The sequence below is a fragment of the Acipenser ruthenus genome, chromosome 15, assembly GCF_902713425.1.
Source record: "Acipenser ruthenus chromosome 15, fAciRut3.2 maternal haplotype, whole genome shotgun sequence".
Lineage (NCBI taxonomy): Eukaryota > Metazoa > Chordata > Actinopteri > Acipenseriformes > Acipenseridae > Acipenser > Acipenser ruthenus.
Window position 1 is genome coordinate 16,191,100 of NC_081203.1, and position 60,948 is coordinate 16,252,047.

The 60,948-nt window shown below is 42.3% G+C and overlaps 1 protein-coding gene across 1 annotated transcript; it reads left to right on the top strand.

Moving 5' to 3' along the window:
• The first annotated feature begins 22,601 nt into the window (after positions 1–22,601).
• On the top strand, positions 22,602–51,891 carry LOC117422516 (cytosolic phospholipase A2 zeta-like). The gene is made up of 14 exons (XM_058987708.1): positions 22,602–22,656; positions 24,931–25,067; positions 26,196–26,324; positions 30,179–30,219; positions 33,416–33,551; positions 34,615–34,751; positions 39,987–40,209; positions 40,590–40,704; positions 43,231–43,368; positions 47,891–47,992; positions 48,153–48,350; positions 50,107–50,273; positions 50,446–50,632; positions 51,531–51,891. The coding sequence occupies exons 1-14, from the start codon at positions 22,602–22,604 to the stop codon at positions 51,737–51,739; spliced, it is 1,974 nt and encodes a 657-aa protein (XP_058843691.1). The 3' UTR covers positions 51,740–51,891.
• Positions 51,892–60,948: the final 9,057 nt, after the last annotated feature.

Here is a 60,948-nt window from a genome sequence, read left to right on the forward strand (position 1 = left end):
CCAGAAAGATTTTGAAGTCCCGCTGTGACAGAAATACAATGAATTTTGGTTGTAAATCTCCCTCCCAACCTGTGAGGGTGCTAAACAGCGAAAGGAGAAGTCTTTGGACGGACTGGCCTGCCAGTTCTTTCCCCGGGCCGAGAATTCGGTCAGTCTGGAAGAAGACGACACTCTGTTCAGGAAACGACATAGCAGCTGTAGATAGTAGAGACAGCTGCACTCGTTTACCAAGGGGTCATGCGTGATAGCATAAAGGGGACGGAGAATCACAATCTTTTCCTTCGCTTGGTTCAAGAGACAAGGAACTGGAAGGACCAGGAGAAAACCCCTATAAACTAAAAAAGGAGTTAGTGAGTGTTTTGTTTGTTTTGTCGCTGTTAGTAATTGTTTTTTGTTTTTGTAAATTACTAGACGGCTAACACGTCTCTGGAGCTGTCGCCTTGGGCCAGCACTACCTGGAACAACACTACACCACAGTCACTGTTTAATTGTTATCACCCACCACGAGCACTACTGCACGTACCCGGACTGGTGACTGTGTGTTGTATTATTGTGGGGCGGATAACGTGTCTTTATTATTTGGACTGTAATCCATTTATTATTGTTTCTTACACATTGGTTTATTGTTTGGTCACCAAACCCGGACACAATTAAAAACTGTTTCCAACTGGATTATAACTCTCTGTGTTTCATTACTGTACTGCATTACCCCTGCACCTGCACGTACCACTTACCACACCCACATAAAAGATTAATTCTCAAACTGAACGCAGTAGGGATTCAAGGAAATGCATGCACATGGATTAGGGAGTGTTTAACATGTAGAAAACAGAAAGTACTGATTAGAGGAGAAACCTCAAAATGGTGCGAAGTAACCAGTGGTGTACCACAGGGATCAGTATTAGGTCCTCTGCTCTTCCTAATCTATATAAATGACTTAGATTCTGGTATAGTAAGCAAACGTGTTAAATTTGCAGATGACAAACACCATTGTAGCAGCAAAGGCCATTCAAAATGATCTAGACAGTATTCAGAACTGGGCAGACACATGGCAAATGACATTTAATAGATAAAAGTCTAAGGTACTGCACGAAGGCAATAAAAATGTGCATTATAAATACCATATGGGATGTACTGATATTGAAGAAGGAATTTATAAAAAAGGTCTAGGAGTTTGTGTTGACTCATAAGAACATAAGAAAGTTTACAAACGAGAGGAGGCCATTTGGCCCATCTTGCTCGTTTGGTTGTTAGTAGCTTATTGATCCCAGAATCTCATCAAGCAGCTTCTTGAAGGATCCCAGGGTGTCGGCTTCAACAACATTACTGGGGAGTTGGTTCCAGACTCCCACGATTCTCTGTGTAAAAAGTGCCTCTTATTCTCTGTTCTGAATGCCCCTTTATCTAATCTCCACTTGTGACCCCTGGTCCTTGTTTCTTTATTCAGGTTTACATTTTAGAATTTTGAAGCTATAAAAAAGGCCAACAAGATGCTCGGATATATAGTGAAAAGTGTTTAAATTAAGGGAAGAAATGTTAAAACTTTACAATGCATTAGTAAGACCTCGCCTAGAATATTGTGTTCAGTTCTGGTCACCTCGTTACAAAAAGGATATTGCTGCTCTAGAAAGAGTGCAAAGAAGAGCAACCAGAATTATCCCGGTTAAAAGGCATGTCATATGCAGACAGGCTAAAAGAATTGAATCTATTCAGTCTTGAACAAAGAAGACTACGCGGCGATGTGATTCAAACATTCAAAATCCTAAAAGGTATAGACAATGTCGACCCAGGGGACTTTTTGACCTGAAAAAAGAAACAAGGACCAGGGGTCACAAATGGAGATTAGATAAAGGGGCATTCAGAACAGAAAATAGGAGGCACTTTTTTACACAGAGAATTGTGAGGGTCTGGAACCAACTCCCCAGTAATGTTGTTGAAGCCGACACCCTGGGATTCTTCAAGAAGCTGCTTGATGAGATTCTGGGATCAATAAGCTACTAAAGATGAAATGAGAAAGATGGGCCTAATGGCCTCCCCTCGTTTGTAAAGTTTCTATGTTCTTATGTTGTAACCCAGTAAAACAAATTAAATAAACTTAAACCCAATTCTTGGAAATGGAATACAGTAATAAAACAATATAACTTTATACACATGATTGTTATCACAATTGATAACCCAACCTATGTTATTGCAGAAACAGCTGAAAGGCAGCTGCAGCCACATGTTGAAAGCTTACCTAGCTATGTTAAACAACACATTTTCTGAAAAGGATTAATAATATAAAGGTTAAACTTCCACAGAATACCATTTTATTTTGCATGGATGTAAAATCCCTGAACCCCAGTGTTCCCAGACATGAAACTTTAGAAGCATGTAAAGAGGCACTGGAAAATAGAGTAGATAAGAACATGATACCTACGGAAGAAATATTAAATATGATTGTGACAGAGATCGAATGACTCTTGGTGTTAGATCTCCCTCTCGACCTGTGAGGGCACGGTGCAAGAGGAACAGAGTACCCTTAATTAAATGGCACGACAATTTATTCTGTAGGGCAGGTGGAAGTCGGTCATTTAGGAAGGGGGCGAAGCTACGGCACCCAAGCTCATTGACCCGGACGATAAGCGGTGTGGCATCCGAGGACTGGAGGAGCGGATGCGCTCGTTAACCTCGGGGTCATGGGCGAGGGTATAAATAGGGGGCATGGCTTGAGTGATTTGTTCCTTTGTAGATGGTTAAGCAAATAAACCTAGAAGGAGCCCGTGAACTTGAAACTAAGAAACCGTGAGTGTTTGCTGTATTCGTCTGTCTTGTAACACTGTCTGTTTTGTGTTGTTTGTCGTTTAAGAGTGCTAGCACAATCCGGAGCTGTAGCCGTCGGCCAGCATTACCCCGGACTTCAGCACTCACTTCTTTCACTTCAGGACTGTCTTTTCACCACGAACACCTAATTCACGCACTGTAGAAACTGTGTCTGTGTTTGTGTTTTGTGTGGGTGAGGAAAAACAGGACTTTTTGGTTGCGGGTCAAACCTGTAGGATCTGTATAAACGGAGTGATACACGCCGCTGTACCACTTCCAACAGTATTATTATTTACAGGTTGTTGCCATAAGGCTCTGGACATTATAAACAATAATAAACACCCTTGCACCTGTACCATACGTTTCTGTGTGATTATTCCGCTCTGCACTGCACTCACCTGCACGTAGTTACCACTTTGCCACAATCCAGATAGTTTTAGGAAATAGTTATTTTACATTTGGAAATAAAAGTTACAAACAGAATGATGGCACTGCAATCGGCTCCAAATTAGGTATGCCTTTTGCAAGCATGTATATTGGCAAATGGGAGGAAATGTTGTTGAGTAAGCGAGACAAGAAACCATTCGAATACATCAGATATGTGGATGACATATTTGGAATATGGACACATGGAGAAGAATCTCTCATACATTTTCATAAAATAGCCTAACACCCTAACATTTCGGTGGATTGAAGGTGGACAAAATGTGAAACTGAATTCTTAGACACCTTGGTTAAACTTGATCAAGGATCTATTAAAACAGATCTTTACTCAAAACCTACTGATAGGCATCAGTACCTTCATATGTCATCTGCACATCCTATCTGTACCAAAAGAGCAATTCCTAAAAGACTGGGTATAAGGATAAAAATAATCTGTTCTGATGGAAATGATTACAAAAAAACAGAGAAAGGAATTTAAAATAAATCTTAAGAAAAGAGGATATAAAGAACAAATTATTGAGAGAGAATTGAGAAAAGCTGACAAAATCAATAGGAACTACTTGATTATAAGAAAAGGGAAGAGGGTTATGAGAGAACCATTAATACATATTCTAAATGATTACCCAACATTTCAGAAACAGTTTGGAAGCATTTACGTATACTTCATAATTCAGAAAAAATGAAAAAACTATTTCCAAAAGCACCAATCCTAGCTTTCAGAAGGATCTAAATTTAGCTGACATTTTAGTCCACAGTAAACGTAAAGGGGTCATAGATACATTAAGGGACATTGCAACCTGTAAAAGCACATGTAAAGTGTGCAAATATATTGTTAAAAATAAAAGTGAATGGGTTTGATGGGTTTCCAATTATCGCAGGACAAACAGATTACATTTTTTAAGAGGATATACATGTGTTACAAATCATCAATGAGCTTAATAGATTAATAGATATATCATTTCCAAAAGGCAAATAGTAAAATAAACATATCATTGACACAGTGTTGTCCAAGCAATGCATCTGTTGCTAAGTGATCAGCAATAATAAAGGAATAACTTAATATTAAATTACCAGGAAAATACCTATTTAATAAATACAAGTATAAATACTCATTTGTAAAAGTTCAAAAACATTACCACACTTTTGTAAAAGCTATACAGTGCATTACAAGGTAACAGTAACACTTCAAAAATAGTTGTTACATTCCTCTTGTTAAATTTATAATTTGTTGGTTCGAAAAAGCCTTCTATATGAGACAATAAAGTGTACCTACAAAATAATCTCAAAATAAAAAAGCCTATAAATACCTCCAATGTTTGTTTTCAAACACACTTTCCCTTGCCAAAGGTATGTTAAACATACTGAAACGTGGAAGTTGGCTCTTTGAGCTAAAACTAAAAAATAGTTCATTCCTAATTTGGACAAAGTACCCAAAGAAAACAAACTTTCAATTCATACAGCAGCTTCTGATTCTGGGGCTAGGCAAGGCTTCATTTTTGTTAAGCAAAGAAGTGCTTCTGTGTGTGTGTGACAGGTAGCTGAGTGGGTGAGTCCCGATTTTTCACTTTTACTGCTGCCCGGCTTTATTTGGCCACAATAGAAATAATAATGGAGCCAGGATACACAACATGTGTAACCCGGCAACCACAAAGCAAAAGGAACAGGGGGAAAAAGAACTTCACAAAAAAAGAACCAAATTAACAACGAGGACGGAAAATAACCAAACTAAACAATCGTCCGTCCTTCCTCCTTCCCCTGAGGTAAAACAGGGCGGGACCAGCGTAGCACTTCCGGGTTCGCTCCTCCCGTCTCGCTCCCGAGCGTCCCGTTAGTGCTCTAATGAGTAAAATAAAAACAAGGGGGTTAACAGGGAACCTCTGTGCCAACCAACCGTCCTTCTTATTTGTACTCCGTTTGAGTTGCCACTGTTTTCTCTCTTTCTCTCTCTCTGTCTCTCACCGTACCTTGCCAGAAGGAACAGAACCCCGGGCCACGCCCCCTTTTGTACGCTCCGTCCAGCTCCCATTGGGCAGCGCGGGCAAACGCCGTTGACCAATGCGCGATTGCCACAGCGCTCCCCATCTGGGTTGGTGACGTTGTGCACCGTGGACCCGCCCCCCTTCCAAGATGGCCGGCTTCCACCTCTCCTGGGGATGTCTGCTCCTCCTCCCCAGCACCGTCACCGGTCGGAAGGGAGATCTAAAACAAGAATTCACCCACCGCTCAGAGTGGAGCCGAAGGAACACTCGGCCAAACCTACCATTCCCATTACTCCCCCCTCCCGGGAAAAATAATCCGCATTTTGGTGATCTTTCCGAGCACGATGCACCATATGATACTGTCACAAAGACGGCCGGAGTGGGTGGCGTCAGACCAGAAGCAGGAAGTAAATAAACAGAGAGATGTGGTTTGTTTAAGCTGAGCGTGTGATCGCGCTCAGCATTTAATAATAAACAGCACAGAAAATAAAAGGTTTGAAAACAGCACAAAAACAGGACACGGCACTGGTAGCCAAAATAAACAGACATACAAAACGACTAACACTAAACAAACGGTGCACGGACAGACAAACAAACACGGTGAGTACAAACACTTTACGTTTACGATTAATGATTTTAACTCTCCTCTCTCTCTCACCCGTTCTCCTCTTCCGAACACCTAACCCCGTCTGAGTGCTACGTGTCTCTATATATACTGTTGTGCTGGGATTCAATTACTAATTAATTATTCACTTGAATCCCAGCACGTGAATTAATTCTGTGCAACCCCGTGCGCACATATTACATTTAACCAGCACGTGAAGTGATTTGTGCTCTCCTCGTGCCTAAATACAAATCTACACTTTTTAAACACACGTGAAACACAGACCCGTTTATATCCCGTGTACCAATCTATACACCAACATTAACATACGCACGCATACATACAAACACAGAACACACAAATGCACACAGGGGCGGGGCACTTTGCCACATATACCCCCCCTTGTGCGCAGCACACATGGCCTCAACGGCCACCTCCCCCCTTAAAAACCCAGCAGTCCAGGACAAAGTCTCGGGCTGGGAAGGGAGGCTTCAGTGGGCCCTTGGCTGGCAATGCTGTCAGCACCCCTGCCGGTAGTGGCACGGCTGACAGCCTGTTGGTCCCGTCCTGCAGCGAAAAAGCTGCGGGGGCAGGTGGTCCCCCGACCTCCCCCTTCTTCGTAGCCGGCAGCTCCCTCCTGTGGGGCTCCGGCCACAAGAACTCCTGCAGCGAAACTGCTGCTGGGGAAAGTGGTCTCCAGACCTCCTCCCCCTTCTTCGTGGCCGGCAGCTCCCCTTTCTGGGGCTCCGGCCACCGTACTCCCTGCGGAGGTACGGGCAGCAGAGGCAGCTCCTGCTCCTCTGCTCCGGGCGGTGGCGGAGGCAGAGGCAGCTCCTGCTCTTCTGCTCCTGGTGGTGGTGGAGGCAGAGGCAGCTCCTGCTCCTCTGCTCCTAGTGGAGGAAGCGGTGGAGGTGGCGGAGGCAGAGGCAGCTCCTCTGCTCCTGGCGGCGCTGGCTCCCTCCGCTGTGGCGGCTGGGCTGGTGCGCGCCGTGCTGCCTTCAGCAGCATGAATAGAGGCTGCTGGGGGACACCAGCCTCCTGCCCCTCTCCCCCCCAAAAATTTCCAGGGGGTTGGGCCTGTAACCCCTCCTCTTCCGGCTCTTGGGGCTGAACCAGCAGGCATTTTCCCTCTGCTGGTGGCTTGGGTCCCAGAGCTGTGGAAGCCCCGACTTGCCTCCCTTTGGGCTGTGGACGCACCGACTCCTCCCTTTTGGGCTGTGGACGCACCGACTCCTCCCTTTTGGGCTGTGGACGCACCGACTCCTCCCTTTTGGGCTGTGGACGCACCGACTCCCCCCTCTTGGGCTGTGGACGTTCGGGCTCCCCCCACTCAGGCGTAGGGCGTTCGGGCTCCTCCCACTCAGGCGTAGGACGTTCGGGCTCCTCCCACTCAGGCGTAGGACGTTCGGGCTCCTCCCACTCAGGCGTAGGACGTTCGGGCTCCTCCCACTCAGGCGTAGGACGTTCGGGCTCCTCCCACTCAGGCGTAGGACGTTCGGGCTCCTCCCACTCAGGCGTAGGATGTTCGGGCTCCTCCCACTCAGGCGTAGGACGTTCGGGCTCCTCCCACTCAGGCGTAGGACGTTCAGGCTCCTTCCGCTTGGGCACTGGCGAGCTGGCATAGGGGCATCCTGACCAGTCATGTCCCCCTTCCTCACATCGCCCGCACCAGCTCGGTGGCACCTCGGAGCAGTCCCTCCAGCGGTGATCCACCTCTCCGCACCAGGTGCACCAGGGGAACAGGTTCTCTGGCTCCTCTGGCCGCTGTTGCAGTTGTGGTTGGGGCGGTGGGAGCAGCAGTCTGCCTCCCCCTGCTGGTGGTGGAGACTGAGGCGACCCCTGCTCCTCCCTCTCCTGATGGACAGGGCAGTGGGCCACGAAGTGCTCACCTCCGCAGATGGGGCATCGTTGGGGTAGCTGTCCGAGGGGGTACCAGGGGCAGTTGGTGCGGGAATGCCCAGGCTCAGCACAGCAGTAACACCCGGGAGGCGCGGCTATCCCACGAAGACACCACGTGTCACAAAGACGGCCGGAGTGGGTGGCGTCAGACCAGAAGCAGGAAGTAAATAAACAGAGAGATGTGGTTTGTTTAAGCTGAGCGCGTGATCGCGCTCAGCATTTAATAATAAACAGCACAGAAAATAAAAGGTTTGAAAACAGCACAAAAACAGGACACGGCACTGGTAGCCAAAATAAACAGACATACAAAACGACTAACACTAAACAAACGGTGCACGGACAGACAAACAAACACGGTGAGTACAAACACTTTACGTTTACGATTAATGATTTTAACTCTCCTCTCTCTCTCACCCGTTCTCCTCTTCCGAACACCTAACCCCGTCTGAGTGCTACGTGTCTCTATATATACTGTTGTGCTGGGATTCAATTACTAATTAATTATTCACTTGAATCCCAGCACGTGAATTAATTCTGTGCAACCCCGTGCGCACATATTACATTTAACCAGCACGTGAAGTGATTTGTGCTCTCCTCGTGCCTAAATACAAATCTACACTTTTTAAACACACGTGAAACACAGACCCGTTTATATCCCGTGTACCAATCTATACACCAACATTAACATACGCACGCATACATACAAACACAGAACACACAAATGCACACAGGGGCGGGGCACTTTGCCACAGATACATATAAGGCTGCAATGCCAAATACCACCGAGTTATTCGAGCATTGCTATCCTTCATAGTGCTTAACCATCTGAGTGGGGCGTGGTCCGTGACCAGATCAAATGAATGTCCCAGCAAGTAGTATCTAAGGGAGTGAGTTGCCCATTTAATGGCTAAACACTCCTTCTCCACAACCGAATAGTTGCGCTCCCGAGGAAGCATTTTTTTGCTGATATACAGAATGGGGTGTTCCACCCCGTTAACTCTCTCGGACAAGACCGCCCCCAAACCGACCTCTGATGCGTCAGTATGGAGGAGGAATCTCTTGCTAAAGTCTGGTGCTATTAGCGCAGGAGCCTGGCACAGTTTTTGTTTAATGGTCTCAAACACTGACACTCTCCTGACCACTTAATTAAATTTGGCGCACTTTTCTTAGTGAGGTCTACCAAAGGATTGACCACGGTGGCATACTCGGGGATAAAGCGGCGGTAATAACCAGCCAATCCCAATAGTGACCTCACCTGGGACTTGGTTTTGGGGATAGCTGCATCCACCAAAGCCTGGACTTTGGTGGCTACGTGTTTCACCCGTCCATTCCCCATGATAAATCCTAAATACTGTGTTTCTAATTTAGCAAACGCACATTTATTATTATTATTATTATTATTTATTTCTTAGCAGACGCCCTTATCCAGGGCGACTTACAATTGGTACAAGATTTCACATTATACAGATATCACATTATTTTTACATACAATTACCCATTTATACAGTTGGGTTTTTACTGGAGCAATCTAGGTAAAGTACCTTGCTCAAGGGTACAACAGCAGTGTCCCCCACTGGGGATTGAACCCACAACCCTCCAGTCAAGAGTCCAGAGCCCTAACCACCACTCCACACTGCTGCCCACACATTTCCTCAGGTTATCTGTTAGCCCGGCAGCCCTTAGAGACTGAAGGACGGCTTCAAGTCGAATTACAGGCTCTCTCCAGGTGGAGCTATATATAATCACATCGTCAATATACGCTGCTGCATACTCACGATGGGGATGTAACACCTCGTCCATCAGTCTCTGAAAGGCGGCGGGCGCACCATGTAGCCCAAACGGCATGGTTTTAAAGTGGAACAGACCGTCCAGAGTTGAAAATGCAGTTTTTTCACATGAATCACGAGTCAAAGGGATCTGCCAATATCCCTTCATCAGGTCCAGAGTTGAGATGAACCTGGCCATTCCCAGTCGGTCGAGGAGTTCATCGATCTGAGGCATGGGGTAGGCGTCGAACTTGGCGATAGCATTGACCTTTCGAAAATCAACACAGAAGCGATTAGTGCCGTCCTTCTTGACCTCTATCACAATGGGACTGCACCACTCGCTTCTGGAAGGCTCAATGACCCCAAGTTCAAGCATCGCCCTCACCTCGTTCTGGACGCCACTCCGCCGACTTTCTGGGATCCGGTAGGGCCTCTCCCGAACAGTGACACCTGGCGGAGTAATAACAGCATATTTGGTAAAGTTAGTCCTGCCGGGCATATCAGAAAACACATCCCCAAATTTCCAGATTAACTTACGCAATTCTACAAGCTGATCCGGAAGTAACTGTCCCCCCATTGAAATCTGGCTGGGGCTAGGGGCCTCTATACAGGGTCCAAAGTCATCCTCCATCTCGCCTGGGGCTATGAATAAGACCTCCCTTGCCTTCCAGGGCTTTAATAAATTGACGTGATAAATTTCTGTTTTATTTCGGCGATCGGGCTGTCTAATTTCATAATTCACTAATCCTACGGCCCGTATCACCTCATATGGCCCCTGCCATTTAGCACACAGTTTTGACTCCAATGACGGGAGAAGCAGCATTATTTTATCTCCGGGCCGAAAAGTTCGAATTCGTGCATTAGTATTGTAATGCTGCTGTTGCCGACGTTGAGCCGATCTAAGATTGTCTTGAGCCAATCGACCAATTAAATCGAGGCGATCCCGCAGTAGGAGCACATGCTGCACTACATTTTTAGAGGAGCCCTTGTGTTCTTCCCAACCTTCTCTCAACAGGTCGAGGATGCCCCGTGGCTGCCGGCCATACAGCAGCTCAAAGGGGGAAAATCCCGTCGAGCTCTGAGGCACCTCTCTCACTGCGAAGAGGAGATAAGGAAGAAGAGTAGCCCAATGTTTCTGCTCCTGACTCACAAACCGTCTCAACATTTGCTTCAAAGTTTGGTTAAAACGTTCCACCAGTCCATCCGTTTGGGGATGATAAACCGATGTCCTGATGGGACTTATTTTTAGAATTTTATTCACTTGCTGTAGCGTTTTCGATAAAAAGTTAGTTCCATGATCAGTTAATATTTCTTTTGGGATCCCTACTCTAGCCATAATCTGACTCAACTCTTTCGCAATTGCAGTGGCACTAGTGGACCGCAGCAGAACTGCTTCCGGGTACCGCGTCGCATAATCCACCATTACTAATATGTGTGTGTACCCGGAATCAGAAGGCAGCACTGGCCCAACTACGTCCATTGCAACGCGTTCAAAGGGAATGGAGACAATGGGCAGTGGGACCAAAGGGGCGGGGCACACTCGACCCGGCGCTACTCTCTGACATTCCGGGCAGGTAGCTACATATTTCGCCACCTCGGTGTAGAGCCCTGCCCAATAAAATCGAGCCAGTATCCTGTCCCTCGTCTTGTCAACACCAAGATGTCCTGCAAAGGGGACATCATGCGCCAGCCTCATGACCTCTGGTCAACAGGACGGGGGAACCATCAACTGTTTGACAGGCTGTCCTGTGCCCGGGGCGGGGTTTACTCTATATAGCAAGTGCCCCTCTACAACGAAATGAGGATATACCAGCGTCCCAATGCCATCAACATCCTTACCCTCAATAGACCGGACCTGTTCCCAAGCGTGCACCAGTGTGGGGTCGTTGTTTTGCTCCCACACTAGGTCCGCGCTTGAGGCCCACACGTCTGGGATATCGACGGGGGCTGGAGCAGTCTCTGCCCTCGAGGGTCCAGTAACCTCGCCCGCCCGGTCACACTGTGTCCCCACCCCCTTCAATTGGCGTTTGGGACCATCAGAACCTTCCCCCGCCAGTCCCCAGCCGTGTCTCATCGATGCGCACTCCCACTTTTCCTTCCGTCTCTCCTTACGTGTTTTCCTAGGACGGAAAAGGGGAGAAAGGAAAAACGGTACCAATTACTTCCTTTCCTCGGGAATCTGCCGTGTTTACACGTGTGGTCGAGGCTGCCGATACTTTTAGTAAATCCTTATATTGCGGCCAGTCTCGACCCAGAATAACTGGGTGTGGTAACTTCTCGGCCACCCCCACTACTAGGTGGCGCTTTATCGGACCTACCGATAAGTATACTTTTAGAGTGGGGTATGTCGCCGTATCCCCATGGATACAGGAGATCGCCACCTGGCCTTGTGGCTGCCACGACATACCGCCAAGGAGAGCTGTTCGAATCAGAGTTTGCTCACACCCTGTGTCCACTAATGCGTGGGTACTCACATTCCCCAGTGCCACATCAACAATACACGGGCCCTCCCGACCATTTCCCCAATTCTTACCCGTCTCAGACGCCAGGTGACACGCAGCCACATCGCATTCCATAGCGGCCGGGCAGTATCTCGCGATGTGTCCCGACTGCTGGCGCCTGAAACAGATTGGAGGGGCAGAGGGTGAGGATGGTACGTATCTGTCCCGCTGTTGGTATGTCAGCGGGGCAGGGGGAGCCATTCTACCCCAGCTGGGGGCCAACCTCTGCCTCCATGGTAAGGGGGCTGGATGACCCGACGGGGCTGGTGATTTGCTGGGTCGGGGTCCGGGAGCGAGGTTCTGTGGTGGTCCTTTGGTAGAGGAGGGAGGGGTGCAGTCAAGCAACGTGGTGCGGGCGGACACGAAGGAGTCCTCAAAATTCTCCGCCAGGGCCACGGCCTGTTCCAGAGTGGTGGGATTGTGCCGGCGTATCCACGCTTGCGTCTCCGCCCCGACCACATGGCAAAATTGTTCCATTACAATGGCTTCCCCCATCTGGATCCCAGTTTTCTGGCTGGGGTTCAGCCATTGCGCCATGTGGTCGCACAATCGTTGGGCCACCACCCTGGGCCGGGTGTTTGATGGTCGCTGGAACTCCCGGAAGCGGACTCGGTGGGTCTCCCCCGTGATATTAAGGCGGCGGAGGATAGCCTGCTTCACTAACTCGTACTGGCTGGCGTCTTCATCAGTCATGGCCCGGTATGCTGCTTGCGCTTCTCCCATCAAGCAGGGGCCAAGTTGGCTTGCCCAGTACTCCCGGGGCCATGCTGCGGTGGTAGCCAGCCGTTCGAAGGCTACGAGATAGGCTTCGGGGTCATCCTCCGCCGTCATCTTCTGAGCCCGGGCCTTCGGGGCCACCATCACGGGGCCGGTTGCCGTCGACGTCATCCCCATCCCGACCCTTTCGATGAGGGCTGTGTACCGCTCCTCCCTCCTCCGTTCCTCAGCCTCCCTCCGGCTGTCCAACGCCTCCAGAATCGCCGATAAAGCAGTGGGGTCCATCCCACGAAGACACCACGTGTGACAGGTAGCTGAGTGGGTGATAGGGAAATAAAAGAGACCAGTCCCGATTTTTCACTTTTACTGCTGCCCGGCTTTATTTGGCCACAATAGAAATAATAATGGAGCCGGGATACACAATGATGTGTAACCCGGCAACCACAAAGCAAAAGGAACAGGGGGAAAAAGAACTTCACAAAAAAAGAACCAAATTAACAACGAGGACGGAAAATAACCAAACTAAACAATCGTCCGTCCTTCCTCCTTCCCCTGAGGTAAAACAGGGCGGGACCAGCGTAGCACTTCCGGGTTCGCTCCTCCCGTCTCGCTCCCGAGCGTCCCGTTAGTGCTCTAATGAGTAAAATAAAAACAAGGGGGTTAACAGGGAACCTCTGTGCCAACCAACCGTCCTTCTTATTTCTTTTCCCCTCTTTATTTGTACTCCGTTTGAGTTGCCACTGTTTTCTCTCTTTCTCTCTCTCTGTCTCTCACCGTACCTTGCCAGAAGGAACAGAACCCCGGGCCACGCCCCCTTTTGTACGCTCCGTCCCGCTCCCATTGGGCAGCGCGGGCAACCGCCGTTGACCAATGCGCGATTGCCACAGCGCTCCCCGTCTGGGTTGGTGACGTTGTGCTCCGTGGACCTGCCCCCCTTCCAAGATGGCCGGCTTCCACCTCTCCTGGGGATGTCTGCTCCTCCTCCCCAGCACCGTCATCGGTCGGAAGGGAGATCTAAAACAAGAACTCACTCTCTCTTTGTCACAGTGTGTAAGGGAGTTTAGTGCAATTCTAAATGCTACAGCAGCAAGCCTTGCAAAAACAAATAGTGATTTGTATGTTAAAAATAAAAACATTTAAGAAGGCTTTTTTGTGTCAAAAAGCAGTCTCAATCTTTATTGCACTGTCTGGTGCTGATCAGGCCAGATTTATGAGAATATTATAAACATTTAAGAAGCATACTTTCTTTTTTCTTTCTTTCACTTAAAAAACAGTGATTAGACAAACGTGGACTGACATTTGATTTTGTAGTTTAAATACTGTGTATATGTTACACTCATAGACCAAGGGAGAGATAGAAATCAATATTGCTAAAGGGGCTCAAACCAAGTCCAAAATGTTTTCCCAATATTATAACAGAAAGAGAACATTCAAAGAGGAGGTTAAACGTCTAAGAGACACAAATGGCAAAATCATAGAAGAAGAAAGGAAAATAGCAAATATATAAATGATTACTTTTCACAGGTTTTTACAAAGGAGGATACGGACAACATGCCTCACATGTTGACCTGTTCCTATCCAGTTTTAAATGACTTTAGCATAAGAGAGGCAGAAGTGTTAAAGGGACTTGGAGCTCTTAAAATAAACAAATACCCTGGGCCGGATGAGATCTCCCAATAGTACTCAAAGAAATGAAAGAAGTTATTTACAAACCGCTAACCAAGATCATGAAGTAGTCTCTTGACACAGGGGTTGTACCGACAGACTGGAGAATTGCAAACATAATACCGATCCACAAAAAGGGAGACAAAACTGAACCAGGTAACTACAGACCAATAAGCCTGACTTCTATTATATGTAAACTTATGGAAACTATAAGAAGATCCAAAATGGAAAGTTACCTATATGGTAACAATATCCTGGGAGACCGTCAGCATGGTTTTAGGAAAGGGAGATCATGTCTAACTAACCTGCTTGATTTTTTTGAGGATGCAACATCGACAATGGATAATTGCAAAGCATACGACATGGTTTATTTAGATTTCCAGAAAGCTTTTGACAAAGTCCCCCATAAAAGATTAATTCTCAAACTGAACGCAGTAGGGATTCAAGGAAATGCATGCACATGGATTAGGGAGTGGTTAACATATAGAAAACAGAAAGTACTGATAAGAGGAGAAACATCAAAATGGAGCGAGGTAACGAATGGTGTACCACAGGGATCAGTATTCGGTCCTCTGCTATTCCAAATCTACATTAATGATTTAGATTCTGGTATAGTAAACAAACTTGTTAAATTTGCAGACGACACAAAAATAAGAGGAGTGGCAAACACTGTTGCAGCAGCAAAGGTCATTCAAAATGATCTAGACAGCATTCAAAACTGGGCAGACACATGGCAAATGACATTTAATAGAGAAAAGTGTAAAGTACTGCACGCAGGTAATAAAAATGTGCATTATAAATATCATATGGGAGATACTGAAATTGAAGAAGGGAACTATGAAAAAGACCTAGGAGTTTATGTTGACTCAGAAATGTCTTCATCTAGACAATGTGGGGAAGCTATAAAAAAGGCCAACAAGATGCTCGGATATATTGTGAGAAGTGTTGAATTTAAATCAAGGGAAGTAATGTTAAAACTTTACAATGCATTAGTAAGACCTCGCCTAGAATATTGTGTTCAGTTCTGGTCACCTCGTTACAAAAAGGATATTGCTGCTCTAGAAAGAGTGCAAAGAAGAGCAACCAGAATTATCCCGGTTAAAAGGCATGTCATATGCAGACAGGCTCAAAGAATTGAATCTATTCAGTCTTGAACAAAGAAGACTATGCGGCGATCTGATTCAAACATTCAAAATCCTAAAAGGTATAGACAATGTCGACCCAGGGGACTTTTTGACCTGAAAAAAGAAACAAGGACCAGGGGTCACAAATGGAGATTAGATAAAGGGGCATTCAGAACAGAAAATAGGAGGCACTTTTTTACACAGAGAATTGTGAGGGTCTGGAACCAACTCCCCAGTAATGTTGTTGAAGCCGACACCCTGGGATTCTTCAAGAAGCTGCTTGATGAGATTCTGGGATCAATAAGCTACTAAAGATGAAATGAGAAAGATGGGCCTAATGGCCTCCCCTCATTTGTAAAGTTTCTATGTTCTTATGTTGTAACCCAGTAAAACAAATTAAATAAACATAAACCCAATTCTTGGAAATGGAATACAGTAATGAAACAATATAACTTTATACACATGATTGTTATCACAATTGATAACCCAACATATGTTATTGCAGAAACAGCTGAAAGGCAGCTGCAGCCACATGTTGAAAGCTTACCTAGCTATGTTAAACAACACATTTTCTGAAAAGGATTAATAATATAAAGGTTAAACTTCCACAGAATACCATTTTATTTTGCATGGATGTAAAATCCCTGAACCCCAGTGTTCCCAGACATGAAACTTTAGAAGCATGTAAAGAGGCACTGGAAAATAGAGTAGATAAGAACATGATACCTACGGAAGAAATATTAAATATGATTGTGACAGAGATCGAATGACTCTTGGTGTTAGATCTCCCTCTCGACCTGTGAGGGCACGGTGCAAGAGGAACAGAGTACCCTTAATTAAATGGCACGACAATTTATTCTGTAGGGCAGGTGGAAGTCGGTCATTTAGGAAGGGGGCGAAGCTACGGCACCCAAGCTCATTGACCCGGACGGTAAGCGGCGTGGCATCCGAGGACTGGAGGAGCGGATGCGCTCGTTAACCTCGGGGTCATGGGCGAGGGTATAAATAGGGGGCATGGCTTGAGTGATTTGTTCCTTTGTAGATGGTTAAGCAAATAAACCTAGAAGGAGCCCGTGAACTTGAAACTAAGAAACCGTGAGTGTTTGCTGTATTCGTCTGTCTTGTAACACTGTCTGTTTTGTGTTGTTTGTCGTTTAAGAGTGCTAGCACAATCCGGAGCTGTAGCCGTCGGCCAGCATTACCCCGGACTTCAGCACTCACTTCTTTCACTTCAGGACTGTCTTTTCACCACGAACACCTAATTCACGCACTGTAGAAACTGTGTCTGTGTTTGTGTTTTGTGTGGGTGAGGAAAAACAGGACTTTTTGGTTGCGGGTCAAACCTGTAGGATCTGTATAAACGGAGTGATACACGCCGCTGTACCACTTCCAACAGTATTATTATTTACAGGTTGTTGCCATAAGGCTCTGGACATTATAAACAATAATAAACACCCTTGCACCTGTACCATACGTTTCTGTGTGATTATTCCGCTCTGCACTGCACTCACCTGCACGTAGTTACCACTTTGCCACAATCCAGATAGTTTTAGGAAATAGTTATTTTACATTTGGAAATAAAAGTTACAAACAGAATGATGGCACTGCAATCGGCTCCAAATTAGGTATGCCTTTTGCAAGCATGTATATTGGCAAATGGGAGGAAATGTTGTTGAGTAAGCGAGACAAGAAACCATTCGAATACATCAGATATGTGGATGACATATTTGGAATATGGACACATGGAGAAGAATCTCTCATACATTTTCATAAAATAGCCTAACACCCTAACATTTCGGTGGATTGAAGGTGGACAAAATGTGAAACTGAATTCTTAGACACCTTGGTTAAACTTGATCAAGGATCTATTAAAACAGATCTTTACTCAAAACCTACTGATAGGCATCAGTACCTTCATATGTCATCTACAAAGAAGAGCGAACTGAATTATCCCGGGTTTAAAAGGCATGTCGTATGCAGACAGGCTAAAAGAATTGAATCTATTCAGTCTTGAACAAAGAAGACTACGTGGCGATCTGATTCAAACATTCAAAATCCTAAAAGGTATAGACAATGTCGACCCAGGGGACTTTTTGACCTGAAAAAAGAAACAAGGACCAGGGGTCACAAATGGAGATTAGATAAAGGGGCATTCAGAACAGAAAATAGGAGGCACTTTTTTACACAGAGAATTGTGAGGGTCTGGAACCAACTCCCCAGTAATGTTGTTGAAGCCGACACCCTGGGATCCTTCAAGAAGCTGCTTGATGGATTCTGGGATCAATAAGCTACTAACAACCAAACGAGCAAGATGGGCTGAATGGCCTCCTCTCGTTTGTAAACTTTCTTATGTTCTTATGTTGTTATAGCCAGGATTCGGTCAATGAAAAATTATTTTGCTCAAATTGCGAAATGGAAAATATCAAACAAGCAAAGAACGAAATGCAAAAGAAGAGACAGCTTCTTCTGTCTTTGAGTAAAGCAATATACTCATATTGCAAAATGGAAAATATCAAACAAGCAAAGAACAAAGCACAAAAGAAAAGATGGCCTCTTCTGTTTTTGCGTAAGGCGATATACTCAAATTGTGAAATGTGGTTTGAGCAAATGCGCTGTTCCTGAACAGAATTTAAAGATGCTGCTCAATCTGCGAATAGCAATTAATTGTGTTGTGTTAAAAATGGGCATCAAGTGAAGTATATACTTTTGAATACAATAATTTAACACCAAAATAACCTTTCATTTCATTCTTTGATCATTTGCAAATGCTCAAATTGCGAAATGGATATTTTTGTCGGTCATTGACTGAATCCTGAGTGTAACATATATATATATGTTAAAACCAATATATATATATGTTAAAACCAATCCTCGCCCAGGACAACTGGAAGCTGCTAGAGACTGGAAAATGCTGGCAGATGTTGGTCATATTTTTCCACCTGAGATTGCCACCACTAACCTTTGACCAGATATTGTCTTGTGGTCTGGATCAGCATGTCTTGTTCACCTGGTAGAGTTAACAGTGCCATGAGAGGATGCTGTAGATGAGGCGTTTGAGAGGAAGAAACTGCGGTATGCTCAACTAGTCACTGAAGTGGAACAGCGAGGATGGAGAGTCCGGGTTTACCCAGTGGAGGTGGGTTGTTGAGGATTTGTGGCACACTCTACAACCCAGTTTCTCAGAGACGTCGGATTCATTGGCCAAGAGTTGCGTCGCAAAGTGAAGAACTTATCTGAAGCAGCAGAGAGGAGCAGCAACTGGCTGTGGTTGAGACAGAAAAATTCTGACTGGGGATCTCAAGCACAATAGAAAGAAAGAAACGTTGATGTACGGGTAAGTAAGCTGGGCTGAGTTGAGTGGGGGACAGAGGTGGGTGATGCTAGGACGCCACAATCACTGTCGAGCCCTCTTGAGATGTCGTGGGCTAGTCGACGAAACACCGAGGATGGAAGGTGCCCACTGGAAGACCCCTACTTCGCTCAATCCAGACGGTTGTCATGCTGATGCGCTGGGGAGACCGCACTGTGGTTGATCCCCGGAGCCGGCATCGCAGCCGTTGTGTGTGCTGATGCGCTAGGGAGGCAAATAAGCTGATCCCTGGAGCCAGCATTACACTTCAGCCATCTACACCAGACAGAAGGATATCTACATCATATATATATAGATTGTTGGTGAAACATTGTGATTCTGAGAACTTTCAGTTTGTTTTTTTTATTGAACAAATGTTCTTGTAAACATGTTCTTGTAAACATTTATATTAAAGGTAATGTGTTTCTTTGTATTATTGTAAACATGTTTCATATCACATGTATGTGTTTAGATCTTGAACATAAGTAGATATGTAAACATGTCCAAGTGCTTAAAAAGTGTTACAGCGAAAAAAAGGTGTTCTTCTGTTTAATGCTTAAATGCCTCCACATGTTTATATTTACACATGCGTACCTTATGAAACGTGCTGATTCGTTTAAAAAGCATTTATTTATATTGTCTAAAGTTAAACAATTGGATTTATATTGTATGGTACTGGAAATACAATGGATCATCTTTTCAAATTGATATTGTTCTGCAATCAACTCAAGCCTTTTCTTATGATGTGGAGCTAATGTCCTGCCTGATATAACTACAAACTGGTAGTTTAGGAGACACTGTTCCTGTGTATGTTTGGACTGAACTATTTCAAAAGAACTGCTGCATTTTATTTTGATGGGTTGAATCTAAATTTGTGTTTGCTGTAGTATGTTTTTCAAAGGTGTGTGAATAGATTTGACATACTCACTTCATTTTGTGTGATAAGTTTTGAAAGTGTGCATAGTGTTTTAGTATTTGAGTTAGATGTTTTGATACTTGTATGCAAATCTGTTCTTTATCAAAACTGTAATATTATTTTCATTATTAAGACCTATAATTAAGGGCTGTATATTTAAAGTTAATAATTACAGTACATTGTTTCTATTGGTTCACTGTTGGTCCAATCCCCATTGACAAGGCAGATTAAATTCGGTGCATTTCTGCATTTCACACAAACAGGTTTTCTCACTCCAGAGACTGCGCTGAAAACTCACCAGCTGAACTTTTCTTCCTGTTTTGGGCAAGACTTTTTACACCAGTTGACCAATATGGATCACGTCAGTGTTGTAAGTAAAATAATGCTATCATATACTGTGTAATATATCACTTAATTACCACTCAAAATATGTAGTAAGATATTCTTTATTCTGGCAAGGAAGTTACAATAACATTGGATGCGTATTATGAGTGAAACTGATAAATCATTCTGGAAATTAAGTATATACAGAACATATATATTTTTAAATATATTAAATGGAAAATAAACATATTGTAAAATATATATTACAATATACTGCAGTACATAGCTGCTAAATATATTGCAATATGTTCTAATATATAGCAATATATTTTTAAATATGCAAATACATTTGTCACTATAAATAACATTTATTGCAATATATATTTTAAATATTCTGATATTTTTCTTTTAAGAGGAATATATTGATAGTATATTTGAAATATGTAAAGTTGATATAATTTAAAATAAGTATATTACATGTATTTGTATGGTGTAAATAGATCTGGGGCAAGCAGGCTAGCTGATAACATTGAACACCACCTAGCAAGGCATTTACACTTTGAATTGGAGAGGGGAGGGTATCTAAAGAGGCATGTCAAATTCAGGTTCAAGTATCCTGCCATTCCTGCTACTCACTGAGTAAACACAGAGGTGTGTGCTACAGTAACCTTCCTCATATTCCTATTACCACTGCTCAATCACATGCTCTTGACTGGACCAATTTATACCTAGGTTTATTTAATTTAAAGTATCTGTCTAATAAGGCTCCGTTAATTAATGATTTTATTCAGGATTACAACATTGATATTCTCTCTCTAACTGAAACTTGTCTTGGACCGAATGACAGTGTTTCCCTGATTGAGGCTTCTCCACCTAACTCTTCTTTATCGGGGAGGTGGACTTGCTACTGTTTTCCGTAGTGAGCTTCCAATCAAACAGGAAATTGTTGAAGGCTATTCATCTTTTGAAGTGTTAACCTTAACATTAAACAGTCCATTACCTAGTCATATTGTAATTATTTATCAACCGCCTAAGTCAAACCCGGTATTTCTGACTGAATGTGGAGGTCTGCTATCTATATTGATAGTCAAATATGATAGGATTCTTATTGGGTGATTTTAACCTTCATGTTGACATTGATTCCTTGGAATTTTTGAGGCTACTGGATTCCTTAAATTATATCCTGCATGTCAAAGGTTCTACACATAATCGTGGCCATACTTTAGATTTGGTAATTTTGCGTGGTTTAGCTGTTAAGAACGTTATAACCCTAGATCTTACTGTTTCTGATTATCTTTCCATTCTTTTTGAGGTGAATCTGCCAGAATCTACAAAGATGTGCATAGTATATTTAAATCCTGGGTAATTAATTCTTAAACTGCTGTTGAGCTTTCTGATGTCTTGAGCTCATTACCACTCTCTGAGTCCTCATCAGTAGATGAGCTGGTTGATACCTACAACACCACCTTGACTGGTATCTTAGATACTGTAGCGCCAATCAAAACTCAGAGAGTGTCTTTTAAAAAAAGCTCACCATGGTTTAATGATACAACTTGTAAGATGAAATATGAGGGTCGTAAACTAGAACGGAGAGGGCAGGAATCTAAACTGCACGTTCATTACATCGCATGGAAGAGCCACCTGGTTAAATATAGGAAGGCTCTGGAGTTGGCTAGATCATCATATTATTCTAATTTAATTCAAACAAATAAAAATAATCCTAGATTTCCTTTTGCTACACTAGATAAATTAATTAATCATTCCCCTAATCCTTGACATTGGCTCCTCTCACAGCTGCAATGACTTCTTACATTTCTTTAAAAATAAAATACTAGTTTTATTTTAGAAATGAGATTCCACAGACACCTTCTATTAAGGAGGACTCCGACACAATTTTACCAACTAGACATATTAAGGCTACTATGGGGGCTTTTTCATTGATTACCTTACAGCATGGGTCTCCAACCCTGGTCCTGGAGAGCCCCTATCCAGCAGGGTTTATAGGTGTCTTTACAACATCAATGACTAAAGATCTGGAACACCTGTTAATCTTGACTAATTAAGACAATAATTGGTTCAATTAAGTAACTGAGAGCTTGGTTGAAATGAGAACCAGAAGACCCTGTAGCTCTCCAGGAGCAGGGCTGCAGACCCCTGCCTTACAGGAACTGACAGAGCTAGTTCAACATATGAGAGCTACTACATGCTCTCTTGATCCTATTCCTACAAAACTATTAAAATATGTTCTTGGTGTTATTAATGCCCACATTTTAAAAAATGATAAATGGTTCACTTTCCTCCTGTATAGTTCCCTCAGCACTTAATGTAGCTTATGCTTAAGAAACACAATTTCGACCCTAAAGTCCTCAATAACTATAGGCCAATCTCCAACCTACCATTCTTAAATAAGGTTCAAGAGAGAGGTGTTGCAATTCAATTCCAAAAATGTATAACTCTTAATGGTATATTTGAGAAGTTTCAGTAGGTTTTTGTGCTGCACATAGCACCGAGATGGCCCTCGTCAGAGTTGTGAATGATCTGCTCACAGAACCAGCTAAAAGGAAATGTCAGATTACAGGAGATCGACCCTTGCAGTCTCTCATCAAAACTTAAACTAGAAATTAAGAGTTTGGGGGTCATCTTTGATCCTGATCTCTCATTTGAGACGAATATTAGGGAAGTTACTAAAGTATCTTTTTACTATTTCAGAAATATAGCCAAACTTAGACCAATTATTTCCGTATCTGATGCTGAGAGTAAACGGATGCCTTCATCTGGAGTTGATTATTGTAATGCACTTTTTTCTGGTGTCCCAATACGTGTGGTATCCCACTTGTAGCTTGTTCAGAATACCGCTGCTAGGATTCAAATGTCTAAGAGATACAAATGGCAAAATCACAGATGAAGAAAAAAAAATAGAAAAAATATTAAATAATTACTTTTCTAAAGTTTTTACAAAGGAGGATACGGACAACGTGCCCAACATGTTGACCTGTTCCTATCCAGGTAATTTTCCATTTTGGATCTTATTATAGTTTCCATAAGTTTACATATAATAGAGGTCAGGCTTATTGGTCTGTAGTTACCTGGTTTGGTTTTGTCTCCATTTTTGTGGATTGGTATTACGTTTGCAATTTTTCAGTCTGTTGGTACAACCCCTGTGTCAAGAGACTACTGCATGATCCTGATTAGCGGTTTGTAAATATCTTTCATTTCTTTGAGTACTATTGGGAGGATCTCATCCGGCCCAGGGGATTTGTTTATTTTAAGAGCTCCTAGTCCCTTTAACACTTCTGCCTCTGTTATGCTAAAGTTATTTAAAACTGGATAGGAACAGGTTGACATGTTGGGCATGTTGTCTGTGTCCTCCTTTGTAAAAACCTGTGAAAAGTAATAATTTATATAATTGCTATTTTTTTTTCTTCTTCTATGATTTTGCCATTTGTGTCTCTTAGACATTTAACCTCCTCTTTGAATGTTCTCTTGCTGTTATAGTATTGGAAAAACATTTTGGAATTGGTTTTAGCCCCCTTAGCATTGTTCATTTCTATCTCTCTCTTGGCCTTTCTAACTTCCTTTTTGATTTGTGTTTGCAGTTCCAAGTACTCTTTCTGTGTACGTTGTTTTTGGTCCCTTTTAAACTCTGTGTGAATTCACTGAATATGTAGAAAACAGAAAGTACTGATTAGAGGAGAAACCTCAAAATGGAGCGAGGTAACCAGTGGTGTATCACAGGGATCAGTATTAGGTCCTCTGCTATTCCTAATCTACATTAATGATTTAGATTCTGGTATAGTAAACAAACTTTTTAAATTTGCAGACGACACAAAAATAGGAGGAGTGGCAAACACTGTTGCAGCAGCAAAGGTCATTAAAAATGATCTAGACAGCATTCAGAACTGGGCAGACACATGGCAAATGACATTTAATAGAGAAAAGTGTAAGGTACTGCACGCAGGCAATAAAGTGGTGCTCTGGGGTTTGTGCTGGCTCCTTGGCTGCAGCTCCCTGGGTGCATCTCACTGGCTCTGCAACACACAAAACAAAAACAAACAAACAGTTCTTCAGCTTGTTAGTACATTCAGCTCAAGGGTCCATACTCATGTTGCTGCATTCCCTTTGTACTGCCAAACTCCTCCCTGTGACCAGCCCGGTGCCACGCTGTATCCAATCACAGCCTGCCCCGCAGCTGATCACAATGAACTTGTTTCGCCAAAATGTCCGACTTCCATTTCTGACCTACTATAGATTCGGGCCATCTCTGAGAAAGCGTACCACCAACCTTACATAGCGCCCTTTCTGATCGGGAGGTAGACTTGCAGCTCAGATCCCTTCTCTCCTTGTCACAGTCTCATAGCAATATACGAAGGTTAATTTACAAGCACCACATATTGATAAATAATTCAGTAAAATCAATGCAGGAATGTTCCCATACTCATGAAAGAACCTTCTTCTTTTTGATAGCAGAAGGAAAGACACCCATACCAGAACCTGTTGGTGAAGGTTATTGGGGCAAAAAACATCCAGTCAAGAGATACTGGTAAGTGTTGTTCTGTTTGATAATAATACATCACATAGAGTTGAGAAGGTCTGGCATTATGAGTGGATTGACGAATACACTTTGCTCCTGGGTGGGTAGCAGGCTAATTCCCCTGAATCATTGTGCGGGTCTTGGCTTGGCCCCCGTGGACGCAGTTCAGCTCCAATGGCAGCTTGTTGGGCAGTGAGGGGAAGCTCTCGTAGCGCCTCGCCTTTCTTTAGCACGGCATTCAATATTAATGAATCGCTGTTACAGGTTGAAAGATTAGTGCTCACCTGTCCCATGTGTCTCTCCCCCCAGGGTCAGAGTCAGATTGCTATGTGCAGGCTCACATCCCCACAGTCTCCTGCCAGCCCCAGCGCACAGTCACCGTGAACAACAGCGGCAACCCCGTCTGGAACCACACCTTCAAATACCGCATCTACACGGGGATCAAGGTGAGGGGGGTGGGGGCGGGGGGTTCAAAACCAGAGCACAGACTGGTTTAAAACTGAATAAGAACAGGTCGACATGTGGGGCATGTTGAGAGCACAGACTGGTGCCCGTCTGCTTTATAACACAGAGAATACCATGAGAGTCTGAATAAGAGGTTTAAACTATTGTTTCTCAATCACTTGCAGGACAGCTCTCAGTAGCCACAGCCACAGTAGTAGCCACTGTAGTTGGGTGGTAATAATAATCCATCTGAAACACTGGATTTAAAGAGTGTCATGCTCTGGGTGTGAAATATTAGACTTCTCATAACTGATGTATTCTTCTTTTTGTTAAGATTCACTTTGTACATCACTTTCTGTTTCAGTCAGCACATCCTGGTGGCTTGCTAAACTCAGAAGTTTAAAGCATCCTGTGGTCTCAATAGCTTTCAGCATCATGTCTAACCTCCAAGTTCACCTGGTACACCACAAGGGTAACCATTACATTTTACATCAGCTAGAAGCAGTTGCATGGGAGACAGGTTAATGGTTACACTGTGGACCAGATGTACTTCCAGGATAGATTTGCATCTGCAAGCTCTATTGAGATCACTGGCTGCTTTTAAACTTTAACAAGCCACCAGGGTGTGATGACTAAAACAAAAACATATACAAAGAGAATCCAAAAAAGAACATGCCTTCAAGCTGCAGGTTGCTCTTTAAAGAGTCATTTTAAATGCAATGTTCTTACTTTGTTTGTGTTCCCTTACCTTGATATGTTTTTGTTTTGTGTTCTAAGGTTATTTCACCTAAGATCAGGTGCAGCTCTTCTAGCTGCCTGCCATATGTAACACAGGCTTAATCAGCCACAGTGTGTCTATAGATGTAAGAGCCAGCGCCATCTAGTAAGCTGCCTCTTTGGATCAAGCTTCCTTTTGTTTGCTGGTAATACACAGCAATACACAACAATGCACTGAATTAGAACACTGCATTAAGTAATGTTTCTGTGATACGAGGGGATATTCAGGGAGACATTCATCAGATAATGAAATGTAACCTTTCATCTGTCTCATGCTCTGTAATCCTGGTCTGTAGACTGGGCCATTCTCAGACTCCTTCTGTCAACCTGCTCTTCTCCTCTCCTCCCTTCAGAATGTGCTGGAGCTCAGTTTGTATGATAAGGACTACATTTGTGATGACTTCTGTGCCTCTGTTCTGTTTGACGTGGGGACCCTGAGTCTAGGACAGCCTGTGAGGCGCACCTTCACCCTGAACCCAGAGGTGAGCCCTGGCCGGCTCTCTCACTGCTCACCCACTTGCTAACAGTGGGTAGTAGCCCCCAGAGTCAGTTGAATTGAGGTTTTTGACAGACAGAATTGTGACTGGCTAATCTCAATAGCTGAACAAAAATACAATTTCAACTTCAAATCCCACCTCTGCACCTGACTGACCCATTGTGTGACCCTGAGCAAGTCACTTAACCTCCTTGTGCTCCATCCTGCAGATGAGATGTTAAATCAATGTCTTATTGTAAGTTACTCTGCATACAATGCACAGTTCACAGCCTACCTCTATAAAGCGCTTTGTGATGGTGGTCCACTATGAAAGGCGATATAAAAAATAAAAATATTATTATTTGCTGCATTGCACACATTTAAGTGTATTGCACACAGAATACCTTTATTATTTTATTTGTTTTCATCTGTATATATTTGCACACCAATATAACTGGAACTGGATGCAATTACAGTATTCAAAAATCATACAGGGTCTTTCTTCCAAGTGGAAACCTAACAAATGAGATGTATTGTCTGAATGGTTGTTAAATGTTTAAAATCAATGTGGAAATTACAAGCAGCATATCATCCGGTGTTGTTTATTATTTAAACATCTTCATCCCCAAACCCATGAAATCTCAAACAGCATATTAATCAATATCATATATATATATATATCATTATCCACAAAGGCAGCATACTCAATTATGGAAACAATCATATGAAACTATATTGTCACTATATTTTACAAAATTGTGCAGCTACAATGAAAAAAAACAAAGAAGTTACAACTTTACAAAATCTTTGAATTTTAGTAAAATGTATACATGCCCAATGCTGATGAGAGGAGGGGAAAGGGGGGGACAACTGTACCTGGGCAAGCAGAGGCCCAACACACCAAGCGAGCCGTGGCCCAACACACCGAGCGAGTGGGGCCCAACACACCAAGCGAGCCAGGGCTCAACACACCAAGGGAGCGGGGGCCCAACACACCAAGCTAGTGGGGGCCCAACACACCAAGCGAGCGGGGCCCAACACACCAAGTGAGCCAGGGCCCAACACACCAAGTGAGCCAGGGCCCAACACACCAAGTGAGCCAGGGCCCAACACACCAAGCTAGTGGGGGCCCAACACACCAAGCGAGCTGGGGCCCAACACACCAAGGGAGCCAGGGCCCAACACACCAAGCAAGTCAGGGCCCAACACACCAAGCGAGCCAGGGCCCAACACACCAAGCGAGCCAGGGCCCAACACACCAAGCGAACGGGGCCCAACACACCAAGCGAGCCGGGGCCCAACACACCGAGCGAGCCAGGTCCCAACACACCACGTGAGCCAGGGCCCAACACACCAAGCGAGCCAGGGCCCAACACACCAAGCGAGCCGGGGCCCAACACACCGAGCGAGCCAGGGCCCAACACACCACGTGAGCCAGTGCCCAACACACCAAGCGAGCGGGGGCCCAACACACCAAGCGGGCCAGGGCCCACACCAAGCGAGCCAGGGCCCAACACACCAATCGGGCCAGGGCCCAACACACCAAGCGAGCCAGAGCCCACACCAAGCGAGCCAGGGCCCAACACACCAAGCGGGCCAGGGCCCAACACACCAAGCGAGCCAGGGCCCACACCAAGCGAGCGGGGCCCAGCACACCAAGCAAGCGGGGCCCAACACACCAAGCAAGCAGGGCCCAACAGACCAGTGCCAGCGCCAGACTGTCCTCAGTGAGGAAGCTGAGGGGGTCTAGACAAAAATTTGAGGGGCTACACTGCCCGCTGTGTGGGCAAGTATATTGTCAATGTTTCAATATGTCTCGCAAAACTTCAGTATTATGGTGGAATATGATGCAGATTAAGTGCCTGTTAATAATAATAATAATAATAATAATAATAATAATAATAATAATAATAATAATAATAATAATAATAATAATTAATAAACAGAAACCTTTATCCAACATAGTTTACAAGTGTTACAGTGCAGGATGTTGTAACAGGGCCGAGGCTGGGTGCGAACCGGTAACCCCACACATCTCATCGCTCCCATGTGAACAGGGCTTTAGAGCAAATGATCCGATCCAAGACCAGAGAGTAGCTGGTGTCGGCTCATCTGGGCAGTCGACCCTGGTGCGGATCTATTCTTTTAGCCCTGTGCGAATGCTAACCTGTCTGGGGGCGGATCGTTTGTAATCACCCCAGCCCAGGGCTCACGCAGCGTGTATGATCATATTAATTTAAACACTTTAGTCTTCATACACTGTGAAGTTTCTGCTAGCTCTGGAAATCAGATCTATTCTACGCAGTCATTTGGTAATACATTTGATGCTAATAGTAGTCCCAGTCCTTCATTTGACATTTTGTATTATTACTTTGAATTAGGTTTTTAAGCATACAGATTTTAAAGCAGAGTGAGCAGATTGTAAAATGGAATCAATGTATGCTGTTTGTTTAAGTCTGGTTTGGTACACAGTTATATATCATTTATAGTGTTGCACTTATTAAGAGACAGATTAATTTACTTTAACATAAGCATTTAATAAATTATCATATTTGTATATGTTGTAAACAAAACGTTACCCTTTTAAAATGACTAAGAGAAGTGATTGTATTTTTCAGTCTTTTACATCATTTTTAATGTAATTTATCATATTCTTCCACCATTATGAAAATAGTATGCAGATATTTATCATATGCAATACATTGGGTCGTGTACATTTTTTTACTTTTGGACTTCTCGTAAATTGTTTTTTCTTTTTAGAGAAATGGATTGTCTGTTTCCAGTTTAAGTTTGCAAAATAATTATGTATAATTAATGGTAAATGTATCTCTTTTTGACAGTAGGAAAACACCCATCAGATTGGACAGTTACATGTACCAAAATCTGACAGCATACCATTTTCTGACATTTTGGTATACCTACCACATTCTGACAATGTACCACATTCTAACACTACACCTGCTCTATAGTCCAGATCACGGCTTATCTATAAACTTCAGGTACATTCAAACAGTATGCCAATTGCACAAGAAAAGAAGACAGTGACAGACAAGTTGAAAAGGCATGCAAATAATGTAGCTAGAAAAAATAAATCAAAAGTACTTTTTTTTAGCATTTTTATTTTTTATTATTTGTGCATTTTTCTTGAGGGGTATCAGACAACTTCCATTAGGTAAACTTTTCCCCCACAACTACCACTAGTTGAATGGTGGCGGCGGCAGATGGCGGCAGATCCAGGGGTCTGGTGGGTAGCTTCCCATTAAAAAGTTTACCACAGTGTAATAAACCACAGTGAAGGCATAAAGCATTGTAAATCCCAAAGAGGTAAGGTACATGACAAACAATAGGAAACTATGGTAGATGCACAGTAGGTAGGTAGGCAAAGTGCCTGCCTTTGGGGAACATAGAGATCCAAACAGTAAAAAGATTGCTCTACAAAATTGGCTTTGTGATAAAGTGCAGTAGAATGTAAATACGGCTAATACAAGTAGTAAACAGACAGCAAGGATTTATATTTTAGATTCAAACTGAAACTGCTACAGTGAATAATCTGTGAAATGCTGCAGGTGCAGGAGCTGACACTTGGGTATTTACTCTTGCTGTGATGAAGCAGCTCCACCCTGTGCCAAAATAATCCTGCATATATGTCTGCTAAATAAACTAATAATAATAATAATAATAATAATAACAATAATATAAGTGCATTGTGATCCCAAGCATTGGCACACCCCCATGCATAAGCTATGTGCTTGCATGGCTCTGATCCCAAGCATTGGCACACCCCCATGCATAAGCTATGTGCTTGCATGGCTCCACACAATACGCTCTTAGTTCAGCTGTTTTGTCTTTCTCTCTCTGCAGAACAATGAGGAGCTGGAGGTAGAGTTTGAGCTGCGGGAGTGGTGAGTGCTGTCTACACCCTTCTACAAACAAAGCCTGGAAAAGTGAACTTTCCTGCTTAACATTCAACACTGAGATACTGTGATCTATCAAAAAGATCAAACAGCTGGCTGGGGGGCTCCTGAGTGGCGCATCCAGTAAAGGCGCTCCTCGCAGGATGTGCCCTATAGCCTGGAGATCGCAGGTTCGAATCCAGGCTATGTCACAGCTGACCGTGACCGAGAGTTCCTAGGGGGCGGCGCACAATTGGCTGAGCGCTGCCCTGGTAGGGAGGGCTTAGGTCGGCAGGGGAATCCACGGCTCACCGCGCATCAGCGACCCCTGTGGCCGATAGGGCGCCTGTGGCTCTGCAGCGGAGCCGCCAGATCTGTGTTGTCCTCCGGCACTATAGGTCTGGTGGCGTTGCTGTGGATCTGCAGTGCGAGAAATGACGGCTTGGAAGGAGCACGTTTCGGAGGACGCGTGGTCCAGCCTCTGTTTCCCGAGTCGGCGGGGGGGTTGCGAGCGGTGAGCCGGGGATACAGATAATAATTGGGCATGCTAAATTGGGGTGAAAACTGGGGTAAAAATAATTGGCGACGACTAAATTTTATAAAAAAAAAAAAAAAAAAAAACAGCTGGCTGGGATGTTTCAGTATAGGAGTGCTCCAACATATCCTTTGACAATCGATTGTGTTAAAACTTGTCTTGGAAGCTGTGGAATTTGCACTGTCCTTGCAAATTGTCCTTGTCCTTCTTTTGAAACTTGGTACAAACATTATTCAGCAGCAGATGTTGTGGGTGTCAGATAGAGTTGTGTCAGGGGATCGATGTCACTGATGTTGTGGATGTCAGATAGAGTTGTGTCAGGGGATCGATGTCACTGATGTTGTGGATGTCAGATAGAGTTGTGTCAGGGGATCGATGTCACTGATGTTGTGGGTGTCAGATAGAGTTGTGTCAGGGGATCGATGTCACTGATGTTGTGGATGTCAGATAGAGTTGTGTCAGGGGATCGATGTCACTGATGTTGTGGATGTCAGATAGAGTTGTGTCAGGGGATCGATGTCACTGATGTTGTGGATGTCAGATAGAGTTGTGTCAGGGGATCGATGTCACTGATGTTGTGGAGTTCAGATAGAGTTGTGTCAGGGGATCGATGTCACTGATGTTGTGGGTGTCAGATAGAGTTGTGTCAGGGGATCGATGTCACTGATGTTGTGGGTGTCAGATAGAGTTGTGTCAGGGGATCGATGTCACTGATGTTGTGGATGTCAGATAGAGTTGTGTCAGGGGATCGATGTCAATGATGTTGTGGATGTCAGATAGAGTTGTGTCAGGGGATCGATGTCACTGATGTTGTGGATGTCAGATAGAGTTGTGTCAGGGGATCGATGTCACTGATGTTGTGGATGTCAGATAGAGTTGTGTCAGGGGATCGATGCCACTGATGTTGTGGGTGTCAGATAGAGTTGTGTCAGGGGATCGATGTCACTGATGTTGTGGATGTCAGATAGAGTTGTGTCAGTGGATCGATGTCACTGATGTTGTGGATGTCAGATAGATTTGTGTCAGGGGATCGATGTCACTGATGTTGTGGATGTCAGATAGAGTTGTGTCAGGGGATCGATGTCACTGATGTTGTGGATGTCACATAGAGTTGTGTCAGGGGATCGATGTCACTGATGTTGTGGATGTCAGATAGAGTTGTGTCAGGGGATCGATGTCACTGATGTTGTGGATGTCAGATAGAGTTGTGTCAGGGGATCGATGTCACTGATGTTGTGGATGTCAGATAGAGTTGTGTCAGGGGATCGATGTCACTGATGTTGTTGTTCCTTGCAGTGCGGATGCCCCGGGTGAGATTCTTACCAATGGAGTCCTGGCGGTGAGTGAAAGAGCAGACTGTCTATGATTAGCCACACTCCTGTGTCTGTATTATCTCATGCATTACAAGCAGACTCTCTTTGATTAGCCACACTCCTGTGTCTGTATTATTTCATGCATTACAAGCAGACTCTCTTTGATTAGCCACACTCCTGTCTCTGTATTATCTCATGCATTACAAGCAGACTCTCTTTGATTAGCCACACTCCTGTGTCTGTATTATCTCATGAATTACAAGCAGACTCTCTTTGATTAGCCACACTCCTGTGTCTGTATTGTCTCATGCATTAGATAGGGTCTACAATTTCAATGGTAATTCAAATGTAGTTTTTTTCCATTTATAGTACTGTTTTAAAGACTTTAGAACCATAACAATATGAGTATTGTATTACTGTTCTTTATCCTTTTATTATTTGCCGGATTGAAGGTGTACATAGCAGGTGTCCACATTTAATAAAAGCATTGAAAATTCACTTTTCAGAGTTACAAAGATTTCAGACTTACGAACAACCTCCATTCCCAAGGTGTTCATAACTCTGGTGTTGTGCTGTAGTTACAACAGGATACTTGCACAGTTTATCTGGCATACACCTACACCTACCAGTGTCTTACTGAGAACACCTAGTTTGAAGCTATGTATTTAACATTTACCAGCAATAATTTGATTATGGAAATGAATTTACCTACAGTATATCAATTGTATAGATCATCTTGTTAAAATCAAATCCCTCATGTCACTGTTTTATTTTTGTTTATTAATTAAACTCTATCATATTCTCCTGCGGTCACAGAGTCAGTCTCACTTACTCTTGTCTTTATCTCTTCTGATATTTCTGATGAGAAGAAGGAAACTACCTTGAAAAGGTGAGTTATGTTTTTGTTGAGATGAGGATTTTTTGTAATGCATGAAGGCTAATGGTTTTACATTATTTACATTTTTATTCTATTTTTGCAATCAATTCCACTTTTTTGAAGTTTAAATTTTTTAATGTATTGTAACAGGCTCAAATATTATTTGATCCAACTGTTTCAAGAGCCTTCATTGAACCGTGGCCTGCCATAATGCTAAAAGCATCAAACCATGTTAGGCTGCATAGTACAGCTCTGCAGTTATGTTAAGGGCACAGCAAGAATACTGACCCCCACCCCCCACACAAACACTTCTTTTAATATGCACACTTATGGCTCATCTCATGAGGTGCTGCATCGACTCTGCACAGTAGAAAGTGCTTGAGAGATGGCTCTGACTACTCAATCCACAATCAGGTTGTCCTGGTTTGAACTCAGAGGGTTTGTTGTTCCTGAGCCGAGTGCGTGTGTTCTCCCTGACAGCAGCGAGCGACTGGACGTGAGGCTGAGGAGCAGCCTCTGCCAAGAGGAGACCCATTTCCTGGAGCTGCGGCGGCTGCTGGTGGCTCAGGCTCTGAAGAAAGCACTGGGACTGAAGAAAGACCTGAATCCCAAGCAGGTAGGATGGAAGTGACTGGAGTGGTAGTGCTGTACCTGAGAGGAGACTGAGCACTGAGCATAGGCCCTGTTCTATGAGACTGAACACTGAGCATAGGCCCTGTTCTATGAGACTGAACACTAAGCATTGGTCCTGTTCTATGAGACTGAACACTGAGCATTGTCCCTGTTCTGTGAGACTGAACACTGAGCATAGGCTCTGTTGTATGAAAGATGTTGTGTACTGCTGAGGAACATGCTGTGTTTTTAATGACCTTTCCTGAATTAAATCTCTTCAGCCTAGAAAAAAGAAGGGAAAGAGGGAACTTGATTGGTTTATAAAATCCTAAATGGTATAAAGTTTAACCTAAAACACTACTTCAGATTTAGCACAGAGAGAACAAGAGGGTAGTATAAATGGAAGCATGTGAAAGTAAGTTTAGAACAGAAGGTAGGAAGCACTTCTTTACACAGAGAGTTATAAATGCATGCAATAGCCCACCAGGTGAAGTACTACTATGGACAATGCTGGGAACATTTAAAAAACGACTAGATCCTGTCCTTTTTAAATTAGATCCCCATAGTAGGTATGCTAATAAGGGACGAGTTTTGATGGGCACAACAGACTTTTCTCATTTCTAGACTTTTCTTATGAATTCACCAGTAAGCCACTAAGAATAATACTGAGAACTATGCTTGAAACTTGGCTTTGCAGCGTGTCTGAATTGCTAAATCTTACATTCAGGCAACATTCTATTTTATTGTTGGTTTTAAAATGTCTCATAAGTTGGTTTCTTACTCATCTGAAGTGTATTTCAAAAGCTTTCCAAAATTAAGATCATTTTTTAAAATATTGTGCTGCAAGAAAATAGGATTGTCATTTCTGGAGAGAAGCTGCTGTAACACATCAGTGTATTTGCTTTACAGTTACACGGTGGACTGTATTTCAAAGCTTTTCAAGCTTGCATTTCAGTGCCTTGAACAAGTCTGACAAGCTGAAAACCAACACAGGTAACGACTGACGAGATGAATCCCATTGCTGGTCAGCGCTCCAATATCTAACCAGGAAGTTGTTTCCCCCCCAGGTTCCAGTGGTGGCAGTACTGGGATCTGGAGGCGGGACCAGGGCAATGACATCACTCTATGGCAGCCTATTAGGACTGCAGGATCTGGGGATGCTGGACTGTGTGACCTACCTGTCTGGAGTGTCTGGATCTACCTGGTAAGAGGCTCTAGAGAAGCCAGTGATCTGAAACACGCTGGATTGTAAACAGGACACAATGTGCATATTAATATCCTCCACTGGGTTAATACACTTGCTGTAACGTTTCAGACAAAATGTTGGTTCCATGATCAGTTATAATCTCCTTGGGTATCCCTACTCTAGCCATAATCTGTACTAACTCTCTGGCTATTGCAGCGGCACTGCACTACAATGGACCTCAATGGAACTGCCTCCGGGTATCACGTTGCATAATCTACCACCACTAATATATATATGCATTGTAGTTGGTAAAATCCTGTTTAATATGAATGACTGATGACTCCACTCGATAGCAGTTCAAGAAGCTTTAATACAATGCGCAAAGAGCAACAGCGGTTACAGGAACACACTCGCTCTTGATTATTGACAAGGTAGCACAATATTTATACAGGATTAGCATAGCAACAATAGGCAAATTAACACATTAGCATGATTATAGAACTTTCTAGAACTTTCTCAAAGATGAAGATTCCCTTATAAGGGGTTGTTTTCAATTAAGCAGTTTCGCCTCAAAGTAGACATAACAGCGTCCTAACTATATCCCTTTTATCAGTTGAGAAACACATTTCAAGCAGTTCTCACTAGAACGTACTGTGCTCAGAACACCACACAATCGTCCTTAACCCTTTAGATACCACATCACTTATTTCCTGCCTCTTCAGCATAGCAAAGGGCCCACTATGTCCATAGCAATGCGCTCAAAGGGGGTGGAAATAATCGGCAGTGGAACCAAAGGGACGGGGCGCACTCGACCCGGCGCTACTCGCTGGCAGTCTGGGCATGTGGCTACATATTTCAACACATAATTATGAAGACCTACCCAATAGAATCAAGCCAATATCTGTTCCCTTGTCTTGTCAGCTCCGTGGTGCCCCGCAAAAGGGATATCATGCACCAGCCTCATGACCTCGGGCCGACAAAACGGGGGAACCAATAATTGTGTTACAGGCTGTCCCGTGGCTAGGTTTACCCTATACAGTAATTGCCCCTTGATACTGAAGTGCGGATATACTAGCGCCCCAGCGCCATCTACATCCTTACCTTCAATAGACCGGACCTGTCCCCAAACGTGCACTAGTGACAGGTCATTATGTTGGCCCCACACTATGTTATCATTGGAGCAGTCTCCCACCAAACCCCAGCCTTGTCTCATTAATGCTCCCTCCCATTTTCATATCCGTCTCTCTTTATTTGTTTTTCTAGGATGAAAAAGGGGGGGAAACATTTCAGTTTGAAAGGGAAAAACATCACCAATTACTTCCCTTTCTTTTTTGCCACGATTACGTGTGTGGTAGCCTTTCCGCCACCCCCACTATTAGGTGACGTTTTATCGGTCCTACCGATAAATATGCTTTTATGGTGGGGTATGACATCGTGTCTCCATGGATACAGGAGATAGCCACCTGACCTTGTGGCTTCCATGACACACCGCCTAGGAGAGCTGTCCTAATTAAGGTCTGCTCACACCCTGTGTCCACTAATGCGTGGGTATTCACATTCCCTAAAACCACATTAACAATACAAGGCCCCTCCCGAACATTTTCCCCTCGCTTACCTATTTCAGGTGCCCAGTTACACAGCCGCTGTGTCAACAAGTACAGGTGTTTATACACTGACACAGCCACTGTGTCAACAAGTACAGGTGTTTATACACTGACACAGCCGCTGTGTCAACAAGTACAGGTGTTTATACTGTAACGGGCACGGCTGGACTGACTCGCCGTTGCCACCTGTCGGCGAATAGGGCGCTGTGCCCGGAGCCAGTCCCCTACATTTGGTTAATGTGCAGCAGAGGATGCTGGGAGTACGAACTATGGTAGGGGAGAAACGGAATTATTGTTGTTGTGTTTATTTGTTGTTACTGTAAAAGTTCCAGTACTGTTCCATGCATTTCCCTGTAACTGTTATTACCCTTCCGGTGTTGTTTGTCAAATATGTGAATGTCACCCTGAGAGGCAGAGTAGTGCTCTGGGGTGGGGAAGGGCTGTGTGTGTGTGTTCGGGGAGGGCGCTGACTTGCTGTTAGCTGCTTAATAAACTGCATTACCTAAAAGAGCTATTGTGTGCGTGTCTCCGTTAATCCCTGTGCTCGCTACAATACACTGACACAGCCGCTGTGTCAACAAGTACAGGTGTTTATACACTGACACAGCCGCTGTGTCAACAAGTACAGGTGTTTATACACTGACACAGCCGCTGTGTCAACAAGTACAGACATACAAACACCTGTTCCTTTGAAGGAACATATCGTCCCACAAATACACTGTTATTTATTGAGAATTTTAGTTTCGGTCTCCTGAAGCAATTCTGCACACTTGCATATCAAGGGCTCTGTGCATCATTGATTTTTCTTTCCTAGCTTGACTTTTCGTAGTTTTTTGTGACTTCGTAGACTTACCCGCAATGCATTAAAGTCATTTTCACTCCCATAACTTAGGTTCAACCCTGCTGCGTTAGTTTCATCACGACTGTTCATTTCAAAGTAGTTTCTTATGCAAATGTACGAATCTCATTATAATATCGAAGTTTCGTGCTTACGCCTGATATATAATCAGTTATTTTACGCATACCTCTCACTTCCAGTTTGAACGTTTGCGTGCATTAGTTACTTTAAAAAAAAAAAAGAATCTCCCCAAAAAGTATTTATTAATAGTCTATATTAAATAGCAATGGCAATAAATACATTTTGTTTTGGTTTATTTTATATTTGAATGTGTTTTATTTTAAACTTACATAAAGCATACAGCTATTCCACGTTATTACTTGGTGGTAGAATGATAGACTGTGATACGCTGCTCCTTCTAATTGCTTTTAGGTAGGAACAGGGCCGCCGAGAGCCGTCATGGGCCGCGGGGAAGGATTGGTATGTCCCGCTGCCGCCCCCGCTTTTTGGTGTAGTAAAATATGAAATGCGAAAGTTCAGATCATTGTGTGAAAGGAAGTGTTTGACAGCACCTGGATACACAATCATTACACAACAGAAGCACATCGGCTCGGTGTGCAGTACGGGAGTTTTTCTTTTTAATGTGGTGGTGGGAACACAAATGTGCAGGGCTAGTTGTTTTAACATATTATATATATAATCAGGGCCCCTCTCTCGATGGGCCTTGTAGGAAAAACATCAAATAGAAACAACGAGATGCTTCACATAATCAAAACGAACTATACAGCTAACACCACTCGAGTAGAGGAAAAACAGCCTTCATTTTCTGTCCCGTCAGAAACAGTAAAATTATGAAACCATCCCTTGTTTTTAAGTACAAAACTGCATCGGTGTGCTCAGCAAGATAATAGCAGAGTAATTTATTTGGCGGTGTTAGCGCCATTAAAAAATAAAATAAACCATTTTATGGATTACTTTGTTTTAATCATTCTGATTGTGTGTTTATCACGTTTCAATGGTAATAGCGGGTCTATTTAATCTGGCTTTTTGTACATTTAACATGTTATGGAAGGTCAATATAAAGAAAATACGTACTCATCTGCAATACACACACCCGCTGTTACATTTTTTAAGTTACTGTATTATTGTATTATTATATACTGTTATTTTAACTGCTTTGGAGTTAGTGCGGCTTCAGTGAATTGCAGAAAATAAAACAAAAGTGTTTCACTCTGCAAACATGGTAATCCTAAATTACATGGACAGTGCGAGAAACTAAAGCTCCGATACCAAAATCCAAGCCGAACAACTGGACAGAGATCACAAATATTCAGTGTGTTCTCAAATTGCCTCCAGTCGGAGCACAGTGCAGTGCCTCTTACAGCACGGCGGGGGGCAGGTGTTGGCTGAACAATAATACGGTACAGTACCGGTTAGAAGTTAAAAGTTACTGACGTACTGCATAGACAAATGAAACACTGCAAAAAGTATTTACCTCCGTAGCCTGCTGTATGTAGGCTACTGCACTGATTTCCTTTACACAACTAATATATACCTAGACTGAAACAAAAGTGTTCTGCGATATTCTTAAATTAAATTAAATCCCCGATAGCATGTAGGTAAGCGTGGACAGGGTGCAGAATTACCGTGCATATGTACCATGTTAAACTTCTATATATAGAAACAAGCTTAGTTTTCTTCATGCTTTCTGTTTTTGGGGACCCTTTCTTTTAGATGACGTTTTGGTTTGTTTTCGCTTTTCCCGTATCTGTTTGCGCTACACTGTTATTACAGCGTAATGTTTACTTTACTTACGGAAGTTCTAAATTTTGACTTTCGGCGTTGCTAATCTATTTATAATGAGATGCAAACTCCGATCTCTCTCTAATGAGCAGTAATTTATGCTGTTCGTAAACTTGCGGTGAAATTACGATAGTTGTTCACGAAAAAGAGTTGCTTAGTAAATCACACGCAGAAATTCTACGAAGGACGGAGGCTACGAATTCGCAGTATTTACGAACACGTAAGTAATACTTAATACTTACGTGTCTGGAACCAACTCCCCAGTAATATTGTTGAAGCGGACACTCTGGGATCCTTCAAGAAGCTGCTTGATGAGATTCTGGGATCAATAAGCTACTAACCAAACGAGCAAGATGGGCCGAATAGCCTCCTCTCGTTTGTAAACTTTCTTATTGTCTTATGTTCTTATAAAGCCCCAAATGTATAAATGTACATTCAATTTTGACCATTTTACAATTGTTTTTAAGATTGACCAGTTTTATGAAAGATGAACGTAAGCTCTTCGTATTTCAAGTTCGTGACGATTTTAAATCCAAGTTTTATCAAAACAACTTTCATCAATTTTTAGTGGCATGTTGAAATGCATATAATAAAAATTCATTGATTAAATGGTTATTTCAAAACACTTTATTGTCACGGTTACTCCTTGGGTGGAAGGGTTCTCAAACAGAATTACTTTGGCTCCAAAAAGTGCAAAACCAGTTTAAACAGCCAGCATGGAAATAGGAATGCCAGCTGCTGATTACAATTGTGCCTTTTATTGTTTAAAGTGTAAATAATAGTATTTGAAACTCTGAGTATGATTAGGAGTCTTGAAAACAAATTGTCATTCTGTTTAGAATGAGGTTTCCTTAGTACAGACAAGATGTCTGCATTCTCAAACGTCCCTCTCTTTTCACAGTCCTGAAAAATCTTAGTTAGACTTACTTTAACCCTTTTGAATGGACAGATATTTGAACATATTATAACTTGTGCTTTTGACTTCAGAAAGTGTTTGTGTTGCTGCAGGTGCATGTCTGCGCTGTATGAGAATGCTGATTGGAGCCGTGAGTCCCTGTCAGGCCCGATCGCCAAGGCTCTTGTTGGCACGTCGGGTAGCAAGATGTCTGCGTACTCCTTGAGTCGGCTTAGCTACTACACAGAGGAGCTGAAAAGGATGCACGATGATGGACTGAACGTCTCGCTCACAGATTTCTGGGGCCTTGTTGTTGAGTTCTTCGTGTACAGACAGGTGGGCTTCTTCCTTGCAGTTAAAGCTGTAAAGATTTTCAAATGTTGTACTTCACTAAATGTTTATTTGAAAATGTCCTGTTTGATTTTCTGATTGATAAATTCCACTTTTTACAAGTTTACAGACGTATAATACATTGCAATTGAACAGTGTATGTGTAATTTATAGTTAAATAATAATATTTAAGCAGCATAGCTAATTTGAATCTGATACAAAAAGACATTTCAGATGGCTGTATTACGATATATTACATATTATATACTAGGAGCTTCCTGATTCTAGAATAGTTTCCAAAGCAAAAAATCAAACTAATTGTTTGAATGTGAGAACCAGCCCCTCTCTCAAGCCGTCCTCAGTGAAACCTCATTCATCCTGTACAGGAGAACCCAGCCCGACTGAGTGACCAGAAGAAGGCTGTAGCATCTGGACAGAACCCTCTGCCAATCTACGCCGGGGTCAATGTGAAGACAGACCTCAACACCAAGGAGTTTGCAGGTTGGAGGGGGGTGCTGAAAATGCCTGGGAGTATGTATGTGTAGCAGGGCTCTGAATTGGCAACAAAAAGGGCAAGGCCAAAATAGCCTTCAGTTCAATACATGTGTAGAGGGCACCATAAATAGCCTTCAGTTCAATACATGTGTAGAGGGCACCATAAATAGCCTTCAGTTCAATACATGTGTAGAGGGCACCATAGGCGCCTAACCCATGGGGCAGAAGGGGCACGTGCCCCCTCCACTTTTTTCGTTCATTATTTATGTATTATACGTTGTTGTGTTTGGCATTGGTTTACTTTAACCCTTTGCAGTCCATTTATTAGGTGTGCATCAGGCGCATCAGGTCCAATTTATTTTCACACGCGTAGTTAATTTTAGACGCGCTGTTTAAAAGTATTTTTTTTTCACAGTCAAACGGGTTTAAAAGGCCCTGCATATCAACAAAGCACTCACTAGGCATCTCCAGCCCCGCCCCACCCTTTCGTTCGCTATCGCTTTCACATATGCTAATAAATAATAATAATAATAATAATAATAATAATAGTCGTACATACCGACCGATCATCTCCTGATCACTCGTTTTATCACCAAACTCCTCAATAATGCAATCTAAGTCATTATTTTATTACTATAACATCTCAAAAAAGCTCTGCAAATGTCCGTGATAGTCTCTGTGCGCTGATACAGTACCATTCAGCTTGTTTCCTTATGACCGCCCCTATGTAATGCCAGGGGCAAGTATGACTATTCATGAGATATGCCCTTTTTTTTTTTTTCTCGGCTTGTCTTGGCTCCTGTCACTCCCACTCGGCCATTGAATGGCTTTCTCTGCTTTTTCCGGAGAAAAAACGACTAGAAACCAGTTTTTTGCGTTTTTCTGATGATGTCGGACAGGGTCCGACAATGGACCGGATAGGAATAATTGCAATGTCGGACCAGGTCCAACAATGGACCGCAAAGGGTTAAAATGTTTAAAATAAAATATAAAGATGGAAAAGTATTCAGAGGATGGGCCACATTTATAAACAACCACAATAAATTCTCCCTACACGAACATACTGGTTTGACCCAAGGTCTGCATCGTGGCCAACGTTAGCTAACAGTAAGAAAAAACATTGTTAAGTGAATTGAACTTGGCAGCTAAGTTTAGTGAATGGCGGTTTTTCTCTTAATTACAGTCCCAAGTATTTAAATGCGTTCTCGCTGTCACCAGTCTTAAAATGGTCAGCGAGAAACAAAGTCAGTTTTCCCTGCAGCAGCTGACCCTGCTTTAGTACAAAACCCATTAATTAAAGTCAGTTTTCCCTGCAGCAGCTGACCCTGCTTTAGTACAAAACCCATTAATTAAAGTCAGTTTTCCCTGCAGCAGCTGACCCTGCTTTAGTACAAAACCCATTAATTAAAGTCAGTTTTCCCTGCAGCAGCTGACCCTGCTTTAGTACAAAACCCATTATGGTAACGGCTTACATGGCATGCCCACTTCTTTGGTATAGATGCAGCTGTTAAAGAAGATGCAGCCAACGATAAAATAAAAATCTCTTCGTGTTAACTCAAAACTTTATTTAGACACACTACCACTTGATATAACCTTTTCACTTTTTTTGTATCTTTTGCTGCGTTTTTATTTTAAGTTTTCAGGGCATTTTGTGAACGGCACAAAACAGACCTTAAGTGTATTTTTATTTATGTTTTTCGTTGTTATTGTTCCAAATTTCTGGAATGCAGCATTTCATTTTAAGCAACGTTTTTACAAAGCAGTACTCACACACGTTTGGTCACCATCACAGCTGAACCTGGGGTTGCTGTATTCTGCTGGTGTTAATACAGCACCTCAGGACTCCCAGACATTTGTGTTTCAGCAGATTGTTATCGCCCCCCTCGCGCTTCAGTTTAAAACATGTGATATCCCGCCTTTGTTTTCCTAAACAGACTGATATCAAGCACAATCATAAATACTGACACAGTGTTGTGTATGGAATTGGTGCGACTTCACCACACAAACACGTAATCATGTTATTGTTTGGACCCAAACACTTCCCAATGCAGGCATCTCTCCAGCTGAAGCTGAAAGGGCACTGCTGCCAACATTTTGAGGTGTTGCGGCACTTGATAAGGGCTGTCCCTCTACCTGCCTTGTCTGAATGGGGTTAGTGTGTGCTGGTGTGAAGGATGTCCCTCTACCTGCCTTGTCTGAATGGGGTTAGTGTGTGCTGGTGTGAAGGATGTCCCTCTACCTGCCTTGTCTGAATGGAGTTAGCGTGTGCTGGTGTGAAGGATGTCCCTCTACCTGTCTTGTCTGAATGGGGTTAGTGTGTGCTGGTGTGAAGGATGTCCCTCTACCTGCCTTGTCTGAATGGGGTTAGTGTGTGCTGGTGTGAAGGATGTCCCTCTACCTGTCTTGTCTGAATGGGGCTAGTGTGTGCTGGTGTGAAGGATGTCCCTCTACCTGCCTTGTCTGAATGGGGTTAGTGTGTGCTGGTGTGAAGGATGTCCCTTTAACAGCAGTCTCTCTCCCTCTGTTGCCCAGAATGGTGTGAGTTCACTCCCTACGAGGCAGGCTTCTCCAAGTACGGAGCCTTCATCCGCACTGAGGATTTCAGAAGCCAGTTCAACAAGGGCTACCTGATCAAGAGGATGGCAGAGCCTCGCATCAGCTACCTGCTGGGTGAGCATCCTGCAGAATGAACAGCATGGGAAGGGCTAGGTCAGGCATCGGGACGGTATAGCCCAGTAACAGCATGGGAAAGGCTAGGTCAGGCATAGGGACGGTATAGCCCAGTAACAGCATGGGAAGGGCTAGGTCAGGCATAGGGGCGGTATAGCCCAGTAACAGCATGGGAAGGGCTAGGTCAGATATAGGGGCGGTATAGCCCAGTAACAGCATGGGAAGGGCTAGGTCAGGCATAGGGGCGGTATAGCCCAGTAACAGCATGGGAAGGGCTGGGTCAGGCATAGGGACGGTATAGCCCAGTAACAGCATGGGAAGGGCTAGGTCAGAAAGTATTGTAACCACACAGGTTATATACCTAGCAGAGTTATTTCTTGTTTTCTAAACACTTGTACGGTATTCTCTAGCTTGAAAGCCTGTGCCTCGTTAAATTGAGCCCTTATTTGGTAAGAATAAACTCGAAGTGCAAACAACTTATTTAACACCCCAGAAAAACACACTCTGATCTCTGACTGAGATTCTGGATAGGTTATTAAGAAATATAAAAAAAAAAAAAAAAGAAAATCTTATTTTCAAATCATCTGCCCCACACTCCCAAAAGAAAATATATTTGTATATATTTTTATATATATATATATATATATTATTATTCTCTGCAGACACTAATAGAGTGTTTAAGTAGCAGTGTTACATTAAAAAAAAAAGTTTACTTGACTATAAATATGAATGTTTGAATGTGCACTTTTGCTGGCTTTTAAAAATGACACAAAAAGGTCCCTCATTCACACAACTTGAACATGTGACCTAATTTTAAACTATGGCTTTTTTTTGGTTTGTTTGTTTATTTGTTTTGGTTTATTTTTATGATAAATTGTTTTGTGGCACAAATCCATGACAAGAAGGTCTTTACATACACATAAAGTGAAGTTTTGTGGCGATTCACCAAACAAACAGAAATATTATTGAGATCCTACTATTCTATACATTGTAAAACAAAGCCAGCAACACGTTTGTATTCTGTGTGACACATCCCAACATTACCAAGCTCATACACAGTGTTGAGGAGTATGAGCCATATTTATAAAGCATGTTCTGTCAAGTTCACCGGACTGTTTAAAAAGGAAAAACTAAATAAAAGTAAATAATAATACAGGGTAAGTGGTGACCTGCGCATAACAGAGATGTTAATATTAATAATAATAATAATATTAATAATAATAATAATAATAATAATAATAATAATAATAATAATAATAATAATAATAATGATGCACTTTAAAATACTTTAAAAAGTTAATAAACAAAAAGGATCAAAGAAGGAATTTGTAAAGAAACACAACTGAGATGCAGTAAGTTGTGTTTATAAATGTGTAACAATAAAATTATTTTGTTGAAAATATCAAGTGTTCAGTTCAACTATGCTACTGTTGTCCAGCTGTCTTCTGACAGATGTACCGGGCTTCAAATCAGACTACGACTACTACTGGTACCACGAAAAAAAAAATACAACAACTACAACTGTACAATTACTACTACTAATAATAACAATAAAACTGTTGGATATATAGGGATGTTCAATAACTGATCTATATATATAGCTTTTACAAGTCCAACCTTTATTTTACAATGAAGTTGCCAGAGCTCAGGGTGGTAACCTTTTATCAAAACAAGACCTGTTTTGTAATGGGACAGCCCATCTCTAGCATGTCCAATAAGAATGCATGGGCGGGGTCATGTATTTATTTCCAGTCTTGGATCGTTTCCAAGTCGCGTCTGGTGTGGATTGATATTTGACGACTTCACTTGCGTCGCTCTGTCCAGTGTGGATGCAGCCTTATTCACACAACCAGAAAGACTGATGGACGGATACTGTGGTCTGCATGACAATAGTACAAACACAGCACAATGATAATATAACTCTCATCTAGGTTATAGCCAATACGCAAACAGTATTTTACAGCTTCTACACAGTTGTTGACGACATTTTGGCAGGAGTCGATATTATTAGATTTACAACATTTTCCAATCAGGGTGAAATTTAAGGTCATAAAAATCTATCTGACGTTAAAATTCAGGTAAACAACTCATTTTCAAGTAATTTCAAGGCCTTGGATTTGCCACTTTCAAATGGAAGCACTTTCAAGATGTTCAAACCTGTACGAACCCTGAGTTGCTTTGTATATTGCCAGAAAAGGTTGCCTGTTAGTTGCCTCGTGTTTCATGGGCTTAAGGGAGTATGTGTATTGGGTCTGTAACGGAGTGAACCCCCTCCATTACTGAAAGTATGGACTGACTTTTAAAAACACAGACTGTTTGTTTAATAGATCGTTTGTTTACGTCTAAAATCAATGAATAATGAAACAAAATGTACTTTTCCTGGGGATAAAAATATGACAAAGTACAGCTATGAAACTTGAAACAGAGTTCATGTCTTTACTTACTTGCTGCAGGCTCTGTGTGTAGCCGGTGCTCTGTAAGGGCGTAAAACGGGTATAGGGTTGCCATATATACAGGTTTGACCCGGACAGTCTGGTAATTGGCATCTGTGTCCGGGTGGCAGGAATTAACAAGCCCTAATGTCCGCATTTAAATGAAACACATAAGAAACACCAACCTTCCTTTAATATTTTCTTTGACATACATTAGTTGCTTGAAGGATTTTCACTATCTTATTATAAATGTGCTATTTAGTACTGATCTGTACATTCTACATTGTCCATGCCGGGGACAACGAACATATCCACGTGATGTAAACAGTCCAATACTGTACTGAGCTGATGTGTGATTCAGGACTCGTGGGACTAGGTCTGAGGATCCTTCATCCTGAACTTCCAAGTGAATATGGCAGTGTCATGGCAGATGCCACCACCCACTGTAGTCGTAACTGAGTAACATGACAATTCAGGTTTGCGATTTAGAGTCAACAGAGTAAAACCAAAAGCATGTGATTAAATACATAAAATATGGTTTATGATATATAATAGTAATTAAACCATATATATGTGTGTGCGTGTGTGTGTATAATATGATTTACATATTTAGCCGTAGCTCATTTATTTGTAACACTGAAAAACCCGAACCAGATGTGACTCATTTTGTCTCTTGTTACGGACACAGAACCAATAGTGCCGCTGTTTTGTAGTTTTTAATGTGTATTAATAATGGTTCTTTATATTTATTATGGTGGGGGGGGGGTTGCCATGGCATAACGGCTGTAAAAACTCACCTATCACAAACATGCTTTTTCATGCTCAGAAATCCAGTTGTCTGACTGTCTGGAAAAATTATCTGTAAAAAAATAAATAAAATAGGACAGCCTCGTCGCTTCAGAAATTGCTTTGAGTTACCCCAGCGTTACTCATCATCACAGCTACTTCTCAGGTAAGATTAGCCTCTAACGTATGGTATAGCTACTATGTTTCTGTGGTGTTATTGGTAAATTTACATACGAACATAAGAAAGTTTACAAACGAGAGGAGGCCATTCAGCCCATCTTGCTCGTTTGGTTGTTAGTAGCTTATTGATCCCAGAATCTCATCAAGCAGCTTCTTGAAGGATCCCAGGGTGTCAGCTTCAACAACATTCATGATAATGAATAGTGAATTGCACGGGCATGGATTACTTTATTGTATCCACTACAGCTTGCAAGTTTGATTGCAAGAAATATCAAGAGCACAATACTGTGTATACTGCATGATTATTTGTACCCAGGTCTGGTGGTATTGTGTTTAACTGCAGTTTTGATAGACCTAGGCTGACTGAGAAATGTGTCCGGGTTTGGTCTATGGAAAAGGTGGCAACCCTAGACAGGCGGGCCGTTCATGCCTAATGTTAGTCTATGGCGAGGGAAGCAGAACTGGTATTTTTTAGGCAACGTATTTTTTGTTGCCTAAAGAGTACCTATCCAGGACAGTTTGAATGCAGATGTTCTGTATCTCTGTGAATGGTGCATTTTTGTTATTTGAAAGTGGTAATTTGTTTGGTAAATAATGTTATATGTTTTATATAGAATGGTATATTCCGAGGGAGGGGCTAGGAGGTGGAGAATATATACCTGGTCCTAGACTTCATTCAGAGAAAGGGAGCGCTGGAGGAGGTTGGCTCTTATAAATCGGAAATGGACTGGGGTGTGGTAAAATGCCTATAGCAGTCACCAGCTATTTTAATGATTATTGTTATTACTCTTCTTGTTTTTTTGGTTTGTTCTGGCCATAGTCCTTTGTTTTGTTTTTTTGTTTGGTTTCTGAGCCAAGCTTGCTGTACCTAGTTTATGAACTGTTCCTGTTTGTCGGCTAATAAAACACCAGCCATCTTGGTTTAAACATATCTTCTGTGTCATCGCTTCCTCCTTGCACTACAACATCTTGTGCACCGGTCTCTCACAGGGTTGCAGAACTTAGTCCTTCAGGTAAGCATCAAGTGATCCTTATCCTTCAAACCCACCATGCAGAAACACAGTGGGGATCATAAAGAAAGTGTTCAGCAGAATATAAAGCGTGGGTTGTGTTGGTCTCCCCAGGAATGTGGGGCAGTGCATTTGCTGCCAGCCTGGATGAGATCTGGAACGCTGGAAAGAAGCTGGAGTGGCTCAACAACAAGGAAGACGATGTTGAACTGGCAGGTAAATGGAAGCAGTGTGAGGAACTTACAGTACATGGTAAAAACATGGTAAAAACTGATGGGTAGGTACTAGGTAGGAGATGACTTTACTGTTCCTTCACTGTTGTAATGAGATCCTTGCTCTATCCCACCCTCACTGACGCACTCCCACCCGCCTGCAGATGACATCAAGATGAGCTCAAAGACCTCAAGCTCCGATGGCCTGCATACTCAAGTGGTCACTCCGTCCAGCCCCGTATCTTATCTCATCGACAAGATCTTGAACTCCCGCTTCAGCTCCTGCCAGAGCCACAACTTCCTGCATGGTCTCAACCTGCACAGCAAGTACCACACCAGCCACGAGTTCATAACGGACACAGGTACAGTCGTGTCTCCTCTTCATACTGGCTGCTTGAAGTGTGCACTGTCTGAAAGCTACAGGCTGCAGGGTCTCTCACAGGAAACCGATTCTTTAGTTAGATCTCCTTCTCCGAATGTGATGGATCCCTTATAAAAGTTCACCACAGTACAAACATAGCAAAGTGTAAAAAGAACTATGAATGCATGGTAAAGCAGAGGTAAAACTGCTAAATTACTGTGCAGAAATACTTTGGTAAACTTTTATACTGTGCAGAAATACCTTGGTAAACTTTTATGAGGGATACGACTATTAGAATTTGGTTTCATGAATTGAAAGCAATAATACTTCTTTTCTTACATTCTGCCTCAAACAAAACATTAATTTTACAGCTTATTCTCGAGTTCATAAGAGGATAAAACACTACATGTTGAATACTTAACAGGCTCTTTGCTGCCTCATCCAGCTGATCTGTGTCTTCAACAAAACAGGTGCTCAAAGGCTTTCCTGTTGGCAGAGAAAGTCCAGGTTCCGGGGTCTGTCTTCTTTGCTTTTGTGTCTCCTTACCAGGGGACTAAAGAAATGTCTTTGCAAAAACAAGAGTCATTAACTATTTAGGTATTCCACTGAAACAGCAAATCCTCCACAAGATGTGCGCTCTTCGTCCGGTTATGTCTGGGATATTCCACTGCAAACTCCGGCTCAATAAAAGACGGAATATATTTCAACCTCTGTCGACTTCAAATGTTCATCCAACTCTTTCTCCAGTGATCAATCGGGGCTAAGTTAAAGATTTGATTACAAGTACTTTTAGGATTCTAGATGTCTTATGCTGCGGACTCCCACACCAGGGCAAACACTAGAGTAGTTATTTTGTATCAGAGTTTCCAGAGTTTCTGATATCTCTGTTCAAGCCGGTCGCAGGCTGGGTCTTCAGATTGTCAAAGTTCAGAGACTTGTTTGTGTGTCAAGAGCCTTGGGTTTCGTGTCGGGAGCCTTGTTTCTCGGGTGGGGAGCCCTGTTTGAAAGTTGAGCTTGTTCTTTTTAATCCTCTCTTCACCCCTGTGATTGGATAGTTTGTTTATTTTGGGCTGTGCCTGAGTCCACCGTCTGTTCTCGTTCCGAGACGGCCCAGTGTTCTCAAATGGTCCGCTGTTTCGACCCTGTCGGCTAGATTTATGAGGGGTACTGTTCTCTCTCAGGGGTGTCAAGGCATTCAAAACCGTCTGGTTTTACCTTTTGAAAGACAACGCCGGCGCCACAGGATTTACTCAACGATGGTGACGACAAACCACTTGTCCAGTATTTTAGTTTACGACTCTTTTAAAAGCATTCTTTGTCAGTGGTGGAGTTTGTGACAAGAAACCAAGTATACACAGAGAATTGCTTAGGACCCCCCTCTATATATTCCATTTCTGTTAATTTCATATACAGAATTATATTATGACCCAATCTGACCCTACATGTAGTAACACAGACTGTCATTTCGCCCCAAGCACAGGCCCATAACCCTGAGTATTTCTTGAATGAGTCACTGTTGGATGCAAGTCAGTCAACGGGATGCGCCCCTATTATGACTGCTGGTCAGATCTGAATGAAAACAACACAGACAAACTATTTTTAAAAAAAGACTAAACTATAAAGTAAATGTGTCTAATTATGTCTGTTCTAAATTAGAAAATCTCACTCCTGTTATGCCTTTCATTCACATAGCACTCTATTGGTTCTTATTTATTATATGTCTGCTATGACGAGCTCCACTGTGCTCTGGCTTTCAGATACTTCACCAGACACCTTCCCCAGCAAGCTGACCCCCTCAGAGCCCGTTCTGAACCTGGTGGACAGCGGCCTCTCCATCAATTCTGCCTTCCCACTCGTCCTGCGCGCCGCCAGGGAGGTGGACCTTATCCTGTCCTTCGACTACTCCTGGGGAGGACACTTTGACGTGAGTCAAACTTGTGAAGTCTCAGATGTATTCACTAATAAGCTTTTGCAGGGTGGAGGTGGGTGAATGACAAGATAAAACGGCTGTAAATTTGAAGCCTGGTGTGTCTGTGGAAGGATTGGGGCATGGGCTCCTTCCAAGGCTAACCCTCCCCTCTGTGACGCCCTCCCAGGTGCTGAAGCTGACGGAGCAGTACTGTAGTGAGCGCAGCATCCCCTTCCCTCCGATCACCCTGAGCGAGGAGGACTGGAAGAACCCCAAGGAGTGCTACATCTTCACAGATGCGAAGAACCCCAAGACCCCCATAGTGCTGCACTTCCCCCTCATCAACCAGTCCTTCAGGAAGTTCAAGGCCCCAGGTACAGTAAGGGTTCTAGAATCAAACTGAGGTTCCACCTACAGCCTGCAATCTGCATCCACACAGGGTTCAGACACCGCCTGTGTGTGTCAGGTTTGTATATCTTTCCCATTCCGACCGTCTGTCATCCTAAGGCACAGAGAATGCTCCAGCACAAATCCACTAGGGCCATATCTTTACATAGCCCTCCTGGGGATTTCACTAAATTCTTTCAAAAGCATTACCGAAGCTGATTTTATTTGATCAAAACAGACTGGAAGAAAACCTCAAAATGAAGTGGGCCATATTCAAAAATATGTTACCACTGTGCTAATTTTACGTGATTTGTTTTCCTTTCAGGAAATGAATATAAAACTGTAATGATACAGACCTAGCATGAAACACCAAAGGTGAATGTTGGAGCTCCTGATTTAACATACCGAGTCATTTATTTGAATCTTTATCATATAAAACAATATCTATTTCTAGATAAATAAAAGGGATAACTTTGCATGTTTTGGTCATGTCAGCCATGTTAAAGCAAGGTGAATGACAGTGTCAGCCATGGTAAAGCAAGGTGAATGACAGTGTCAGCCATGGTAAAGCAAGGTGAATGACAGTGTCAGCCATGGTAAAGCAAGCTGAATGACAGTGTCAGCCATGGTAAAGCAAGGTGAATGACAGTGTCAGCCATGGTAAAGCAAGGTGAATGACACTGTCAGCCATGGTAAAGCAAGGTGAATGACAGTATCAGCCATGGTAAAGCAAGCTGAATGACAGCGTCAGCCATGGTAAAGCAAGCTGAATGACAGTGTCAGCCATGGTAAAGCAAGCTGATTGACAGTGTCAGCCATGGTAAAGCAAGCTGATTGACAGCGTCAGCCATGGTAAAGCAAGCTGAAGTCTTGTTTGTCATGCAGGTGTCCCGAGGGTGACCCCAGAGGAGAAGGATTGGGGTGACTTTGTGGTGGAGTGCGACGACTCTCCCTATTCCACCACCAACTTCACCTACACTGAGCAGCAGCACAGCAGACTGGTGGAGCTGAACCAGTACAATGTGCTGAACAACAAGGATACCCTCCTGCAGGCACTGCGGCTGGCCTTGGATAAGAGAGCCAAGAAACTGTGAGGCTGAGAAAGAGGCAAGACCCCTGCATCCCCCAACTCACCTTCACTGCTGACAAGAGCGGGAAAGCGACTTGTCACACACTGAAACTGTACTTTATTAAAAATAGATTTTGATGTCCACTTATGTCACCAAATGTGTACATTTTAAAGAAATAAAATATATTGATGAATGCAGAACAGAGTCACGTTTTGTATTTCATAACCCATCCATGGGCTGCTGTATTTCACATGTTTCTTAAAAGGTTGACAACTTTTTCAACTTACAAAATTAATAACTAGTTAGTTGCTGTCCTAGCTGTGGATAAGGGGTGGTAAGTTTGACCCTTGTGGGGATCCCTACATACCCACTGTTACAGTTTTTCTCAATTGCTCAAATGCAATTCTTGAAACAGTGTTCACATTTTCAAAACAGTTAACACAAACCTCAAAACTATTTCATTTAGCAAAACAACACATTTCAACTGCAAAATGCCCAAAGACACATATTTAACATATTTAAAACAGTACAACAGTGTCATATAATGGAAAGCTCTCTTTATCAGTGTTTAAACAAAGGCACAATAGTAAGTATCAGCATCAATATGACACGGTCAACCCTGACTGCATGTTCCTCTGCCTTACAGTCTAATTGATTCTGGTGATCATTGAAACTGTAATTACTGTATGAATAGTGTTGCTGTAAATAAAGATGTTGCCACACACAAAAGAACAAAGCAAAAAACATGTATTCAGGAAGAGGGTTCCCAATATTTTTCATTCAGTAAAATGAAACAGATGCAAATGCGTAAAGCAAAATAAGGTTATATTGTAAACAGTAGCATTAGAGTATATAAATCCAATAAGTCGACAAAGGCAGGTGGTCCGAACTATAGAAGTGTAAAAGAAAACACACAAAGGATCAATTGTAACGTCTCACTGGCCATCCAGTCTCTGTTAGGCCACAGATTTTCCTCCACATCACACCTAATGTTGTCCCCCGCAATGCATCGAGGGAAAAACCTTCTTGCATGCCGCAGCCATCCCCTGCAATCTTCTGCCGTGATGTCCTCACAACCAGCATTCACTGCATCCAGCAAAGACATCTGATCTTGAGACCGGTGGTCATAAACCTTCCACCTCCATGCCGAGAAAAACTCCTCAATGGGGTTGAGGAAGGGGGAATAGGGTGGGAGGAATTCTATGGCCATGCGTTGGTGGGCAGCAAATCATTCCCTGACTAGAGCGGAGTGGTGAAAGCTGACATTGTCCCAAACTACTACATAATTTGGCAAGTCAGCCCTCACCAGCTGTCTCTCATCAACAGGTACAAGACGGTTGTAAAGAGCCTTCAAGAAAGCTAAAAGACAACCATTGATGTAGGGCCAGTGTTGTGGGAATGTGGGCAATGACACCATTATCTGATATGGCAGCGCACATGGTTATGTTACCCCCACGTTGGCCTGGCACAATCAGTGTGGCTCTGTGTCCAATAAGAACATAAGAACGTTTACAAACGAGAGGAGGCCATTCAGCCCATCTTGCTCGTTTGGTTGTTAGTAGCTTAGATCCCAGAATCTCATCAAACAGCTTCTTGAAGGATCCCAGGGTGTCAGCTTCAACAAGATTACTGGGGAGTTGGTTCCAGACCCTCCCAATTCTCTGTGTAAAAAAGTGCCTCCTATTTTCTGTTCTGAATGCCCCTTTGTCTAATCTCCATTTGTGACCCCTGGTCCTTGTTTATTTTTTCAGGTCAAAGAAGTCCCCTGGGTCGACATTGTCTATACCTTTTAGGATTTTGAATGTTTGAATCACATTGCCGCGTAGTCTTCTTTGTTCAAGATTGAACAGATTAAATTCTTTTAGCCTGTCTGCATACAACATGCCTTTTTACCCCGGGATAATTCTGGTTGCTGTTCTCTGCACTCTTTCTAGAGCAGCAATATCCTTTTTGTAACGAGGTGACCAGAACTGACCACAATATTCTAGGTGAGGTCTTACTAATGCATTGTAAAGTTTTAACAATACTTCCCTTGATTTAAATTCAACACGTCTCTCAATATATCCAAGCATCTTGTTGGCCTTTTTTATAGCTTCCCCACATTGTCTAGATGAAGACATTTCTGAGTCAACATAAACTCCTAGGTCTTTTTCATAAATTCCTTCTTCAATTTCAGTATCTCCCATATGATATTTATAATGCACATTTTTATTGCCTGCGTGGAGTACCTTACACTTTTCTCTATTAAATGTCATTTGCCATGTGTCTGCCCAGTTCTGAATGCTGTCTAGATCATTTTGAATGACCTTTGCTGCTGCAACAGTGTTTGCCACTCCTCCTATTTTTGTGTTGTCTGCAAATTTAACGAGTTTGCTTACTATACCAGAATCTAAGTCATTAATGTAGATTAGGAATAGCAGAGGACCTAATACTGATCCCTGTGGGGCACCACTGGTTACCTTGCTCCATTTTGAGGTTTCTCCTCTAATCAGTACTTTCTGTTTTCTACCTGTTAACCACTCCCTAATCCATGTGCATGCATTTCCTTGAATCCCTACTGCATTCAGTTTGAGAATTAATCTTTTATGGGGGACTTTGTCAAAAGCTTTCTGGAAATCTAAATAAACCATGTCGTATGCTTTGCAATTATCCATTGTCAATGTTGCATCCTTAGAAAAGTCAAGCAGGTTAGTTAGACACGATCTCCCTTTCCTAAAACCGGCCTTATTGGCCTGGGAGACAGTCCAATAAGGCTCCTGCCACGTCTCTGGATTTTGTTCAAGCTGAAACCAGCCTCATCTGCATATACAAATATATTTGGTGACTCATTGGCCTCTAGATCCATTACTCTCTGCAAAACCATTCAATGTATTGTAATCACACAATTAGAGTAAAGTATTTCCCACATATTGTTATCTATTCCAAAAGTAGGTCTTAGCCAGGCAATATTACTGTAAAAGGAAAGACATTATTGTACTCTGATGGGGCCTTACCTGTACATATTGATATCTCATCTCCTTCACCCTGTTGCTGTTCCTCTCAAAAGGGACCTTGTAGAGGTGCTTCATACAGAGCTAGTTTCTTTTTAGCACTCTGTCAATTGTCGAAAGGCTCACAGAATTGATGTTTTGAAACATGGCTTCATCCTGTACAATTGCGCTCTGAATCTCCCTGAGACGAATGGCATTGTTTGCTATGACCATGTCAACAATTGCCGTCTCCTTTTCGGGGGTGAAAACTTTTCCTCTGCCGCCAGAATGGGGTAGTTATTCAATTCTATAAATGAATAGAGTAAGCATTGATGGACAAAGTCAATATGTAAATTGCAAAACTGCATGCTTTGACAGAGATTGTACTGTAAAACTGTGAAGAAATGTATTGTATGATCACATACCTGTTTTCATTACTGAAAGTCCTTATAATTGATGCAACAGAGGATCGGCTGAGATTAGGCTGCACCCTCTGCCCAGCTTCTGTCATTATCAGGCCATGATTTATGACATGGTCTACAATTGTGGCCCGTATTTCGTTTGAAATATCTGGATGCCTTATCCTTCCCCATCGCCCAGCTCTACCACCACACATACGGACCCCCCTTCCTCTTGCACCTCCAAGTTGTTGTTCCTGTCTTTCTCCTACTTGTTCTTGCTCCATTTTTCAGCAACACCAACTCACTGGTAACCAAATATAAATTTGCATCTGTGAGGTAAGGTTGAAAGCATGTGGGATTGGTTGCTTTCAACTGCTTTCAACTGTCAACAGATTAATTCATTTAGTGTAACAAGACTTACTAGATTCATTTTTGTGTCAATTGCAGAGATTTGTATTCATTGATCTGCAAAAATGTGCTTCACATTTGCATTTTGTGTGAAAGCAATCATAGAACATAAGAACATAAGAAAGTTTACAAACGAGAGGAGGCCATTCAGCTCATCTTGCTTGTTTGGTTGTTAGTAGCTTATTGATCCCAGAATCTCATCAAGCAGATTCTTGAAGGATCCCAGGGTGTCAGCTTCAACAACATTACTGGGGAGTTGGTTCCAGACCCTCACAATTCTCTGTGTAAAAAAGTGCCCCCTATTTTCTGTTCTGAATGCCCCTTTATCTAATCTCCATTTGTGACCCCTGGTCCTTGTTTCTTTTTTCAAGTCAAAGAAGTCCCCTGGGTCGACATTGTCTATACCTTTTAGGATTTTGAATGTTTGAATCACATCGCCGCGTAGTCTTCTTTGTTCAAGACTCAATAGATTCAATTATTTTAGCCTGTCTGCATACGACATGCCTTTTACCCCGGGATAATTCTGGTTGCTGTTCTCTGCACTCTTTCTAGAGCAGCAATATCCTTTTTGTAACGAGGTGACCGAAACTGAACACAATATTCTAGGTGAGGTCTTACTAACGCATTGTAAAGTTTTAACAATACTTCCCTTGATTTAAATTCAACACTTCTCTCAATATATCCAAGCATCTTGTTGGCCTTTTTTATAGCTTCCCCACATTGTCTAGATGAAGACATTTCTGAGTCAACATAAACTCCTAGGTCTTTTTCATAGTTCCCTTCTTCAATTTCACTATCTCCCATATGATATTTATAATGCACATTTTTATTACCTGCGTGCAGTACTTTACACTTTTCTCTATTAAATGTCATTTGCCATGTGTCTGCCTAGTTCTGAATGCTGTCTAGATCATTTTGAATGACCTTTGCTGCTGCAACAGTGTTTTCCACTCCTGAAATTTTTGTGTCGTCTGCAAATTTAACGGGTTTGCTTACTATACAAGAATCTAAATCATTAATGTAGATCAGGAATAGCAGAGGACCTAATACTGATCCCTGTGGTACACCACTGGTTACCTCGCTCCATTTTGAGGTTTCTCCTCTAATCAGTACTTTCTGTTTTCTACATGTTAACCACTCCCTAATCCATGTGCATGCATTTCCTTGAATCCCTACTGCGTTCAGTTTGAGAATTAATCTTTTATGGGGGACTTTGTCAAAAGCTTTCTGCTAATCTAAATAAACCATTGCAATTATCCATTGTTGATGTTGCATCCTCAAAAAAATCAAGCAGGTTAGTTAGACATGATCTCCCTTTCCTAAAACCATGCTGACTGTCTCCCAGGATATTGTTACCATATAGGTAATTTTCCATTTTGGATCTTATTATAGTTTCCATAAGTTTACAATAATAGAAGTCAGGCTTATTGGTCTGTAGTTACCTGGTTCGGTTTTGTCTCCCTTTTTGTGGATCAGTATTACGTTTGCTATTTTCCAGTCTGTCGGTACAACCCCTGTGTCAAGAGACTGTTGCATGATCTTGGTTAGCGGTTTGTAAATAACTTCTTTCATTTCTTTGAGTACTATTGGGAGGATCTCATCCGGCCCAGGGGATTTGTTTATTTTAAGAGCTCCTAGTCCCTTTAACACTTCTGCCTCTGTTATTTATGCTAAAGTTATTTAAAATTGGATAGGAACAGGTCGACATGTGGGGCATGTTGTCCGTGTCCTCCTTTGTAAAAACCTGTGAAAAGTAATCATTTAATATATTTGCTATTTTTTTTTCTTCATCTATGATTTTGCCATTTGTGTCTCTTAGACATTTAACCTCCTCTTTGAATGTTCTCTTGCTGTTATAATATTGGATAAACATTTTGGACTTGGTTTGAACCCCTTTAGCAATATTGATTTCTATCTCTCTCTTGGCTTTTCTAACTTCCTTTTTGACTTGTGTTTGCAGTTCTAAGTACTCTTTCTGTGTACTTTGTTTTTGGTCCCTTTTAAACGCTCTGTAAAGTGCTTTTTTTCGCTGAATATTTTTTTTAATTGATCTATTAATCCATTTTGGCCATTTTGTTTTAGATTTAGATTTGTCTACTTTTGGGATGTAATTGTTTTGAGCCTCTAGTACTACTTTTTTTAAAAACAGCCATCCTTTTTCTGTGGATGTTCTCTCTATTTTACTCCAATCTACTTCTGTTAGTCTCTGTTTCATACCTTCATAGTTTGCTTTTCTAAAATTGTAAACCTTAGCTTCAGTCATTACTTTTGGGGTTTTAAAAAATACTTCAAATGAGACCATGTTGTGGTCTGAGTTTGCCAATGGCTCTCTGACCTCTGTTTTAGTTATTCTGTCTTCATTATTTGAAAAGACTAAATCAAGGCATGCCTCCCCTCTAGTCGGTGCCTTGACAAAATGCGTTAAGCAGTCATTTGTCATTTCCACCAGTTCAATTTTGCCCGTCGTGCCCCCCTTCGGGTTCTCCCATTTTATACGGGCGAAGTTGAAATCCCCCATTAGTATGGCTTCTACTTTTCTACACGCATTTTGAATGTCATTGTATAACAGATTATTTTGCTCAGCGTTTGATTTTGGCGGTCTATAGCATGCTCCTATTACTATCCCCTTTGAATTTTTGTCCATTATTCTGACCCATATTGATTCTGCATTGTTTTCTTTGTCCTGATTTAACACCTGGGCTTCAAGTCTATTTCTTATGTATAGCGCTACCCCTCCGCCTCTTCTGTCCTGCCTGTCTTTCTTATACAGTGTGTACCCACTAATATTGTATTCGTCTCCATCACTCTCAGACAACCATGTTTCTGTAACACCTATCACATCGTAGTTACTTGTTAGTGCAGTAGCTTCAAGTTCTAACATTTTGTTTCTGAGACTTCTAGCATTAAGATAAATACATTTAATAGTGGTCTTACCTGAGTTGTTGCCCTTGTTTAGATGTGGTCTCCCTTCTGTTTTTTTTTGTTTTCTCCCCCCTTCCTTTCTAGTTTAAATGCTTCTGGACCTCCTCAAGGATCCTTTCTCCGAGTAGACTGGTTCCCTTTCTGTTTAAGTGCAGTCCGTCCCACCTATATAGGTTGGCCTGACAGTTCATTCCCTGGGTCGGGAAGTCAGTCAGCCTGGAAGAAGGCGAGACTCGTAGGTGCAGGAACGTATTGACCTGGAAGGTAAATGAAGTAGCAGCTGCAGGCAATAGAGTCAGCTGAAATCGTTTACCAAGGGGTCATGCACAATCGCATAAAAGGGGCCGGAGAATTGTAAATCTTTTCCTTTGCTTTTGGTTTGGAAATAGACCCGGAAGGACCCGTGCACTGTGTATTAAAAGTACTGTGAGTGTTTGTTTGTTTGTCTTGTCTATAATTGTTACTTGTGTGTTTATAGACGGCTAACATGTTCCGGAGCTGTCGCTAAGAGCCAGCACTGAACCCGGAACAGCACTGCACTATTTGTCACTCTTTAAACTGTATCACCCACCATGAGCACTACAGCACGCACCCAGGACTGGTGACCGTAGCTGTATATTGTGGGAGAGATACTGTGTTTATTGTTTAGGGCTGCAATCCCTGTTACTGTTCTCCATGTTTTACGCATCGCTGTGTACCTCTAGTTCTATTTTTAATTCACAAAACAAAAACAAACACAAAATAAACACCTAGCTCTTTCTGAGCACTGACTAAACTTTCGGGAACACCCTGACTACAAGTGGGACAAGCCGTTTCCCCACCAAACAAAACATAACACAACAAAACAAAACCACACAGGTTTACACTGCTTACACTTTTCTCTAGACTGCTTGGAAGCAGAGCACCTCTTCTGCCTTCTTCTACTCAGCAGCCTCAGCAAACTGCCTGCCCTCTTTTAAATACCCTGCACCTGGTTCTAATTTAACAATAATTACCAGGTGCAGGGGATAATTAATAATAAAACAATTAACAAATTAAATTAAACTATAAAGCAAAACAAACAAATGTGCCAACAAAATGTGCCTACGCACCTGTTTCTGCAGGGAGGATTTAACCCCCTCCATGCTGTCTGATACTGAGAACTTTCAGTTTGGTTTTTTTCTTGAACAAATGTTCTTGTAAACATGTTCTTGTAAACATTTATATTAAAGGTAATGTGTTTCTTTGTATTATTGTAAACATGTTTCATATCACATGTATGTGTTTAGATCTTAAAAAATGTTACAGCGAAAAAAAGGTGTTCTTCTGTTTAATGCTTAAATGCCTCCACATGTTTATATTTACACATGCGTACCTTATGAAACGTGCTGATTCGTTTAAAAAGCATTTATTTATATGGTCTAAAGTTAAACAATTGGATTTATATTGTATGGTACTGGAAATATAATGGATCATCTTTTCAAATTGATATTGTTCTGCAATCAACTCAAGCCTTTTCTTATGATGTGGAGCTAATGTCCTGCCTGATATCAATACAAACTGGTAGTTTAGGAGACACTGTTCCTGTGTATGTTTGGACTGAACTATTTCAAAAGAACTGCTGCATTTTATTTTGATGGGTTAAATCTAACTTTGTGTTTGCTGTAGTATGTTTTTCGAAGGTGTGTGAATAGATTTGACATACTCACTTCATTTTGTGTGATAAGTTTTGAAAGTGTGCATAGTGTTTTAGTATTTGAGTTAGATGTTTTGATACTTGTATGCAAATCTGTTCTTTATCAAAACTGTAATATTATTTTCATTATTAAGACCTATAATTAAGGGCTGTATATTTAAAGTTAATAATTACAGTACATTGTTTCTATTGGTTCACTGTTGGTCCAATCCCCATTGACAAGGCAGATTAAATTCGGTGCATTTCTGCATTTCACACAAACAGGTTTTCTCACTCCAGAGACTGCGCTGAAAACTCACCAGCTGAACTTTTCTTCCTGTTTTGGGCAAGACTTTTTACACCAGTTGACCAATATGGATCACGTCAGTGTTGTAAGTAAAATAATGCTATCATATACTGTGTAATATATCACTTAATTACCACTCAAAATATGTAGTAAGATATTCTTTATTCTGGCAAGGAAGTTACAATAACATTGGATGCGTATTATGAGTGAAACTGATAAATCATTCTGGAAATTAAGTATATACAGAACATATATATTTTTAAATATATTAAATGGAAAATAAACATATTGTAAAATATATATTACAATATACTGCAGTACATAGCTGCTAAATATATTGCAATATGTTCTAATATATAGCAATATATATTTAAATATGCAAATACATTTGTCACTATAAATAACATTTATTGCAATATATATTTTAAATATTCTGATATTTTTCTTTTAAGAGGAATATATTGATAGTATATTTGAAATATATAAAGTTGATATAATTTAAAATAAGTATATTACATGTATTTGTATGGTGTAAATAGATCAGGGGCAAGCAGGCTAGCTGATAACATTGA

What these genes read in the sequence shown, in the direction of transcription:
- LOC117422516 (XM_058987708.1), top strand. Translation starts at nt 22,602, where the DNA reads ATGGCCCTCGTCAGAGTTGTGAATGATCTGCTCACAGAACCAGCTAAA. An exon ending in AAGACCTGAATCCCAAGCAG is followed by an intron (nt 33,552 to 34,614) that starts GTAGGATGGAAG and finishes TTTCCCCCCCAG; the next exon opens with GTTCCAGTGGTGGCAGTACT. An exon ending in TCGCATCAGCTACCTGCTGG is followed by an intron (nt 43,369 to 47,890) that starts GTGAGCATCCTG and finishes TGGTCTCCCCAG; the next exon opens with GAATGTGGGGCAGTGCATTT.